This window comes from Nicotiana tabacum, chromosome 23 (genome assembly GCF_000715075.1).
Source record: "Nicotiana tabacum cultivar K326 chromosome 23, ASM71507v2, whole genome shotgun sequence".
NCBI classification, from domain to species: Eukaryota; Viridiplantae; Streptophyta; class Magnoliopsida; order Solanales; family Solanaceae; genus Nicotiana; species Nicotiana tabacum.
The window spans coordinates 77,654,638-77,726,726 of NC_134102.1; the positions used below are offsets into that span (position 1 = coordinate 77,654,638).

The following is a 72,089-nucleotide window of genomic DNA, read 5'->3' on the forward strand; positions in this document are numbered from 1 at the left end:
CCTGAACATTTGTTGCTAGCGGTTTCTCACCAACTGGAATATATGCAGGGCTACTCATACTCACAGCATTTCTACTCAAGGCATCGGCCACCACATTGGCCTTCCCGAGCTTATACAAAATGGTGATATCATAACCTTCAACTGCCGAAATGCGTATGCAATCACCCTAACATCCTGCATCAATATTGCACCAAGCCTAATATACGATGCATCACAATACACAGTATAGGATTCTGAATCCATGGGTAATACCAACACCGGAATTGTAGTCAAGGCAATCTTGAGCTTCTAAAAGCTCAACTCACACTCATCAGACTTCCTGAATGGGGCACCCTTCTAGATAAATCTAGTCAATGGGGCCCGGAGCTAAGTCAATATCCCTGTCGGGCGGCATCCCTGGCAGATCTGCAGGAAATACCTCTGGAAACTCACGCACAACAGGTACTGAATCCATAGAAGGAACCTCCGTACTAGAATCACGAACATAGGACAAATATGCTAGACACCCCTTCTCGACCATATGTCGAGCCTTCACATAAGAAATAACTTTGCTAGTAGAATGGCCAGGAGTCCCCCTCCACTCTAATCGGGGTAACCCCGGCATGGCTACGGTCATCGTCTTGGCGTGACAGTCCAATATAGAATGATAAGGTGACATCCAATCCATGCCCAAAATAACATCAAAGTCCACCATATCAAGAAGTAGGAGATCTGCTATAGTCTCAAAGCTCCCGATAGAATCCACACACGAGCGATAAACACGATCTACAATAATAGAATTTCCATAGGCGTGGACACATATACAGGAGCACTCAAAGAATTACGAGGCGCAATCAGATAAGAAGCAAAATAGCATGACACGTAGGAATAAGTAGAGCCCGGATCAAATAGAACTGAAACATCTCTATGGCAAATCGGAACAATACTTGTGATGACGGCATCAGATGACTCTGCCTCAGGTCTAGCTAGAAATGCATAAAATGAGGCTGGGCCCCATCACTCTGACCTTCGTCCCTTGGGCGACTCCTAACTGACTAGCTTCCACCTCTAATGGCCTGACCTCCAGCTCTAACAACCTGACCCCCGCCTCTTGTTGGTTATGCGAGCGGTGGAGCAACTGGTGCCGGCATGATGGCACAAGAACCCTGTTAAGGCTTGCTACTCGATAATCTAGGGAAATACCTCCTGATGTGACCTATGCCCCCACACTCAAAGCACTTTCTCGGTTGTTGAGGCTACTAAAGCTGAGACTGACCCTGACAGCCCGGATAGCCGTTGTAGTAACCCTGAAGCGGTGGTGCACTAATAGGATTTGAAGGTGCAATGAATGTTGGTTGCTCATAATGAGACCCATAAGAACCACAACCTCCCAAAGAACCATAGACCCTGAAGAGCTGGCTGAATCGGCCTAGGAGGATGGCCTCTACAAAAAGAACCTCTACCTCCAGATGAGGCACCACTGAAGCCACCGAAATGATGGGGCATCTTCTCAGCTGTCGACCCTCTATCCTGACCACGAACTATCTTGATCCATCTAGAAATCTCTACGGCCCTCTGGAGAGAAATATCATCCCCTGTCTCCTTGGCCATTTGAAGCCTAATGCCAAAGGTAAGACCATCAATAAACCTCCTCACCCTCTCTCTATCTGTAGGAATCAACATAGATATATGATGGGCTAGATCCACAAATCTGGTCTTGTACTGGGTGACGGTCATGCCACCCTACTGAAGGTGCTCAAACTGCCTACAGTACTTCTTTCTCAGAGTGAAAGGAATAAACTTCTCCGGAAATAGCTGCGAAAACTGATCCCAGGTAAGTGAATGTGAACCAGCTGGTCTGCTCCGCTCAAAATCTTGCCACCACTTCTTGGAAAAACAGGTCATCTGGAACTCTACAAAGTCGACCTCATTGGTCTCAACAATACCTATGTTGCGCAATACCTCGTGGCAATGGTCTAAGTAATCCTGTGGGTCCTTAGAGGGTGCACCACTATAATGAACAGGAAAGAGCTTGGTGAACTTATCCAACATCATCAATCCCTCAGAAGACATTGTGGGCCTCTCCCCGGGCTGTGTAGCAACTATGGGCTGAACTACCCCAACTGCTGGAGTTGTCGAAGTCTGGTATAAAGGATCCATCTGCTCCGGAGTGTGAGTGGCAGGAGTCTGTGCTCCTCCCCCAGCCTGAGAAGCGACTGGTGCTATAGGAAATGCTCCGGTCGAAGCCACACTCTCCATGAGTCTAACTAAGCGGACTAGAGCGTCCTAAAGTAGGGGAGTGGAAATGAATCCCTCTAGGACCTGAGCAGGTTCGATTGGTACGGCCTGAACTGGGACCTCCTCCTCGTGGTCAAGATGAGGCTTCACCATGGGTGTTGTTGTTGTCATACTATAGGATGAGCTCTACCTCGGCCTTGGCCTCTACCCCTGGTAGTGGCTACAACAGGGGGCTCTGGCTCTTGCCCGACTTTGGACATTGTGCGAGTTATCATCATCTACGAGAGAACAAGTGTAGAATGGTTCACACTTCAATAATGGAAATAAACTGCACCATAGAGAAAGAAAAGTGAAATTTTTCTAAAGCCTTATAACTTCTGAGAGATAAGTACAGACATCTCTGTACCAATCCTCCAGACTCTATCATGCTTGCTCATGACTCGTGAGATCAATACAACCTAATACTCTGATACCAACTTATCACGACCCGGAATTTCTACCGTCGGGACTGTGATGGCGCCTAACATTTCACTTGCTAAGCAAACCAACATTAGCTATATTTATTAACTATTTTTAACAATTCAAATAAAATGACAACAATAAAACTGAATAGTCTGAAATAAGGTGATAAACTAATAAGCAATGTAATCCAAATACAATCCCAGAAATTGGTGTCATGAATACATGAGCGTCTAGAGTACTACAGATAATTATTTGAATAAAACATAATTGTTTGAATCAAAGTAAACAGTTAGGATGACAAAGAAGGGGACTTAGCTATACCTCAAGTCTCTACTGATAGCTAGATACGAGCAATCTCACTCAGTGTTGTTGGGACCAACTCCGGCATCTGCACAAGAAGTGCAGAGTGTAGTATGAGTACAATTGACCCCATGTACTCTGTAAGTGCCAAGCCTAACCTTGCCAAAGTAATAACGAGGCTAAGGCGGGTCACTTACAATAACTTGTACGCAATAATAATAATAACAAGAAAGATAGGAAATGGGAGTAAAGCATTTAAAAATGAACTCGAAATCAATTACCAGAGAGCCCAGAATATCAAGTCTCATAAGCGCATCTCAAAAATACCGAGGCAAATCCAACAGTCACAACCAAATACAACATATATGATCTATTGCAACGTGCAATCCGATCCCACCATATCATCAATAGTCAATATCATAATCCGTTCTTATTCCGCCATTTCAATTCATTTTTAAATTTTTGTTGTGGCGTGCAACCCGCTCCCCAAATAATTGCAACAAACAATAGCAATTTTACAACCAAAATCTACAGGAACTTCTACATCAAAAGAGTAAATGTACGAGACAATGAAGAATCACATAATAATCAAAGAATCTCTAACGACTCGAATGTCTCAACCTTACCAACTCATTGGTATCTATCAATTAGACAACCCATATAAGTGAACCATGTTATAGAAAGAAATAAATGTTACAAAACTATAAGGCAAGTAAGACCTATGACAATTTAGATATGCAAGTAGAGACAAGTATCAAACAAGCATGGGATCATGGTAGGGATGGACAATTTAATATAAGAATAACTAAATGACAAATAACAATTATGGCATGGAAGTCAATAAAGCATGTTGCAATTAAGGCATGAAACAAGATATATCATGGAGTAACTAAAACATGGCAGCAAGTATCGTGACGGTGTATATACAGTCGTCACCTCGCATATATGATGTTTCCCACATAATTCACATAACACGTAGTTCAAAGTTCCCTAATTCCTTCAAATCAAGGTTAGACTCAATACTTACCTAACTCTGCAACTCAAGCAATCAATCAACCATGGATTTTCCTTTTGAATAAGTCTCCAAACTAACCAAATCTAGCAAATTATTGACCAAATAATTCACAATAAGCTTTAGAAACTACCTACAAATGAAAGAGGTTCAATTTTGATTATTTTTTTAAAATCCAACCTCGGGACCGCTTGATCAAAACCCGAGGTTCAGACTAATACCCGATTACCCATTCACCCCCGAGCCCAGTTATGTGAATTATTTCGAAATTTGACCTCAATTTGAGGTCTAAATCTCAATTTTACAAAAATTTCCAATTCTATCCAAATCCCTAATTTCTACCATGAAAATCCTAATTTTGATGTTTAAATCTCATGAAATGTAATGGGTAATTGAAAGAAAATGGATTAAAGTCACTTACCAATGAATTTGGGAAGAAAAGTCTGTTGGAAACTCGTCTCTAGAGTGTTTAAAGTTGAGAAATAGTGTGAAATGAGCTAAGTCCCATTTTCCCCCTCTTTTACCCAGTTGCAGATGTCGCAATTGCGAAGTCATGTTCGCAATTACGAACACCGCAAATGCAAGACAATAGTCGCAAATGCGAACCCTGCCTCAGAGCCACAGAATCGCAAATGCAACAAAATGATTGCAAATGCAAAGATACCCCATCGCAAATGCGGTCAAGAACTTAACAAATGCGAAGCAGACTCAAGAGCACGATGAGTCTCAAATGCGACTCTGAGATCGCAAATGCGACCTCTGATAGTTTGCAAATGCGAACATGTTCCTCGCAACTGCGAGATTAACCAATCCAGCTCATGCTCGCAAATACATGCTATTGGTCGCAAAAGCGAGGCTCGCAATTGCAAGCCAGACCTAGCAAATGCGAGATCTACAGCAGAACACCAGCAATAGAAGTGCACCACCTATCTTCACACTCACCAAAGACATCTGAAACATGTCTGAAACTTACCCGAGCCCCTCGAGCTCCAAATCAAACATGCACACAAGTGTAATAATATCATACGAACTTGTTCGCGCAATCAAATCACCAAAATAACATCTAAATCTATAATTCAATCCTCAATAGGAATGAAATTTCAAAGGAAAACCCAAGAACACTATAATCACATCTAAGCGTCTAAATCATCTCAAATTAATTCCGAATTGCACTATATTTTGCAGACAAGTTTCAAATAGCGATATGGATCCATTCCAAATTTCAACATCAAAATCAGAACCAGTTATCTAATAAGTTAACTTATGGTCAAACTTAGTAAATTTTCAAACCTTCAAAATGCTAGTGTTCGGCAAAATGAGTCATCAATTTAGGGATCTCGAATTTTAATTTGGGGCATACGCCCAAGTCCAGAATCATGATACGGACCTACCAAAATCATCAAAACATCGATCCGAGGTAGTTTTCACAAAATGTTGACCATGGTCAACTCGAGTTATTTTTAAAAGCCAATTATCATATTTTCTTCAAATTTTCACATAAAAGCATTTCAAACTGTGACACGGACCACGCACGCAAGCTAAGAAATATCAAACGAAGGTCTCAGAACACAGAATTAAGGGCTAATACTCAAAATAATATATCAGGTCATCACAACTGGCAGCTATGGTTAGAGGTGTTTTTAACAATTGTGCAGTGCTAACCGATCCGTTACCATTTTTGTAAGTCCCTTAATCACTGCGTATATTTCTTTTTTTTATTAGCTCCATATTTAACGTACACTTTTTATAATATTTAGTATGTGGAGGAACTATTGTTGCTGATGCGTGTACGAAACATAAAACGTCCACGCCTTGTGTACTGCATGGGATAAGATCAAGGAGGCTACCAGTAAACAGGGGAAGGATTTGGACTTTTGTGAGACAGTTGATGTTCCCCAAGACTTGTGCCTTATACCCCTAATTTATATCCTCAAGGAAGCATGCCAAAACCTGGGGCTATGGAGTGGTGCAAGGCTAAGATGTTATATTGTGTGTGGCAAATTGGTAACAAGTATTTTGTGGCTATTGTTTTCCACTTGGCAGAGGGTTTGATTCGAATTTAAGATTGCAATGTCAGTTTGTATGATGATGGTAAACTAGAAGAACTTGTACGACCCCTCCCACTCATGATGCCTAGGATTTTGATGAAATTTGGCCAGTTTACAGACTTAGGCCAAGATGTGCTTACGAAGAAATGGTCCTGGGAGCGTATTAAGGATGCGCCATCCATTCTGCGAAAGTAAATTAAATGTGTCATCCATTATGTTTTACTCATTCTTCTAGTTTCTTTAATAACTAACTGTGTCTTTGATTATTGTAGTGAAATCAATGGAGCATATGTAGTGAAGGTTATTGGCTTCTTCCTAACCGAGAGGCCAATAGTCCAGCTTAATGACAAGCAGATGGAGTTGTTCATTGTAGTAGATATCTTCAAGGGAAGGATGGACCCTTCTTAGCTTTATTAGTGTAATTTATGTTAGCGTTGGTCATGGGACAATTTCATTTTGCGTAGTAGACATTGGGTCCATCAATAAACTAGCTACTTGGTAATACACTCAAAGTCGCGTCTAATAACTTCATCAAATATGATATTACATCAGTACAACATTACATAATCCAAAAGACTTCCAACAAAACAAATTTATAGTAACTAAACTATTCCTACCAACAACAAACTCATGTTCCTTCTCACTTCATAATCCAAGTTTCCATGAATCTGACAACGACGCACAAGAGCATAACCCACTTATTCAGCCTCATTTCATTCATCTTAATCATCCCTCCAACATAATCATTTACAGTAATATGCCCCCCTTTAGTTCAATCTCTCCATCATCATCACTTTCCTCGTAAACATCCATTGCTAATATATTTTCAAGTACAGACACCTTCATCTGCAGAATAATTGTTTCACGCTTAATAGTGTTCCTTTCACAGTTCAAACTACTGATAAGGTCCGCAATCCTTGGATCTAGCATATCATTGTCTCATTCCCAAAATTAGCATCTTTTACCCTTTCGAGTGAAATGGAAAAAATAATTTATCAGTAAAATTAAATCCCTAAAATTAAAAAAAAGATAAATCTGTGGAATTTATCTTACCTTAGGTTTGAAAAATTTTGAGAATCGCCTACCAGCATTCACCGGGGTTGTAGCTATGAATTGACTGGCATCCATGCCGCAGTGACAATTCTTTCTCGGCCAAAAGGATGCACTCGACCCTTGACCCATATTCCTTCAATTGTTTGAATATTGTTTTTCAGAAGTAAAATTGGGGTTGAAATGTGATCAATTTGTTTGTTGAAATAGTCGGTAGAATGGGTAATTTTAAATGGGTCAAATGGGTAAATTTCAACGGATCAAAAAACAATATAGTTAAAAATGTGATCAATTTCATTTTGAGATAGCCGATCAAATGGGTAATTTTAAATGGGTCAAATAGCTAATTTCAACGGGTCAAAAAAATATATGGTTAGGGATTGGCCACGTGGACATATTTTAATTTCCTAAACAGCACGAGCTATCTTCCATCAATCACTAGTCGCTGATAAACTTCTTTTATGGTTTATAAACCCTAAACCTTAACACTGGAGATTCAACATAAATCAATAGACTTCTTTAATGGGCGACTATCAACTTTAGGTTTTGTCCTCAACTCTTACTGCGGTCGAGGGTAAACTAATAGTCGAGAATATACTAAAATAAGAAATACACCACATTCGACCTTTATTTTTTTTATTTTATAATGTTTAAATATCTTATTAATCATCATGGAACATTTAAAGTTATTATACTTGGCGGCATATTTTATACCATTAAGAGTTGGTCATTCTAGAATATGTAACAACTCAAGAAGCAAGACATCTAAGTATAAGAGTGTTGTCTAGTGAAGTATTGTCAACAAGTAACACCTCTAAGTATGAACGTTGTATATTGAATATTAGGTTGTAATATGAACGTGTGTTGATACTAATTAATATTGTGATCGATTATAATAGGTAATTAGTCTTCAAATTGCATGCATTCCCTTAACATTATGTTATAATAATGGGCAATGGCTATATAATGAAAGTTGTTTTAACCAATTATAGGCTTAGGTTGATACTGATATAATAGATACGTTATACTAATCCATTTTATCCAATTCAAAGTTTGCAATTTGTTAAATTTAGTACAACTTTAAGTTATTCACAAAATTGTCATTTCTTGAATTAAGGTAACTAAATTAATACTTTACAGTAATGAACAACTAATAACCGAGGACCTACCCTTATGCCTGTCCAATTTATGATTGATATACTGTTCTTCATTCTTTACAATGGAATTCTATTAGCTTATATTTACAATGGATCTATAGACCACCAGTGGGGTAAACTATATATTGTATGTTATTCAACAACTCATGTCAAATTTTTAATTCATTAGCGGGAAATTCAAATATTTGGAAGACTGAAATTTATATCCCCCGAGTTGTATATTTCTATTGCAACCTCTATATTTTATTTTGGGGCTTTTTTATAATTAACTGTTCTCAAATAGGAAAAAAAACAAGGAAGAATAATAAAAAACAGGGCAAAAAATTTAAAAATAGACAAAAATTTTAAATAAATATTTTTATTATATAACTCCCTTCACAACAGCATACATTTTTCCCTATTAACTAAAGAAAAAAAATTAAACTGCATAGGGGAGAAGGATCACGGAGAGGGAAATTTTCTGGGGTAACATAGTGGTGAAAATTTGCACCAGCCCTATGAAAGAGAATCTGCAACATGCGTGCGATACGGCGAATGTTCCTCTCTTGCCTTACCTTGTCTTCTTGGATCTCTCGGATGAGCCTATCCAGTGATTCCCTGATGAAAATTGTATTCATGATTGGCCTTGGCCTCGGAGGTATTTCTCTGTTAAGTGATTGGACTGTTTGGAAGAATGAGAATAAGTTTTTTCATCAGATCTAGTGAATTTATAGGCAGGATTGACACAAAATGGTGCCTTTCCATATGACTTCTCGTAAATGACGTGATTGTTTAGAGTTTTGAGAAACGAATTGATGCTTTGAATCGGCATATTCGATGGATTTCAATTACTTAGACAAGTCCTTTTTATATTGGCTGTCAGCACTTATTAACATTAGACATTAAATTAACTACCTAAATCAGTGATTGTCAATAGACTACCTAAACCAGCGCAATAGGTCTTGGTTAAATTAAAAATATCGATGGGGTTAACAATAGATCTGTAAGGCCACGTAAAACTTTAACCTAGAACCCGGGGTTTCATGATGCCAAGGTGGACTTATATGTTGATGATTGTATAGATTCTTCGCAACGAGCTTGCTCGCCGTTGGACTTTTTAGGTTGAACAGTGCGTTGGGAAGTTGAGGAAAACCTTTGGCAGAGCAGGGCATTTCTGCATTCCACTATGCGATCGCAGAATCACTCTGCAGGCCACAGATCGGCCGCAAAGTGCAACAGAAAATGGTAAATTTTGGAGGGTCATTTTGCGGTCCAATATGTGACCGCATAATTCTTTCGTGGGCTGCACAATCCATCGCATATTCGGCATGAAGATTTCTGAAGGGGAGTTCTGCGGCGCATTATGCGACCGCAGACCTAACCCGAACAACCTAGTTTTTGACATCACTTATGCAGCCCATTTTGCGAACCGCATATCCATTCTATGATCCACTCTGCGACCGCAGAGCTGTGCTCGAAGGGTCCATTTTCTGATTTTTATAACCCAACCCTAATTCGATATATAGACGTTAAGGACCATTTGTTAAGTAAAAATCCGATTTTTTGAGAGTGAGGAAGTGCTATAAAGTGAGAGGGGGTTCCTAAACTAATTGTTCATCAATTTTTGCTCAAGGCTTGGAGAATTAACAGGAAAAACTCACTAGGTCTTCATCCTAGATGTAAGATTATACTTCCTAGCTCTCAATTGCGAGATTTAACTGAAAATAGGTAATGAGAAAAGCAATTCTTGGGTGCGGGAGTTGTTCATTATGCATGCATGTACTATCAAGATTTGTGGGAAGATTGTTGAGCGCAATTGGGTAGACTTTTGGTAGTGGGATGAAGGAATCCACCATAGGAAGATCTTGAAATCATAATGTCCACCTTGCGTTTGATAAAATGCTCAAATGAGCTGGAACCATGAACTCCTTCCTAATTTGTGTTCAATTTTGTTATATTTTCAAATAGATCGAAGTGTATAAGACTTATGAATCATTGTGATAATTTAAGGAAGCTCAAGGCACGGTATATTGGCTAAACTTCTCTCTTAGAATTGAATCCCACGATGTTCTTGTAAGTCCCGAGTTGTTCATTATAAATTGACTATTCCGAATAAGCTTTGTGTCGATAGAGATATGTTCAATATGTGTTCTGAATGCTCTTATCATATATATATATATATATAATATATATACTTGTTCAAAATGTGTTTCGGATATTTTTATCATATTATGTTATTCTTCAGGAGCGTGTTCAAAGTATGAGTTATGTATTAAAATGTTGTGACTTCAAGTTCAAGCCCAAATGAAAGTTATTCTGCCAAATTGTGTAAGAAATCTCAATGTGACTAAGACTCTCATTTGCTCACATGTGTATTAAAGTCTTAATTTGAAAATCCTTGTTGTTGATGACCCATGATGATATTTGAAAGTGAAAGAAGGGAGTATGAAATATTAAGTACGGCCAACGTGCCAAGAATGATATTGCGTTATGGACATTGATGCCAATGAAATGAATGATATGTAAAAGATTATGAAATGAGTGGTAAATCCTTTAAATACTAAATGCTTTGGGAGTATCGTTTAGCCACAGAGGAAGGGTAGGTCGAAATAACCTAACCCTGAAACTAAACGTGTCGGTGTAGAAGTGATTGAGGGGTAAATCCACGTGTTAATGTGATGAGGTTGTTTCCCCTTATATGGGATGAGATTGATGTGTTGAGATATTTTTCCTTAAATAGGATGAGATTATTGCTAGCGAGATGTGATGTGATGTCGACCCACACAGCATTGTGGTGAGACGTCTTAACCGATCGGGCCGAGATCGGATGCCATGCTGCGCACATGGTGGTATTGTGAGTGGATGTCTCGGGGTGAGACGGCTTAGCTGATCGAGTTGATATTGAACTTCGTGCTAAAAGCATAGTGGTATATCGGTACTAAAGATCTCCCAACTTAAAAAGATTGAAACTTACTTGAAATTTACCTTTCCCCTAACTTGACACTTTGATACTGTTTGAGTCTCTTATTAATTTCATGTTTCCTTCTCTGTTTACTGTTACTCATTATATTGAGAGGGTGTTTAGTTTTACATACTAGTATTATTTCATATGTACTAACGTCCCTTTTGCCGGGGGCACTGCATCTTTAATGGATACAGGTGGTTCCATAGCAGGTGGTATTAATCAATGATAGCAGCACACCCTCTCCTCAGCTGACTTGGTGAGTCCCACTTCATTTCGGGGTCATGTATCTCTTGTCCTTTGTACATAGCATTTTGAGATATAGTCGGAGCCTTGTAGTCGGCACTGTTGTAGCACTATTTTGTTTCTGTTAGAGGCTACGTAGACATAGTGTGGATTGTATCTTGTTTGAGGAAAGTTAAACTAAAATTGTTGGAGTTGTATCACATGTTCCATTTCAACTATGAACGTATAGTGTACAATTTTGGAGACTTGTTAATGACGTAACTAATGGAAATAAACCGGTGTTATTCACATGACCTCTTACTATATAATTAATGAAATTATTTTCTCTTTATTCATGGGTGAATTGGGTAGATGGCATTGTGCAGGCTTGCTCGACAGGGATATCTTGGTTGAGCGTCGGTCGCGCTCCCCAAGGTCGGGGCGTGACAAGAAGGTTGGTTAATTACATGTGGTTGAAGATAGAATAATGGGGTTGATCGTAAAACATTAGTCTATGGGATAAGTTGGTCACATGACTCCTTCTTAAAATAAGGAGGTTGATTCTAGATTATATGTCTACAATAGACAATGTGGGTGGTTGATTCTAAAACAGTAATCTATGACAGAAGATCACATGGCTCCTTAAAATTCTACAATAGACAATGCTGGTGGTTGACTATAAAATAATAGTCTATCATGTACAATGCAGCAGTTGATAGTAAAAACAACAAGTGATTACAAACAAAAAGTCTAGAATATTAAAAGAGATAATTATCTTTATTACAACACCAGTAGATAAAAGATCAAGAACACTAAAACAATACTTTTCAAGTCATTTTCTAGTTGTCAAGTTCTTTGCAAATAGAACATTTATTTTTTCCTTTTTTCCTGTTGCCAGAAGAACTAGGTTCTAAAATGCTTGGTCATCACTTAGTCTTTCTTCTACCCTTTGTAGGCTCTACATCAGGTGGAAGTATTTTTGTGGACTGAATCTCGTTAGACACCACCCATTTTTCTTCTGTAAGGATTTTGTGAATGGTTCCTTCGTATGCAGCCAAATATGTTGAAACCTTATAGAATGGAGAGGAGTGCTCGTAAATGGAGGAACCATATCCATCCCAAAGCTCAATCTCAGAGCTGTCATTGCATGTGGGCAGGGTATATTTTTTAAATCAAACTGACAACAAGAATATGTATTCAAATCCAGATCAACTACTGCATCCCTGTTGTGATCGATAATGTTAAACTAGTTATTCTATAATTGATGCACTCAAAGCGCGCCGCCGACAACCATTTTATTCGTAATCTTATTTTCAGTAGAAGGAACAAAGAGGGTCAAAACATTTTTCATTTCAGTATGCCTCTCTTCAAATTTTTCTGCAAACTTTCGAACAATATGATTGAATAGGCCAATGATCGGGAAGTCTCTTTGATCCTTAAGCATTGCGTTAAGCGATTCTGCAATGTTTGTTGTCAACACGCCATATCGGTTTCCTGGAAAGAAGGCCCTGCTCCACTTTTTGGAACCCAATTTTATTCGCGAGGTGCATATTTTCAGTAATGTGATGCATGCAAAAACCATGATGTGCGACAGTAAAAACTTCTTTGAAGCCATTCCCAATAGACAAATACCGATCAGATATAATGCATAATTCATAATTGTCATCAACAATGTGCCGCGACTGTTCAAAAAAGTAGGTTCAAGAATCATCGCACTCTTTATCGACTACATACAACGCAATTGGAAAAATGTGATTCTCTGTATCTTGTGCCACAGCATACAACAAGTAACCTCTATACTTGCTACTCAGAAATGTCCCATCAACAACAATAAACTTTCTCATATGCGCGAATCCCTTAATAAAAACTCCAACATATAAGAAAAAATATCTAAAATGCAATTTATCATCCACCTTCAAATCAACAATACTTCCTTCATTATAGGACAGCATAACATGGCGATACGCTTCCAACAAAGCATACCTCTCTTCCTGAGTACCCCTGATTATAGCCTTAGCTATTTCACCTATCTTCCAGCTCCTCCAATAAGTAAGATTTTGGTTAAAATCTTCAAAAATAGCATCCTTCAGATCTAACGGAGATGGGACTTTACCAGTAACATACTGTTCCTGTTAATATGCACCCAAAGTCTTCGACGACGTGTTAGGATGACGGCTTGATATGTGTTGTACCCCGCATGTGTGCTCGCCATGGTACTTGGTAATATAAAACCTATCAGAACTCTTGTACTTTAAAGTGCATAACTTCGACGAGCAACTCACATCTCAGCATGCAACCAAAGTTAATTTACTGCTATTCTTCTTCATATGAAATGTAAAATGGGTTTTCATAGAAGCAACCTCCAACTATTTCATTAGATCCAATTTGTTTTCGAAATATTTCCCAAGGAAAAAACATGTACCATCAGGGTGGCTGTGTTGTATAGCTAACGAGTCTATCAAGCCTTCATTTCCAGCTGCCCGATTGACAATATTTGGGAGCTCTTCCGCTCTATCTATATCTTCCGGACCGTACATGTTCATTTTATTGTCACCAAAATCATATAAGTCATGACTAAATCCACTGAAGCCATCTTTCACCATTCTTTCCTCCTCTACTTCTAAAATTAGTGGATGTGTTGGTGGTGGTGGTGTGGTGCAGCTGCGGCATTCGAACCTTGATGGGACCTTTCAACAGGAACTTCAGCCCCTTTTTCAAACTCATTTTCAGCCACAAATATCTTCGAACAAGGCCTTATACCATCAATTATAATATCAAGGAGGTACGATTGCAAATCATTGTCATTCTTAACGAAGGAAGGAGAAATGATGTCCCTCTTTGGCACAGAGCTAAGAATATATGTAATATTCAAATTTCTTGGGTAACATGTTAGTTTTCCACGTTTAATGATGACATCAACAAATTCATCAAATGTACAATTGCTAGGTATACGGATAAGTAATGTAACCTTTGTATAAGAATTCCAATTCCAACTACTTGGTGCCTCAACCCATTCACCAGAATATAGACCGCATACTAATATATAATCTTTCATCAGTCTATTGTGAACTATTGGTCTATTGTACACTAGTGATCGAGCACTATGCAGAAAATTTTTACAGAAATCCAAATTAACAATGAAGAAGAAGATGAGATGAAAACACTTATCAGATGAAGGAGTTACATAATATACCACCTAAAATGAATTATAAATCCAATGTATCGCCAAGTTCATCCCCAAATTCGACAGATCCAAAAAACTCCCAATTTTTCGATTTCTTCTCCGTAAATGATAAATCAAAAGAATTAAGCTTTAAGAGGAATAGAGAATAAGGGAGACGACCTATGTGTGTGAATGCAAGAAAAATAAGCTGCAAGTGAGGAATCAGCCATGGGAAATGGGGATTAGGATGGGACATGAAGCGGGAAAGGATGGGAATTTTTTTTTTTTAAATATGGTAATATTACATTTATATAGGTTGGGGCCAAAGTGTAATAACTGAAATTTTAGGGATAAAGACTGAACTTCTCCCTTCACTTTATAATCCCACTTAACCATTAATTAAGCATGAAGGTCAATCCTACAATAATTAAAACTTGAAGGTCACTTGGCCAATTCAATTTGAAATGAGGTCACTTCACCAACTGCTCCGACTAACTCCTGCTAATAATGTGCAAACTGCTAAGTACAGAGAATAATCAAGTTTGAATAAAGATGAAGAATTGCAATCGGTTAACGGGCAATTCAAAAAAAATAAAATTATGAGGATAGCAACGTTGAATAAATACAGAAAATCCACCGAAAAGTTCAGAATTGAGCCGTGCGTAACTGATCCATTGATTGATTTTAGGATTAATTTCAGAGACCTCCCCTCAGGTTTGGCCTCATCACAGTCATCTCCCTTGTGGTTTACGATATTACGTATACCTCCCTCATTTTAATTTTGTTGTAATAATTCTCTAAACCTATTTATTATTAATTTTTATGAATTATGATATGACTAATTGACCCTTTCTAATATACTCTTCTCTTAATTAATTTTACTAACATCTTTTTTTTTAAAACTATTTTGCAAGAGAAATCTCTTGAACCGAGAATCTCTTGCTCATGCTTAAAATGGTCCCACGGCTATGTAACGCGGGGACAAAGTTATACTAATCCATTGATTGCAGAAATAGAGGACAATAAAACCATTAAGATCGTTAGCTTGACTTTTTTTCTGGTTTCTCACCCAGTTTTCAGCATTCGCATTGGAGCCCGACTATATCCGAATTCACGTCGCGTGGGACCCCATTCGGGAGGAACCGCTCCCTAACAATGATTTTTTTCATACCCAGAGCTCGAACTCGAGGCCTCTGGTTAAGGGAAGAGCAGCTCCATCCGTTACACCACATACTTTGGTGGTAGATCGTTTGCTTAACTTAATCATGAATAAGTCATAGACTCAAAATCAGACTATCTCAAATCGTCACAATTCCTGCCAATGCATCTTCATTCTTTTAACACCAAAAAACACAAATACTTCAGATTTGCCCAAAATTCCTCCTTAGCATCATCACCCTTTGGATGTCCACTCTCATCACAGTATCCAATCCTTAATTTGGCCATATGATCCCTAATTTGCTATTTAGGGATATTCTTATAATCTCCATACACCAATGCATACTCCAATATCTATGGCAAGAGATGGTGAGCCAAAACATTTGGATACTTCAATTGGTTTTAGAAGTTTTCTTTTCGAGATCTTGGTGTTGAGAGAACTTGTGGGATAGAAACGGGTTTGGGTTAGAAAAGATGTTTGAAAAATTAATTAAAGAGAAGAGTGTATTAAAAATGGGTAAATTAGTCATATTACAATTTTTAGGAATTAATAATAAATAGGTTTAGAGAATTGTTACAACAAAATTAAAATAAGGGAGGTATGCGTAATATCGTAAACCACAAGGGAAGTGACTGTAACGAGGCCAAATCAAATCGAATCAACTTATGAACTTCAAGTTCTTCCAACTTGCTCCGAACGCGCCGAATCATATCTAAACTACTCGAAATTATACTAAATTTTGCATGCAGGTCTTAAATCACTATACGGAACTATTCCTAGGCTCGAAATCCCAAACGGACCTCGATAACACCAAAACCTACTCCAAATCAAATTTAAAGAATATTTAAACCTTCAATAAGCCAACTTCCAACTTTAGGTGTCGAAATACTTTCGGGTTATCCAAAACCCGATCCGAACACATGTCCAAGTTTAAAATCATCATACGAACTTATTGGGACCGTCAAATCCCGGTTCCGAGGTCGTTTACTAGAAATGTTGACCAAAGTCAAACTTAGCCTTTTAAAGCCAAACTAAGGAACTAAGTGTTCCGATTTCAACCTGAACCCTTCCAAATCCAGAACCAACCATCCCCGCGAGTCATAAAATAATAAAAACATATACGGAAAGTCTTATTTAGGAGAACGGAGATCTAGGAAGCGAAACGACCGGTCGGGTCGTTACACATATAGCTGAAATTTCTTTTCTACTCTTTGAATTTAAGAAGAAAGAAAAATATAAGGATGTTGTTGAAACAATGCAAGCAGAATTCAAAAAATATTTCTTTTCAATTCCTCCTATTTTACTTAATTGGTGTTGTTTTAAACCCTTCTATTAAGATGTCTAATTGTCACCAATTAATCAATGCTTTATATACTTATATGGAGATTGGACCATATATATATATATATATATATATATATATATATATATATATATATATATATATATATATATATATATATATATATATATATATATATATATATATATATATATATATATATATATATATATATATATATATATATATATATATATATATATATATATATATATATATATATATATATTTACAACAATTATATAATTATTATGCAAATATAATGGATGATGCTACTATTAATGTAGGCAATGTTAATCTCACTATGCATTGTACTACTTCTACTGCATCTGCCACTATGGATGAAGATGAAGGCTTTGATGGTTATAATATTTGATCTACATTTCCTTCCACCCAAACCAGTAGCAGGAACATTGATGAACTTCAATTCTACTTGCAAAAGCAAATAGAGCCTTGCACAAAGAAATTTTTACTGTTGAGATGGTGGCATGAGAATGAAAAGCAATTTCCATTTCTTTCCGATGTGGCTCGGGACGTGCTAAATGAGCCAATTTCAACGGTTGCATCAGAGAGTGCATTTAGTCAAGCAAGACAACAATTAGGAGACACCCGTCACTTATTGGGAAGCAATGCTTTGGAAGTTTTAGTATGTTTCAGAGATTGGATCAGATCGGAACGAAGAAATCAGGGACGTTAAGATGTTGATAAAACAAAAGACAAGAAACTTGGAGATATATTAACACATGGTAACCCATCTGAATTTAACACTCCAGAAGATGGACAAGAAGTTCATATTGATTATGAAGAACTTACTAAGGCAATGCAAAACCTTTGAAGTTCTTGATTTATACTTAATAATTAAAATTTAAATTTACTATTTTTTCTTTAATTTAGTTGTTGTAAAATGTAAACTTTAATTTGCAAGTTTGAATTAAAAAAAGAACTTGTAAATTATAAGTTAAATCTTTTTCCATCTTCATTGTATTATCTTAAATTCTTAATGAAATATTCAAATATAAGGCTTTTAAAGCCTTTGAAATTTATTCAAACACTCTGTTTATAAGATTGTTTTTATATTTTATATTTTTACTTTATCTTAATATAAATTACGATAGTTATACAAAATACATAATAACAAAAAAAACCGGCTCGGGCCCTTAGGCCCGGAACCGTTCCGATTCAAATTTTTGCCGACCAGGCACAGAACCGGTAATTGGCCCGGTACGGAGACCGGTCGGTCTCCTTTTCCAATAACCTGGCCCGGCCCCTTGACACCCATAGGGCGAACTATCTAGACCTCACTACTAATTAGTAGTTTTTTTTTTACTCCTGCAAATAGCACTTTATATTTAGAGGAAGTTCAATGCATTCAGGTTAAAAGTGAAACTGAAAATAAAACATTAACGTCGAGACTTATAATGTACTAGATTACTTTTGCCCGTGCTTACACACTGGCCCAACAATATAATTCTGTCGAAGTTCATTTATCCTCCGCTTATGAATTTATTTCTTGTTTAAATTTTTTATTTCAAATTCAACTAACAAAGCTAAGAGCTTTATATATAATGTTTTTAGAGCAATAAAAATAATCATGGGAGCAGATATATATATTTTTTTATATTATCAACTTGTTGGCATCTTAAGACAAGATCTAGAGAAGATAGGATACAAAAAAGTGAGGAAATTGACACAAACCTCTTTAAGACAGCTTATTTTATTTTATTTTTAAAATTAAATATTCTCAAAAAAAAAAAAAACTTGAATAGTATTGTGGATTTTCTTGCTCATTCTTGGTTCTGTCTCGCTTTTTTAGATAGATAATTTAATTATTATGTTGACAAAGTTTTATTTAAATTTGTTGCTCGATAAATATTAAAAGAATTTCAGCATTCTATATTTTCAAGGTTCATTCTTATTCATTCTCATTTTATTTAAGACGAGATCTAGAAAAGATAGGATACAAGAAAGTGAGGAAATTAACACAAACCTCTTTAAGACAGCCTATTTTATTTTTTAAATTAAAATTTCTAAAAATTAAAAAAAAATCTTGAATTAGTATTGTGAATTTTCTTGCTCATTCTTCGTTCTATCTCGCTTTTTTAGATAGATAATTTAATTATTATGTTAACAAAGTCTTATTTCAATTTGTTGCTCTTGCAAGGTTCATTCCTATTCATTCTCATTTTAATGGTATTTTGAAACATTATTTTTTCCCATTAACTTTGTCTTGCTTACTTGAGCGTAGCTACAAGCTATGGACGCTTAATACCTTTTTTGTGCACTTAATTTATCTTATTTATATTTATTTTGATAGAAAGATAAGCTTAGTTAATACAAATTTAACTGCCAAGTAAACGTTAATTTATTATATTTTTATTTACTTTCTCCCTTCTTTATTCTTCACATCTCATTGGCAGATTTGTTTGGAAATCTTTTCAAAAATTTGAAACAGACAAAAAGACTTTCAAATGACATCTAACTCTGCAATGAAAAAAATTAAACAAAGAATATAATCAGAAAAAAATAGTTTTTTGCAAATTATTTTTCTTCAACTTGATTAAACCAAACTACTTCGGAAATATTGTGCAGGTGTTTTAGTAAACAAAATTGTATTTGATACAATTGCTATTTAAAGAGCTTTTAAAATTGAAGTTACCAAGTTAACCATAGTAAAAGATATTACAAAATAATTTAATAAATCTTTTCCTGTAAAATGATTTGGTTCTTGAAAAAAAAAAGAATTTTTGTTGAAATAAGTTAACATCGATAACTTTATTGTGCACTAATTTTCAAGTAAATATTCAATACCAAATAATATAGTTGTAGTATATGATAGAATAAATCCTAGAGAAATATAGAAAAATCAATTACCACAATATATAATTGTAGTTTTTGATATACAAAATTAGTCCCTGAAAATTTTAATACAGTTTGATAGTGGGACAGTTTTGGAAGTAGCATGAATATATATACAAAATAATTATTTTACGTTTAAAAGTGTTTTTTATTTGCCTGATGCACCATTTTATTTAGACATAAAATTTGAACATGGTTGAAGGCTAGCAATGATTTAGAACATCTTAAATTTACTATAATGACATGAGTTAAATACAACATATTTACTACGATGTAAACTAAATAGTCACATTTGTATGGAAAAGGTTAAACTAAAAACAACTAAGAACACAACAACAAATGTTTAAAGAGCTACAATAAAGTTATGTGTAAACTGTAAAATGGAGAAATCAGCGGGATTATAGGACTTGGAACGTGTGACAAGGGAAGTTTGTGAACTTTTTAGAGCCCCTTTCGATATAAGAAATTTTTCACTTTTTTTTAATAAGCGTTTGTTCATAAAATTTTCAATTTTCACTTGAAGATGCATTTTGAAAATTTTCGAAAATTTGAAAAACTCCAAAAAGCTGTTTTTTAAAATTTTCACTCAAATCACTCACAAAACTTCAAAAACAACCCAAAATTATATTCATGTCCAAACACAATTCTAAATTTCAAAATATCATTTTCAGTTGAAAAATATTTTCCCCTATTTTGGAATTTTATAATTCTTATGTCCAAAAGCCCACTTAGTACTCTTCTTGGACGTCATTCCCTCTGACAAAATATAGCAACGTGGCCGTAAAAATTGCACGGGGCATCCTATTTGGTCGTCCCCTTTTAACTTATACCCGTTTTATTTTTCCGTTTGCATCCGTACCCTATTTTTTTGTTAAAAGCATTTTAAAAAGACTATTTTGCCCTTCAGGATTATTGACAAAAATATAGACTGCAGGACAACACTTCAGCATGTTTTTGGCATGAAATTTTAGCAAATGAACTAAATAACTTAAGCATGTTTAGTCTGAAGTTTTAGCAAATGAACTAAATAACTTCAGCATGCATTAGCAAAAACTCATTAGAAAATTACATATTGCAAGACAAAAACTTAAGCATATTTAGTCTGAAGTTTTCGTAAATGAACTAAATAACTTGAGCATGCTTAAATTGAAGTTTTAGCAAATGAACTAAATAACTTCAGCATGTTTAGTCTAAAGTTTTAGCAAATGAACTAAATAACTTCAGCATGTTTAGACTGAAGTTTTGGATAAAAATTCATTAGCATGAAGTTTTAGCTTCAATGTAAAACAACACTGAAGTTTTACACCATCTCGCATGCTAATGAATAACCCCTGGTACTGTAAAACAACGTCATCTCCAAACGTTAGCATGTTGCTACGTTTATCATGGCTTGTTTTACAGTATGCTAATGCGAATGAGGTCATCTCCAAAGTAGCATGCTAATGCTAATACTATCAGAGGTGTAATTGTCATATTATTACGAATTTTTTGTCAACTGGCTACCAAATCAATAATTTTTAAAAATAGGATACATGTTAAAAGGTTGCACAAATATAGGGTACGGCTGCAAATCCTCCAACGTGGCCACAGATTCAGTAGTCCCAGCAAAATTAAAGCAGAACGTTGGCCTTCAAAGGGTAAGAATGTCTGCACACAAAAAATGTAACAGAGTAACTACCCTAGCTAACTAACGTGGACCTAGTCAGAAAAATTCTTTCACTCATAATTACCAATATGTCCCTACTTTTCAAGCAGGCATATCAACGAACACTTCTTATATAGGAGAATTCTAGTGGTACCGTCAAAGTCTTAACACACGAGTTAAATTCTCATTTTCCCTTCTCTGTCATCGGTTCCCCTGTGTAATTAAAAAGAAATTTTATAAAAGGATAACTAATGATGAGTTCTTAAAAATAAAGTAAAAATTCGCACACGTCAGTCCTGTAAGAACGCACCAACAGTCCACAAAGCAATAAACTAAACGTACTTTGCTTCTCATTTTAGTCACTACCAAAACGTCATTCTCAACGCACTAATGAAGAGCGATTCCAGCCTTAGCACATTGAAGATAGTTGATAAGGTCCGACCCCAAGTATCAGAAAATCTAACAAATCAATTGCACGTTAAGATAACTCTTTGACCACCTCAATCTTGACTGCAAGATAAAGAGACCAGACAATCCATAAAATAATAATAAAAACAATAAATAAAGTAAAAAATAAAAAAAAATCAGTAGACGGCTACAGAGGATTATAACCACAAATCTATTGAACTATTTCAAATTCAGCACCAATTGGAAGATGATCGCTAGGATGATAATAATTTGGTAGACCACCTTGTACATCTGAGGCTTCAGGCTCTGGAAGTTCGAGGTAGCTGACTGGTTTGATATCCCCTGAAGGAGAGAATAGTATGTAATCTAGAGTTCCAGTAAATCCAGGAGTGCAGTTCGTGAAGTGTGGTTCTCCCTTAGTGCTTGCATATACACTGCACAATGAAACCGGCATATCATCTGAGCTCTCTGGCAGAGTCCCCACTAGTGAGGAACCTGAAATAAGGTACTGATATACCTGAAACAGCAAGAACCAAAACCAATTTACATGAGACACCAATTGCTTTCACTTTCGGCAAAAACAACTCAGAACAATATTTTTCATCAAAAAAATCCAGGTACACCTTGAATAATCGTCAATGAAAATAACAAATACTGAATCCAAAAGTTGAAGTGACTCTACTTGGACACCAAACATCAAAGTAAACCAAAAATGAGACTCTGCTCGAATATCAAGACGACAAGAGAAAGTAGTTCGCGTGTGTATTCCAAGTTGACATGACTACTGACTAATAGTCTAATGTAGACAAGTTAGACAAACTAGGTACCAACTTTTGAAAGTTGGATAAGTTTAGGACATCTCAATCATTTATGAAGTCTGGAGAGCCAGAAGCTAGACAAACTGTAATACGAATTCTCACATTGGTTGACAGTAGTGTTGTGAAAAGCGCTCGCTTCAGCGCTTAAAGCGCGAAGCGAGGCGGGCACATGGTCGCTTCTGTGTTGTGAAGCGTAGCAGGTGATATGAAGTGCGCTTCTGCCAAAAAAGCGAGAAGCGCGACTAAAGCAAGAGGCGACAGTAGCAAGCACTTCATTATATTAAGTGGCTGCCAACGTTAATTAAATAAAAAAACTGTCTTTTTTCAAAACATCATCTAGCAGCAGAGAAAAACAACGACCAGAGTTCCCTTTTTCAGCACTTTTCAAGTTCAATTTCATTAAGTTCAAGCCCAGGTATGTGATTTCTTTTTCCTCCTTCTCCTTCTTCTTCTTCTTCTTCTTCTTCTTCTTCTTCTTCTTCTTCTTCTTCTTCTTCTTCTTCTTTTTCATTTTCTTTCACTGTTTCAGCCTCAAAATAGCAGGGAAATGCTGCCAAATTTTTTTATTTTTCCTTCAGTTCTTTTCTCATTCTCCTCTTCTTCTTTCACTGTTTCAGTCTTAAATTGCAGCGAAATGCTGCCCAATATTTTTCTTACTTACTGCCTTCTTTTTTGTTTCAGTTCTTCTTAGTTCTTACTGCCTTTTTTTTTGTTTCAATATTTATTTTAATATTTTTTTAAAAATTCTGCTTCACTTCAAAAAAGCGAGCTCTTCGCTTCTCACTTCACGCTTTAAGCGAACAGGGGCTTGTCGACTTTCCTCGCTTCACGCTCTTTACAACACTGGTTGACAGTGGGTTGTTGTCTCCTTATACGGTTCTTGGAATCCTCATCTCATGAGTTAGTTTTTGGAGTTGACTTTGGCCCAAGATCTATTTTTCTTTACATGGTAGCAGAGCCAAACCCATCTATCATATTTTGTTTCTTAATGTTATGGTATGTTGTCCACTCTCCAGTATGTCTATGCATAAGGAGGGTGTTAGAGTGTCCCAAATTGAGTGAGGAAATTCATTGTTGTCTCCACATTGACGTTGGATAATCCTCACCTCAAGAGTTAACTTTTGAGATTGAGTTAGGCTCAAGGTCAATTTTCTTAACTGGAAAAAGAATCCCTACTAAAAAGATATGAGGAAATCAAATAAAATGAATGCAGCTTATATAGAGTAAGTCAGTGTCGTTCAATAAAAATGCGAAAGGACCAAATGTTTTCGAAAGGAAAACGGTAGACTAGCTGACCTGATCCCCAGGAGTGGAGTTGAAATCACCGGCAACAACCATAGAAGGCGAGCAATCAAATTTGTCTGATACTAGTAACTTGAATTGAGCCAAGCGTGAAAGCAAGTATCTAGCTTGTGCAAGTTTGACATCGGCCAATTCTGGATCCCTGTAGTATCATTAATATATGCTAACAGTGTATAAAGTTAAGAAATTAAAAATCCAGTTTCCACAAATCCAAGTAAACGTGCTGCAATACCAAAAGATTGGATAATGGGCATACCAGTAAATGTGAGTGTTGGAGACAATGATAAGCTGACAAGGATCCTTCAGCCTGAAGGCAGCCATAATACCCACACAGTCACGTTTTAATCTAACACGAGGATCATTTAGGTCTCCACGATCTGCTCGACTGTTTTTCAAACTGACATCTGAAATTGGAATGAGAAAGATCACAGTTACAAAGGTTATTGGATTATGAAGCTTAAAGCACCCATTCCCACCAAATTTGTGCATTGAGGAGCAACGATGAATCCGTTCCCTATCACCTCACAACACCTTATTCACCTCTCTAAAATGAGATGTGTAAAAAAAAAACCCTTTTAAGTTTCAAAATTTCAAGTCATTTGATTTTGAAAGAGCTGATTCTGTTTGACTATGAAGTTTCCTTCAGAGCCTATTCGAAAATGCACTGCTGCTTTAGGTCCAATATTCACCTCTCTAAAATGAGATGTGTAAAAAACTCCCCCTTTTAAGTTTCAAAATTTCAAGTCATTTGATTTTGAAAGAGCTGATTCTGTTTGACTATGAAGTTTCCTTCAGAGCCTATTCGAAAATGCACTGCTGCTTTAGGTCCAATATTGATTCTTCATACTGCCGAGAGTTGAAAAAATATGACGCAGGGGCACATTAGGATGGAAAAGGCTATCCATGCAACAGATACTCAGAATCTACAATTGCTAGTAACTAGATAATTTGCCGTGGCAACTAGCAAGATCCCCATGCTACACAATGCACCAGAATTTGGCCATTCCAAAAACCAAATCACACACTATTGGTGCTGGTTTCAGCCATGGATGCTTCTTTTACCATGGGCATCTTTCCTTACAAAACCCTCAAGTCAAACATAAATATGACTCTTCCGTCACAAATCGCCTGTTGCTACCAAAACTTACTTTAACGTATGATCAAACACAAAAGGTTTTAATTATTTTAACAATTAAGAAAGAAGATAAAAATGGATGCAAATGCCAATCAAGGTTTCTGAATAGGATATGAAAGCCTCACTTATATTGCTCTGATAACAAGTTACATGATACATCAGAGCTTGCTATGAAGTTTCTATTAGTTGATAGAGATTGAGTCGCTACATTAAATTAGAGGCAGACTGTTGAAGACATAATTAAATAAATAAAAGTGTGTTCTCTAACAGCTTAAGCTTTTAGATGAGATAGTCACACATTTCAACGTGGTATTAGAGCAGGCAGAGGTCCTGAGTTCGAGTCTCACCGCCACCCAATATGAAAAAGAATTTCCACATGCCTGGCTCATAAAAAAAGAATCAAGCCCGCACGCGAAGGGGCGTGTTGAAGACATAATTAAATAAATAAAAGTGTGTTCTCTCTAACAGCTTAAGCTTTTAGATGAGATGGTTACACAATTCAACACAAACAATGACAGGTCAACTTTCAAGTTCCAACGGTATTCCATTATTGAGTTTCTGAAGGTAATAAGTACTATTTCAGCTTTTCAAGAATCAAGAGACCCGGTTCCATAAATAGAAAACTTTTAATTATAATTGTACAAGAATCTTTGGATCTTATTGCAACTAGGCAATTCAAATTCTTTCCGCCTCTTTTATTATGATAAAAAGCCTTAGGCATGAAAGTTAAACATACATCAATTGTTTGAAGGCAAATAGCTATAACTGCAGTACTAAACCAGCCCACATCCACCCCCAAAAGAAAAAAGACAAAAAGAGATAGGAAGAAGAGGAATCGCTTTAATTTGCAATTTCATTAGAATGACGTTGGACAGAGATTTTATTTTAGCAGTTTACAGTGTAAAGACATGTTTTGTGACAATGTTTTACCAGAGCATGCTCCAAACGTGTAAAGACAAACACGAGGTGAGCAAAAGCAAGGGAATACCACCTTTTGACTCTAACTTTTTACTTCCACCAGCAGGTAAATTTGCCTCTTTATCCACAGAAGCAGTATCATCTTGAATTGAGGGTACAAGATCATTGTAGTCTATCTTCTCTTCAATGACCAACTCTGCACTATTAGAATAGCATAGAATTTCAGATAAAATGAGTTTTACAGAAATATTTTATTCTCCCTGAAGAAGTTATAGAAGCATATCCATCCAAACCATAAGAACTTCTGATATAGAACTTCCTCAGTCCTTAACTGATGCTACGATATAGCTTTAGCATGATACAGACTAGGGAGTAACTTAAGCTATTGGGGTGGTGGGAGTAAGAGGAAATGACGTGAAATAAAATGTAGTTATTTGCAGTATTACTCATATATTGGCTCCCTTGAAGTTTCCAGGATATAACATCAAAGCTTTATTTAAAAGAACATATACCTAATCAGCTTATTTTCTTAGCTGGAAAGCAGTGCATGATCATGTCATGGAACTGTCAAAAACAATGGTTTATAATATGACCAGCAAGTCTCCTCAAATAATGCAAATCATCTCATCGCTTAGCTTAGCATTTCTTTTAATTATAGAGGTTAAGAAAAGAGAGCTTAGATCACCAATCCTGCTTATAAAAGATCCCGCATCCGTCACGCTTCTGCCCACTTCTTTGGGCGTAGATACTTGAATAACCAACACTCTCTATATTTCTTTTATAGAAGCTATCATATTCATCCAATTCCTGGCACATAAAACAATTGATTAAAAGATAACCTAGAAGAAATTAGAAGTTGTTGGGAGAAGGAAAATGGATGAACAGATGTTGCTCAATCTTAATTATCAAACAATTAAAACCTGTAAGCAAAGGAAATCGGCCCCGAGGCTCTTGAGAACTGTCAGTATTGCCTGTGAACGGGCTTTCCACCTGACACAAGCACATAAGATATGTTGATTCAGAAATTTTTAGTAAAAGAAAGAAGTTTAAAACTTTGTCTCAACCGAAGCTTATTGAATCATTGTCAACATGACTTCAAGTTACAATGCTTTTAAAAGAAATTTTACATTAGATGTTCTTCGAATAGTAGAAGAGCAAACAAGTAAAATTGACTTAAACAACTATGTATCTTTCAATTGAGACTAGCTTAGAGAATTACTGAAATCCAATACAAGTCATATGCTCTTGACTCCAAGTCTCGAAGCCTTTCTCGGATAGTCTTGAAGGCATAGGAGAATCCAGGAGTTGAGTTATATGTGTTCAACCTTTAAGATTCTTAGAACCAAAACCATTGTATTTCTAAAATTATGGGTTCAAATTTACTATTTATTATAATTTTAGTGAATTTTTATGCATAAATTTATGCTCCGCGTCGAAAGTACTAGGTTCAAATGAACATGGTGCAGCAATGTTGCATCCGCCTCTGCTTGAAGGCTAGGAATATAATAATGTAATGCAACATGAAGCAATCAGATCGGAGTTTTAGCTATTTTTCGTAGAGGAATGCACTATAAACAAGTCAATTTGGGTCCACTCTAACATGACATCAATCACATTGGAGTTTCCATGGGAGAAGCGAAACAATATCCAATAGACTGTGAATAGGAAATGCAAAAAGGAAAACTTGGATATAGATGACGTACTTGAGACAAGGCGCTGGGGAGTGTGGAAACAGAGCACTCTTTACATATGCCTACGATTTAAAAAACGCAATAGCATGAAACATTGGCAAACAGAATCCATACAGGCCAACAGGTTAAATGACTTGAATCCGTAAGAACAACTAAAACAGACTAGCATTTCAGAATACAAGTGTCGAGGTATGAGATAATATCACTTGAATTTCGCACTATAGTTCAAAATACAAATCAAGACATACCAAGGATGTCAGTATACTTGATTAATTAACATCAAATGTGTGCATCCATCCTACCAGATATGTATGCTCTACTTAATATTATGGTCCAACCACACGCGAGCGGAGGAAGGCCTCAAATTCTTTTTGTTTGGATCAGATCACTCTCTGAGCTATGTTCACAAATTTCACAAGAATAGACTCACAAGATTAATTTGGTTGATGAATAAATACTCTGTTCACTTGGTTTTCAAAGTCAAAAGTATTTTATAGTGTATTAACCATAAGGATGCTAAATAATTTAAGAAAGCAGCACTTAACTTCCATAACTGAAATATTACCTGCGTGTACTTTATAAAAAGAATAAAAGTGAATCGCTTCAAGTAATTTGAACACGTAAGTCTGATTACCTGAGCCAAAATGTTATAGGATACAAAACTGAACCTAAAACCTGCAACAAAAGACAAAGAGTACAACACTAAATCCAGATGTATTACAAAAGCATACAAGCACGAAAAAGAAAGTTAAAATAATTTACTTACCATCTGATTTACTTACTGAAATAATTTCACTTGTTTCAACAGGAATAAATTTTGGAGACAAAGGTCCAGGTGCTGTGCTCATTTTGGTGAAACAAATTGTTCTGAAGATAGCACAAACCAAAAAAAAAAAAAAAAAAAATGAAGTCTTTAATCAATCTTAAAAGGAGATGATACATACGAACCCCCTATTTGGGCTCCGCTTACAAGTTACAACCACCCTAGAGTGCCTAGTGACATAAAGAGTGGTGTCAACTCCTGTGCAGAGCGTGGGAGCCAAAAAAAAAGGTGAAAACAGCTTATATGTGGCTTTCTCTTCCAACAACTAATTGCCACATACAATGACTATTTGTTCTAGCGGTGTAATATATTCTTCTTCTTTATTTCTCGCATTGTTTTCTTGTGTGTGTGTGTGTGTGGGGGGGGGGGGGGGGGCTTAGAATGCTGGCTGGTCTGACCGAAAAGAAATAGAATAGTGCCAAATAGCCATACCCAGAAAAAATTGATTCCTAAAAATGCACGAGTTAAACAGAAAAAGTTATTTAATTTAAAACAAAAAAAGTGTGTTTAACATTTAAAACTGTAGCTACGTTGGAAAAATGAAATTCCAGCAAGCTTGTTATAGATCTGGCAGGAAAAAATGGGTTCCAAAAAGTACGCGAGTTTAAACAGAAAATATTTATTCAAGTGTAAGAAAAATGTCACGTGTTTAAAATTTAGAACTTCGGGTACGCTGAAATAAATAGAGTTCCAACCACGCGTTCTACATATCTGGCCGAAAAAAGTGGTCTTAAAAATGCACAAGTTTAAAAAGAAAAATATTTAGTTTCAAGAAAATGCCACGTGCTTAAAAAATCAACATGGCTGGTGTGATTATCACTTCCCACCAGATTTTGGTTCAGGGTGGTAAAAGATATGAAAAAAGGTAGTTCAGACAGGTAATACAACTATACAAACACCTATAGTTTAGGTGTGTAGCTTGCAAAAGGAGCCAAGCTTAGGGGATTTAAAATGTTCAAATACTTTTGAGAAATGCAACAAGATTTTCTTTTTGTTAGTAAGAATGCACTAAAATTTATGATTCTATGCTCCATAACAATATGAACCTGCTTTGTTGTTTTTAGAACTCGCCCTACCATTTGTTTCTTTTTATCAGGGTGCCAATGGGTGGGTAGGACTAAATTTGGGCATGTCAAAATGGGTTGAGTAAATATATGGGCCATACGCAACTCACCCAAAGTTTACTAGTGCCAAAATGATTGTGTCAATTTGGATTAAAAATGCATCATAACCCAACCCGCCCAATTCATACCCGTTGAAAAAGTGTGTGAAAATGTAGGTAGATACACAGTTTTCTTATCGATCAATGTGGGCTACAATTTGGCCGGTTTAAAATGAGCTGCACCTAAATTGACCTGTCAATGAATATAGTTGGAAACCAAAATTTATTTTATATCTCGTGGATGTGAAATAATTAAGATTACTAAAGGAAGAGATATCTTTTTGTTTTCGTTCTCTTATCTTTTCATTTCCCTCCTTAACAAATAAAATGGGCATTTTATCCCTATCAGCAGAAGCTAGGAATCTAAACCTTTTGAAAGCAGAAGCAAATTATTGATGTATCCGAAACAAAATGGAGTATCATCTTTTGGTCAGTGACGCAAATCATCAAACAGGTGACACCCAATAATGTATTCAACCATTTGAGCTGTAGTTAGTTATCTTCCATTTCAATGAAACTTCACATGTAAGAACAAGGAAGAGAGATGTGTAAAAGATTCAGGGGTGACAGATATAACATACCTGTGAGATGGAGAAGATAATGGAAAACGAGGAAGCAAGAAGATTGAGCTTTTCAACATTGGTTTTGTTTTGAAGATTTTAAGATTTTTAGGAGCCGTTATGGTTTCTTATGTTTCAGTTTAGGTTTCAATGAAGCCCAAATACCGATCCATGTTTATCGGAGTCCATATCCAGTTTTAAGGGCTTTGGTCTATCGGGTTCAGAATTTCATCTCGCAGACCAATAACATTTACACAAATGTCCCCTTTTTAAGCCATTGTTTAAATTTTAGTACTGCAAACATAGCCCTTGGTATACCATTTTTGGACATTGTTAGATTCGGGTCTAATATTTACTCGTATAGTTTTCAGTTTTCTCACAAAATATTAGACAGTGATCTAAATTTGCAAATACTTATAAAATTCTAGATCGTAGTCTAACGTTTTGTCATAGGATTTTCAATTGCTAAAAAATAATCTTTAGACCGTGCTCGAAAAAATCCATCAATTGCAAGAGGAATTAAAATTCGTAAACATATGGCAAAAAATTTCACATAAGTACTACTTTCCATTCTCTCACTTCGTTTTTCGAAGAGAAGTGATAATACTACACACACATAAATATCGAAATATGTTTGTTTATCGCATTTTATATAGACCTCATTGGCCTGCTGCTCTCAATTTTAATTAGACAGAGAACAACAAAGTAGAAACTCAAGAGTTGGTTTGATGAGGGAAAGGTTCGAATTGTCATGCCAAAATCCAGTTTCTATAATTTACTTTCAAAAGGATCCTAACATACCATTTGGAAATTGAATAAACATAAGCGGAACCTCAAGGCTACCTAATAGTACAAACAAAATTTGGGTTCCGCTCTTTTACTTTGGACCTGCTTGGTTGGTATAACTTCAATTTTTCTTTCTGATTAGATCAATTATTAGTATTTCGTTTTTATACAAGTAAATTAATTTTTAGCGCTAATAAACAGATGAACTTCAAAAGATTGGTTGTTGAATCAAATTTTCTTTAAAAAGCACATCAGAAATGATTCCAACTAAACAGGTTCTGAAATCCTCCAACTTCATTTCTCCTATTTGAATCTACTCAACATTTTTGTTTTCCTTTATGTGCAGACAAACGTATATGGAAACCTAATTCAGGGGCGGCCCAATGAATTTTGTGGCCTAAAGCCAAACTTTATGAGGAGCCTTAACTTTTTTATTATTATTATTTAAAGTCTATTTTTTAAAACTTTTTTAGATGCAAAGTTATTAATAATTATTTTATAATCAATTTCTCCTAATAAGTCTTTTCCAATTGACAATATAACTAATCCATTTAACCTCTCATGAGACATTGTTGATTTTAGGTAAGATTTTATCAATTTTAATTTTGAAAAATTTCTTTCCGCTTAAGCAATGGTAACATGAGTTATTAACATTATTCTATAAGCAATATAGACATTTGAAAAAGAATCAAATCTTCTTATTTGATTGAGTATATCAAATAAATTGTTATCTTCTAATTGTACTATTTTTCTTAACACTTTTAATTCAGAAAATAAATCTAAATCATCAATATCGGATTGATTATTATGCTTTAAGGAACATTCAAGATTAAGGCAATATTTTTAAAATTTTCATCATCTAGTGATCTCAGGTTTTTATCGCTAAATAGTGAACCAAAATATTTTAATATGACTCGAATTGTTCAAATCTATTATGAAGTAAAAAATAGCCTTGTCTACTATGTATAGAAGTAATCAACTCTAAAAAACTTTTCGAGAGATTTGAGATTTCATTTTCAACATTCTCATCAAATGGTTCCTCCTATATATCACACGTTTCTTAGAAATTCGGATTCAATATTCATTTCAAATGCAATTTCCTTAGTAGAAATCATAACAATTGCAAATCCTTCTTCTCTGTGTTTGTTAAAGTAAGAAATCAAACATTTTCATTTCATATAACTTTTTTTAAAACTTATATATAGTCTATTAGGTGTAACAAAAAATAGGCCCCCCTCAAAACTAGGGCCTAAAGGAGTTGTTTTAGGGATTTTTTCATTCCTATACATTATTTGAAATCTTATTACGAAAAATGTCCATGTTTTGGTATTTACCCGACCTAAATACATTTTAGTTACAAAATATAACAATCCACCTTAAAAGGCTCCAAATCCATTATTTGTACCTTCAATCAAGAGATTTAGTTACATTTTTTTCCTGTTTTCTCTCCTCTCTCCCCTCTTCTCTCCATATTGAACTTATATTTAGGGATTTAGAGAATCTAATCTCTCAGATCTCAACTGATGTATATAGCTTGAGTTGAAAATTCGAATTCAATTGTGCCTTATCTGCAACTTCCACAATGAATTCGCCCTAAAGTTCTTGAACAGTTAATTATAAATGACTCAATTTATAATACGCATGGAGGACTTGCGTTGACAAGTATGAAGGTGCACATACTTTTCAAATAGGCTTGATATTTACAAATTGAATAAAAATGAGAAAAAAGTATTACGCCTAGACAAAGAAGAGAACATTTATTTGTTTCTTCTTTTTTCTCTCACGCCATTGAAATGCATTAGCTTAATACTCTTTTGGACCCTATGAAGTTGACAACTTCAAGATGTATAGAAAATTAGTTGATGATTGATGGTCTCATGAGTCATGACATGATTGCTTTCACATCGTCTTTGATATATCGGTATTTGAATGGAAAACCCAACTCCTTGGACCTCGATGGAACCACCTTCTGCCCATCCAATACCTGAAATACACATTACTAGGCATTTGGACAATAATTGGTTGAAGTTAATGGAAAAAATAAAAGCATAAAAGTATAATATATATACATAATAATTATATATTGTACAACTTATATACAACTTATCTACAACTTTCGTACATTTTTTCTATCCAATTATATACAACTACAATATCATACCACTTAAATACAATTTTTATATAAATTTTATACAATATGTCTTTTGTATATTTTATATCTCATTTATACATAGTAAAAATAAATTTCATACAACTAATTATATATTATAAAACTTATCTACAACTTTCATACATTATTTCTATCCAGTTATATACAACTACAATACCATACCACTTAACTACAAATTTTATACAATATATCTTTTTTATATTTTGTATCTCATTTATACATAGTAAAAATAAATTTCATACAGCTAATTATATATTATACAACTTATCTACAATTTTCATACATTATTTCTACCCAGTTATATACAACTACAATATCATACAACTTAAATATAATTTTTATACAATATTGTTCAACTTTCATATAATATTTAAATAAAAATATATATATAAACAACAGAATATAATTTTTCTACAATTTTACTACAACTTTACTACAATTTCGTAAGTTTACTATAATTTCGTAAGTATAATGTGTGTCATGTCTTCTTCTTCTTCTCACTACTAAAAATCTGCTAAAAATCGACCAAATATTTTCGACCAACGTTGGTCGGTCAAAAAAAGCGACCAAAAACCGTCCAGCTTGGACGGAAACTGGAAAAAAAAATTATATTTTTTTAAAACTAAATACCGACCAACGTTGGTCGGTAAATTGGTCAACGAATTGACCCAGCTGGACAGACAAGAAAATTTTGGATTACCGACCAACGTTGGTCGGTAATCTGGACCCAATTTTTTAAATTTTAATAATTATTTTATTATTTAAAATATTTTATAATATTTAAGAATTTATATTTAAAATTACCGATCAACGTTGGTCGGTTAATGCAGGGGAAGCATTTACTGACCAACTTTGGTCGGTAATTATTATTTTCTGCAAAATAACCGACCAAAGTTGGTCGGTTATTACGTCAACATTGGTCAAACTTTCAAATTACTTTTATATTTACTATCTAAATAATATAAATGTAATTCGTTAACACTTTTGTAATACAAATAATGAATACACTAACATATACTATATATAACATACTATTTGTAAATTGATTCATCGACTTATAACTTACTTAGATATACACACACACACACACAAACATATACTATAACAAGCTATATATATAGTTAAAGTATTACAATGAAGTGTGTGTGTGTGTGCGACAGGTTGGGATTTTGGGTCGTGACAATAGTCGTATATATATATAAGAACACGAAGCGCTAGGACCACAAGGTCGGGTTCTTTTAGGGATAGACTTGTGAAGATCCTAATTAGTATATATAATTTATCATCAAATATATCTATTTGTAAATTGATTCATCGACTTATAACTTACTTAGATGCATCGATGAATATTAAAAACAAAACATTTGACCTATATCGATTAATAATAAAAACAAAACGTCTCGACTTATATCGATTAATCTATGTCATGCATTATTAGTGATGAATGAATGAAAAATAGAAGAATTAATACTAAACATCTTTGACATATATATATATATATATATGGATCACAAATTATATATATATATATATATATATATATATATATGGATCACAAATTAAATAAACGAAAGAAGTTATTAGTATTAAGTAAACGAGTTAAATTAATAGGTCAAACATGGTCAAACTTTAACAAGCTATATATATACACACTAACATATACTATAACAAGCTATATATATAGTTAAAGTATTACAGTGAAGTGTGTTTGTATGTGTGTGTATATATATATATAGGTATAGCCGTATATATATATAAGAACACGAAGCGCTAGGACCACAGGGTCGGGTTCTTTTAGGGATAGACTTAGGAAGATACTAATTAGTATATATACTTTATCATCAAATATATCTATTTATAAATTGATTCATCGACTTATAACTTACTCAGATGTATCGATGAATATTAATCAATGATTCATCAAAATGTCTCGACCTATATATCGATTAATATATGTCATGCATTATTAGTGATGAACGAATGAAAAAAGAAGTTATTAGCATCAATTACAATATAGTGTATGTGTGTGTGTGAGAAATTACTCACGTACTTAATTATAACTTAGAAAATTTACTTAGATAGATGCTATTATAATTTATTAAAATTAAATAGTTAATATAATTAGTTATAAAGATTATGCTTATAGTTTATAATTATTTATAATAATTGTATAGTTAAATAAAATAAATACTTGTAGTTTATAATATTTTTTTATAGTTTATAATATTTTAAGGAAAAAAACACAAAAAAAACCTTGGTCGGTAATTCTGAAATCAGAATTTATAGTCAACACTTAAGGTACCGACTAAAATTACCGACCAACTTTGGTCGGTAATTCTGAAATCAGAATTGAAAAATGGAAGAACCCCCATTTCTCTCTTATCTTCCCCTCTCCTTCTCTATTTCCCTCACATAAATCTCATTATCCACCCCACGTCGCCACCGCCCAGCCCTCGCCGTCGCCGCTGCCACTGCCACTACCGCCCCTCTCCTTCTCCATCTCCTAAAAATTCTAAGTTTGAATTACAACCCATTTATTTATTATTTCTAGGTTTTGTTAATTAGTGATGAATTAGTTTCAATTGATTAGTGTTTCAATTATTTGAACATTGCATTTTATTGAGGATTAGGATTTAGGTCTTGTTTTAATTAGTTTTGTTAATTAGTTTTATTAACTAATTAGTTTTGTTAATTAGTCAATTAGTTATGAATTAGTTTTAATTGATGAGTGTTTCAATTTTGAGTTTGTATTGTCTTGAATAGTTTAGTTAGAATTGAATTATTAACTTTGTATTGTCTTGAATAGTTTAGTTAGAATTGAATTATTAACTTTGTATTGTCTTGAATAGTTTAGTTAGAATCTAAGGTTTACGATTTGTTCTTGTGAATCGAACTTTTAGGGTATGGGTTGAATTTCTTTAGTTTAGTTAGTTTATGTTTAAACTCGTAGGATATGAATTGAAATTTTAGTTTTTAGGATTTGTTCTTGTGAATTGAACTTTTAGGATATGAATTGAACTTTTAGGATATGAATTGAATTTTTAAGATATGAATTGGACCTTTTGGATATGAATTGAACTTTTAAGATATAAATTGGTGAAATTAGAAAAAAATAATTATCTTGAATTAACTAAAAAGATATAATTAATTTATAAATGTAGAATAAATTAATTTGTTCTTGTGAATCGAACTTTTAGGGTATGGGTTGAATTTCTTTAGTTTAGTTCGTTTATGTTTAAACACGTAGGATATGAATTGAAATTTTAGTTTTTAGGATTTGTTCTTGTGAATTGAACTTTTAGGATATGAATTGAACTTTTAAGATATGAATTGGACCTTTTGGATATGAATTGAACTTTTAGGATATAAATTGGTGTAATTAGGAAAAAATAATTATCTTGAATTAACTAAAAAAGATATAATTAATTTATAATTGTAGAATAAATTAATTTGTTCTTGTTTTATTTGTATAGATGGAACATCGTACTTGGATGTACAATAGAAATTATCCTAATCGGCGGGGATTGCGGGAGGATTTTGTAGAAGGGGTTGATGACTTTATTAGACATGCAATGTCACTTCCACCATACCAAAGTGAAGGAGTAATTAGGTGCCCTTGTGTCAGGTGCGATTGTATGAAGTTTAAAAAATCGGAGGAAGTTAAGCTTCATCTTTATAGGAAGGGATTTATAGAGAATTACTTTGTGTGGACTAATCATGGAGAGATCGATGGTAGCCGTGGGATATTTCATAATATGGTTGTTGGTGAAAGTAGTAGGTCGGTGGAGAATACAAATCTTGATTCTAGAATTCAGGATATGGTTGCGAATGCTTTTGGGATGCACTTCGGGGGTGAGCCCAATGAAAATGTTGAACAAACTCCTAATGATGACGCAAAATATTTTTATGAACAGTTAGAGGAAGCTAGTCGTCCACTACGTGAAGGAAGTCTGCACTCTGAGCTGTCTGTTGCAGTTAGATTACTAAGTATCAAATCTGATTGAAATATTTCTCAAGCAGCCATGGACTATTTCATTGACCTTATGAGTGAACTAGTTGACCCTAATATCAACTTACCTGGTGATTTCTATAAGGCAAAGAGATTGGTTTCTAAGTTAGAATTTTCGTCAATGAGAATTGATTGTTGTGAAAATGGTTGCATGTTATATTATAAAGATGATGCAACTTTAGACAGTTGTAAATTTTGCGAAAAGCCTCATTTCAAGAGGCTTTCCAGCGGGAATATGGTCGTTGTCAAGGCGATGCATTATTTACCTCTTATACCTAGGTTAAAGAGGTTATATGCGTCGATGAGTTCTGCTCCTCATATGAGATGGCACTTTAAAAATAGAAGACCACCTAGTGTTATGTGTCATCCTTCAGATGGAGAAACTTGGAAGCACTTTGATAGGACATATCCAGATTTTGCTAGTGAACCAAGGAACATTCGGTTAGGTCTGTGTGTGGATGGCTTCACGTCTTTTTCTATATCTGCGACACCATATTCATGTTGGCATGTCTTTCTTACACCTTATAATCTACCACATGAGTTGTGTATGACTAGTCCATATATATTCTTAAATTGTATTATCCCCGGTCCACGTAATCCAAAAAGTTTGATTGATGTATATTTGCAACCTTTGATTGATGAGCTAAAACAATTGTGGTATGATGGTGTTGAAACATATGACATATCAACCAAGCAGAATTTCAATTTGCATGCTAATTTAATGTGGACTATTAACGATTTTTCTACGTATAGAATGTTGTCTAGGTGGATGACTACTGGGAAGCTAGCTTGTCCTTACTGCATGGAAAATAGTAAAGCGTTCACTTTGAAATATGACTGAAAGCAATCATGGTTTGATTGTCACCGTCAATTCTTGCCTGATGATCATGAGTTTAGAAGGATGAAAAATGCATTCAAAAAGAATAAAGTGGAATATGATTTTCTACCTCTGATACTTTCAGGTGAGGAAATTTGGGAGAGGGTCCAGAACTTCAGTAAAGTTACTGAGGCTCCACCATATAGATTCCCCAGATATGGTGTTAATCATAATTGGACGAAATAGAGTATATTTTGGGAGTTGCCTTATTGGAAGGATAATCTTCTCCGACACAACCTTGATGTCATACATATTGAGAAGAATTATTTTGACAATTTGTTCAACACAGTGATGGATGTTAAAGGTAAGACAAAAGATAACCCGAAGGCTAGAATGGACTTACAAGAATATTGCAGGCGGCCTGAATTATACTTACAGACAGCAAACAATGGTAAGGTGTTCAAGCCCAAAGCAAGTTACACATTCACTTTGGAGGAAAGACGGCAAATTTGTGATTGGGTTACGAAATTGAAGATGCCTAAGGGTTATGCGTCGAATATTGAAAAAAACGTAGATATGGAGGTAGGGAAGTTGAGCCATTTGAAAAGTCATGACTGCCATGTTTTCATGGAGACCTTAGTGCCTATTGCATTTTGTGGTTTGCCTGAAAGAATCTGGAAACCCATCACAGAGATTACTTTATTTTTCAAAGACTTGTGTTCTACCACATTAAGGGAAGAAAACCCACTTCGGATGGACCAGAACATTCGTGTAATTTCTAGTAAGATGGAAAAAATATTCCCATGTGGTTTCTTTGATGTGATGGAATACCTTCCAATACACCTTGTACACGAGGCACGACTTGGAGGGCATGTTCAATGCACATGGATGTATCCCTTTGAGAGGTAATATTATAAGTTTGATGTAATATTCTATTTTATTTAAATGTTCTTGGATAACATGACATTATGTAGGACAATTGGCAAATGCAAACAATTTGTTAAGCAGAGGAATAAGATTGAAGGATCTATATGTGAAGCCTATCTTGCAAAGGAAACTGCACATTTTTGTTCTTATTATTTTGAGAGTAACGTGCCATGTTCTAGGAATAGGCCCAATAGGCACACGGTCGAATGTGTGAATGATCCATTATATCCACCAATGTCCATATTCAATCAACCAGGCCGATGTTCTAAGGATGTTAGAAAGAGAAGTTTGAGTGATATGGAGTACAAGTCAGCTACACTTCATGTGTTGCTAAATTGTCCCGAAGTTGTACCATTTCTCAAGTAAGTATTGATTTATTAGTTATCAAAATGTAAAATTTACTGTGACTACATATTGATGCAACTACTAAAAATATTTGATGTGTCACAGTCACTTCGTGGGTCAATTTGGCCATGATATTGTATATACGAGATTTGATACATGGTTCAAACAATTTGTAAGTTTATCCTTATAATATTCTAACACTATGTAGGTAAATAGATTTGATATGTGGTTCAAACAGTTTGTAAGTATATATATACGTAGTGAATGTATAAAAATTGATTCATAAGTTGTGCTAACTTATGAATTTTTTTAACACTATGTAGGTAAATAATCCAAATAATGGTGTAAATCAATTTTTAAAAGATATATCTTGGGGACCTGGGCTTCAGGTCACAAAAATGTCTAAGTACATAGTGAATGGTTATAAGTTTCATACAGAGGATTGCTCTAAAAATAAACAACAGCGGGGTGTGGATTCAAGGTGGTGATGGCAACCAAGTTGAAAATATTGATTATTATGGTGTGGTCAAAGAAATATTACAACTAGAATATATAGGTTGGCCATATAAGAAATTGATACTCTTTAGATGCAAGTGGTTTGACCCAAATCCAACAAGAGGTACAAGAGTACACCACCAATACAACATAATTGAGGTTAATCATACGAGGGAGAAATGATCGCTATGATCCTTTCATAATTGCACATAACATTAGGCAAGTGTATTATGCTCCTTATCCATTGCGACGGAATAAGTCCGATTGGTGGGTTGTAATAAAAACTAAGCTTGTAGGTAGGGTGGAAGTCGAGAATGTGTTAGATGTTGCATATCAAAATGATATTTTCAATGTTCACCAAATAGTGGACGATCAGTTAGAAAATAATTTGGAACATCCTGAATGCATATTGGAAGAAGTTAATATAAATGAAGCAACAATTATAGAAAATGAGGACGAAGAATCAACTGATGAAGCTCAAACAAGTGAGGACGAAGAATTCTCGGACGAGGAACAATACGTCGATGAGGATTAAAAGGTTGGTTTTTTAAAGCACTCTCATTTTATAGCTAGTTTCTTATATGTTTCAATCTAAATGTGTATTATATTATGCAGATGGCAGGCAAGGGTCAAGGTAAAAATGACCCTACTAGTTCTTGGGGTCAAGAAAAGGGTAGGAAGGGAAATAGGAGGATAGAAAATAATAGTCCCTCTTGTCCACCCTTTTCAGAGATGCCTATGTCTTATCCTCCACCACACGGCTATACTGAGCTTCCACAGCATCACGAGATGTACACCTTCATTCATACACCAGGTCTTCCATCACAGGGCCATAGGACTATACGTCCGACATACAGTCCAGCTGCCTCACAGCCATCTGCATCGCAACCATCTACATCACATCCACATGGATCACATCCCTACATATTACAGCCACATGGATCGCATCCATCCATGCCACAGCCACTCGGGTCACAGCCATCAGTATCACATCCACTTGGGTCGCATCCAGCTATGTCGCAGTCACAGGGATCGCAACCATCTTCATCATCGACTCCATCTATTACAGGCCTTCACCTGCGAGGCAGTAGCTCTGACCCGCCTACACCGTCTTCACATGCCTCTGATACACATGCTTCAGATGGTGATGACGAGGTAGTGCATTATGATCGATATGGCAGGATCATCATAGTCCCTGAGGGTGATGGGTAAGTGGTATTCATTATTTTTGCGTCTATTGATTTGTAACATTTTTACTAAGATATTAATGTATTTTTATTGTTAAATTGCAGGTTCAGGCCGGGTAATAAGACTACGAAGATAATCACCAATGCCATCAGAAAGCTTTATGATGGCCCTTATGTAACTTGGACTGATTGCCCATTCTCACTGAAGGAGCAAATTTTCAATCAATTTAAGATATAAATGTTCTTTTAAACAGTTTAATAATTTATATTTATGATGTTTTCATCTAATATTTAACTTTTGAAATACAGAGAAAGTGTGTATGGGAAGACCGCTATAGCGCGAAAGTGGCTGCAAATTTTCATCATAAAGCTCGCAAGAGATTGGCGGATGCTTTCTCGGATGCTAGAAAGAAGAACAAGAGGCCTGGTTGGTTACTTGAGAATTTGTGGAATGATTTGCAAAGGCAATGGCTTACCGCGGAGTTCTTAGAGAGGAGCGAAAAAGGAAAGAAAGCTCGTGCATCCGAGAAGGGAGGCTCCTTGCACACTGGAGGTGCGATCAGCCTAGGGACAATAAAAAGAAGATTGGTACGTAATTGCTTAAATTATTTTACTTTTCTAAGTATATCTATTCTGTTTATTAACTAAATTAATTTATTTTCAGGAAAAGAAGTATGGGCGTCCAATGAGTCATGATGAGTTATTCAAGGAGACGCATATTGTGAAGAAAAAGAAAGAGGGGGATCAAGATAGGTGGGTCGAGGACTAGGCCTCGACTGCATATGTTAGCTTTCAATTTTCTTTAAGTATTATAATTTACTTTTATAAAAAATTAAAAATACTGATTTAATTTAAAATAATATAGGGTCGCTACCAAAGTAACATGGAGGAATTCATCCGTAGTCATCCAGCTGGTGAATCGGGTGAGCCAACCCAGCCTTCGGATGAGGAAGCTGAAAGAATATGGTTGGAGTCTGTTGGCGATCCAAAATAGGGGAAGGTATACGGGTTTCCTACTAAAAACTCCCATCGCTATAAGTGTGGAATGCGAGGAATAGGGACTTCCTCGCAAGGCGAGCAACTTAATAGGGAGAGCCTCTCCGCTATGCGGGAGACAGTGACAAAGCTCACATCCGAGCTAGAAGCAGCCAAGGAAAGAGAAAGGCTTAGAGATGCTCAATTCTTTGGCATACAAGCTCAGATCAGAACTCTCCTATCTAGTGAAGCTTTTCCGTTTTTCCGATCTCGTGAGTCATCTCCAGAGGGTCGACCTCCCCGTGATCGTTCCTCCCGTCCTCCCCGTGATCGTTCTTTCCGTCCTCCACAAGACCGTTCTCTATACCGTCTTGTAAATGAAAGTTCATCAGACGGTAATGATGATATTGTAGAAAACACCCCTTGACTTTTATATACTTTGAACTAGACAAATAGAACCAGTTTTGAACTAGTTGTAATTAGTTTTAACTTGGTTTTGGATTTTTATGTTCAATTGAACTTTAATTTATTAGTTTTAAAGTATTTATTGAATGTTTTGGTTGTTGTTGTGTTGCTGATGTTGTTGTTGTTATTAGGTATATTGGTATGCTGGCAGGTGGTGTAGCTGCCAAAACAGGCATTTTATGCCAAAATTAAACCCAAAAAAAATGACCAAAGTTGGTCGGTTTTTAATAAAAAAAATTATTCCAAAATACCGACCAAAGTTGGTCGGTTAATGAATATTGAATTCCCAGAATTCAACATTACCGACCAACTTTGGTCGGTATTTTGCCTGCACTGTTGAGGTTACCGACCATAGTTGGTCGGTAATGTTTAATTTTAATTATTTTAAAAAATATATTTTTTCAATTACCGACCAAAGTTGGTCGGTTTTTTTAAATTTTAATAATTAATAAAAAAAATATAATTTAGTTAAACCGACCAACTTTGATCGGTAAAATTAAATTAATAAAATATGTTTCCGACCAAAGTTGGTCGATAAGTACTTAAACTTGTCAGATGGTCGTTTTAAGCTACCGACCAAAGTTGGTCGGTAATTCCAACCAACTTTGGTCGGTAAGTCATTCCGACCATCAAAACACCGTCCACACCCTAATGATCGCATTTTGGTCGGTAATTGGTCATAACCGACCAACTTTGGTCGGGTTTTTTGGTCGGTTTTTAGCAAATTTCTAGTAGTGTCTTCTTCTTCTTCTTCTTCTTCGAGTTTCAATCTGAAATTCAGCCAAAATCAAGTCTAATCTTCACCAAAACACCCTCAAAATTGAGATATAAACTCCAAATAATATTTCTAATTATTTACAACAACACTCAATCCAAACAAATAATGGTTTTTGAAAACCCAAATTCAAATTCAAAGTTTTAAAGCTTTTTAATGGCTGTCAATGGTGGAGAGTCACAACTTCAAAATTTATTGATTAATTGACAATTTCAATTTGAATACTAATTGTGCAACATTACTGGAATTTGAACACCAATTGTGCAACACCTTAGCTCTACATTACTGGAATTTCAATAAGCATGGAATTGCTGCTCTCTATTCCTTTGCTCTACATTACTGGAATTAGGGACTGAAAGATAGAGAGAGACGTAGAGAGAGAGAGAGAGAGAGAGAGAGAGAGAGAGAGAGAGAGAGAGAGAGAGAGAGAGAGAGAGAGAGAGAGAGAGACGGAGAGAGAAAGCGCAGGAGGGGGAGAGAATAAGGATGAGAAATAATCGATTCCTAATATAAAAGGAATATTCATTTAATTCCTAAAGTGTATATAATTGATAAATTTGTATATAGGATGTAATTAAATTAAAACTTGAGTAGGGAGGGTAATAAAATTTAATAGTGTATATGAAGTTTTATTTGCTTTAGGGAATGGCCACCTAATTATAACCCACAAGGAGTTAATTAGTTGGGATGACATGGTACCTATCCTTAACCAATGATCTCGAATGCGAGCTTTGTGTATGTAGAGACCGAATGGAGAGCCTTTACTCTTTTATTAAGTCTTTCAGTACAAATTCAGATTAGCCAGATTAATGCGCTTTAAATGCGTAATGTTTAAAGAAAAACACTAGCTTTAGAAATTGGTTCTATTTACTCGTCTCTCCTATAGTTTACCAGAAAACTAATCAAACTACTTGAATATATTAATGTCTGGCATGCAGTCTGATCCACTGAAATGAGCAAAACAGTAAGTCCCATCAAACTAACAGCTAGCACCTTTACAAAGAATATCAATCTTATCAAATTTGTCTAATAACCATATCTTATCATATAGATATAGTATGTACTAGGAAAAATATTAACATAACACTTGGAATAATTACTTTCATTTAAAAAATTGCATCATATAATTATGTATATATGAAAGTGATAAATGAAAAGGAATAACTTTTAAAAATTATATCATATCTCTAGCGTTTTCTCCTCTTTACCTCAGCCAAAAAGAAACAAAGAAATAAATTAGTAAGCAAAATAGATGAGAATAAGATTGAATAAAGATTTTTTCGAGAAATTGAAGTTCTACTTATCCACTACTACTACTTGATAATGTGCCGATAGATTTTTCAACTTACGTAATCAAAAGAATCAAGTAAATAAAGATAGTCTGAAAGTGAAAGCATGATAGTCCCATTTTGCAAAGTGAAATCCACATCAACCAAACAATATGATTGACTCTATTAAGTTGCGTAACCAATGCAATTGATAGAGAAATCATTCTCACCATGAGAATGGACAATGACACTATTGGCTCCAACCGAGAAATCTTTTCTCAATCAAGATATTAAGTGGTGTTGCGATAGACCAGTGAACTACTTATGGTGGTCCACTTATCTAGGGCTGCTTAATTTCTCGATTGCTATAAACATTTCCAACCCAATTTTACATGACGTCTCAGCTCGATTCACCACTAGAAATTCGGCAAAAACCGATCAAGGTCGACCGACCAAAAAACCGATCAAAATTGGTCGGTTTTTCAAAATATTTTTTTTTTTTTTTACGAAACCGACCAACTTTGGTCGGTTTTCTTTAGCGCAAAAATGCGGAAAACTATTTTTGAGTCCCGCGAAATTTATGTTTCAAGAAACCGACCAACTTTGGTCGGTTCAATTAAAATAAATAAAAATTAATATTAAAAAAACGACCAAAATTGGTCGGTTAATTCGGCGGGTTATTTAAAAAAACCGACCAACTTTGGTCGGTAATTTTACTTTTTAATAAAACCGACCAACTTTGGTCGGTTATTTTCGTGCGAAAATACAATTAAAGAGTATAAATCAAATAAAAGACAGTCTTAAAATAAAATGTACCAATGGTCTAGTGGTAGAATAGTATCCTGCCACAGTACAGACCCCGGTTCGATTCCCAGATGGTGAATCTTTTTATTACATAATTAAAATACCGACCAACTTTGGTCGGTTTTTTTTGCAATATTTTTTTTTGAATTTAATTGACCGTCCGACCAACTTTGGTCGGTATTCCTTTCCGACCATAAAAATACCGCCCACACGTAAATGGTCGCGTTTTGATCGGTTTTTGGCCATTACCGACCAACGTTGGTCGATTTTTTTGATCGGTTTTTACCGGATTTCTAGTAGTGATTTGACTACAGTGAATCATTGTTTTAGATTATCTTATGTTAGTACGTAACGTAGACGAAACTATGACCAAAATTATTAGCATTTCTCAATGTAGTTTACTTGACAGGAAGATATCCCTACTAGTATACATATTAGAGTTCTAGCTAGTACATCCATTATATGATGCCCACAAGTGTCTTATGGCAATGCAAACATTACTCTCACTACTCCCTTCATTATATTTTGCTATGTTATGTTGCTCCTAAGATTACACGTCTAAGATACAAATAGTAAATCGAGATACCCCTTCTATGACAAATTTGAACCTTCCATCAATTTTTGTGCCATTAGTAAGTCTAGTCTTTCCGGCAATTGCAATGGCTTCTTTATTTCTTCATGTTTAAAAAAATAAAATTATTTAGATTCGCCGGAACTCAGAACCCTTGCTTACAAGTTGAATCTTAATTAATCTCACAAGTAAGACCCACTTATATACCCTTGTTGTCATAATTATGCACCACTTATACACTAGAGGGGGTGAATAATATATCGATCGATCAAAATTTTCTATCATAATTTTACGTTTTTCTCATAATGTGGTTCTTAAACTGGTTCCTGTAATTCCTGCAACAAATAAATGCAAAAAGAAGACATAAATTTTACATTAAAAAATCTCCTTGCTCAAGGGAGTAAAATCACAACCCAACTCTAGGATTTTTCTCACAAATTTCACTAACAACAACGAGCAGTTTCAAGTTATAAAATACATTTATAACCTAATAGACTAAATCTAGTCACTCAACACCCTGCAATCAAACTGATTGTAGCTACTTACTCCAAACTAATTTCTCAGTCTAGAACAAAAATTGTCACTCAAGAGTTCTTATAAATAGCTTCTAATATAAGCAGAGAAAACCCCTATTACAAAATCAAGACAAACGAACTAAACTTGAATCAATGATCTCTCGAACTGTGTTCTTTAATTTATTTTGCTCTTGGTTCTCGAAAGTTGCTGCTCACAAGAAGGATGTCTCAGTTGTGTGTGTAGGTGCACAACCTTTGCAAAAATAAACTCGTACTATATATATAAATACATAATAGACGGCTATGAATAGAAGAGTGTTCACCAAGTTGCACCAAATCTCCTAACCCCAGCAAATAAAAGAAGTGAAAATATTTTCCTTCGATCTTCCAAAAACGTAAAATATACTTTCATAAGTACTTCCACAAATCTTGGCCTAAACTCAACTTATAAAGCTCTGCCAAGATTTTCTGATGTTATCATGTGGTTGCCAAGCATAGTATAAATAGATCCTTGTCGGACGCAAAAGTGAATCCCCTTCTCGCTAGGACTCTTAGTTGTATAGGAACTACCAGTAGACCCAAGGTCTGAGATTCAGCAGGTGACATTTGTTGATCATTAAAACTAGATTTCTAATAAATTTTTCCTTTTAAAGATGATAAAGTAATGACACGAAACACCCCTTCAGCATATCAAAATCTGCAATTCATTTGCATTCACTTTCATGCACACTTTCACCTTTTGGCATCATTGAAAAGATGAAATAAGGTTAATTGTCAGTTCATATTTGGCCTTGTTCAGTCCTCTTGAATTATTTTATTTCGTTCAACTTGGTTGTATAAGTTTTCCTTGATCAATTTTAATTTATTTTCAAGGGACTCTTAAATATTATGGATCTCACCTTTTTCCTTTAAATGGTGCTTCTTTTAAATTGTCATTTTCAAATTTGAATGCTTCAATTTCATATTTTAAATAAAAGCATGTTTCTTAAGATTTTGTTTTTCCCTTTTTAGTTCAGACGTGCTGAACTCAATTTTGTGGCGTACAAACTTAACAGTTGAAAAATTATTGAATAATTTTTCTTTGTTAACACCCAATCTTTCAATCTGATTAATTAAAGAGAGCACCATGGCAGATAATCGTTTCTTAGAAAAAAGATGAAGATTACCTTTAACACTAGGGATATTTATCTCCTTGTTTCCAGCTTCATATTCAAAGTAACTCATGGCCATCGTGGACACAACATCTTTAGTATTAATCTTTTCAGAATCCGTATTTATCAAGACCATTAGTGACATGTCTGAGTGAGTTTCTTCATGCATTGCGAGCAGTCTTTCTTGGATGTCATTAGCAGGATTGCATATAGAAATCCTATTTATCTCTCCAAGACTAAGAAAATTACAACTTAGCCTCAATATTTTTCTCCAACATCATCTTGTCATCAGCATTTAATTCCTCTTTCACTTTGGCAACTTTCTTTTCTTTGTTATCAATCTTTTCTTGCATAAAAGGTCCCTGAGTCACAATCATCCATTGGTCAAAGTCCTCAACTAATAGAAAGGTTTTTATTTTATCCTTCCACCTGTTGCGGAAGCCAAATGTATATAGTGTGAATGAGTCACAACTACTATACCAAAAATTATGACAACCACTAAATAATAAACAAGACAATAAGACAACAATAAAAGAACACCAGAATTTACGAGGTTCGGCCAATTTTGCCTACTTCCTCGTACACAATCAATATTTTATTCTACTCCAAAATTACAAGTGAAATAATACTAAAGAGAGAAGATACAAATGCCTTAAGAAGATAAAAAAAGGCAAATGAGAGGTATGTTTAAATCCTAAACATTAGGCCTCCTTTTATAGGGTGAAATTCCCATTCAAAATTGTCATCCACCGATGTGGGACTTTTGACAATTTCAACAAATCTCCACCTTGGCAAAATTCCACATCTTCAATTTTCTCTCAATAACAAATTTTGGTTGTGTCTTCATCTTCAATCTTTAGTGTTCAACAATGTTGATCAAATCCAAACAATGTTGAAACTTGACCGCAGTCACCACTTTTATCAGCATATCAGCAGGGTTCTCCGTAGTATGAATTTTCTTCACCGTGACTCCACCTTCTTCTATGATTTCTCGTACAAAATGATACCGAACATCAATGTGCTTCGTCCTTGCATGATAAACTTGGTTCTTCGCTAATTGAATAGCACTTTGACTATCACAAAAAATTGTAATATTTTTTTGTTCAATACCAAGCTCCTTTAGCAACCCCTGAAGCCAAATTGCCTCCTTCACAGCCTCTGTAATAGTCATGTACTCTGCCTCTGTTGTAGACAAAGCAACTGTTGACTGCAAAGTAGACTTCCAACTAACTGGTGCCTTTGCAAAAGTAAACACATAACCAGTAGTTGACCTTCGTTTGTCCAGATCACCCGCAAAATCTGAGTCACAATATCCAACTACAGACCGATTTCCTTCCTGCTCAAAAACTAACCCAACATCTTCAGTACTATGAATATACCGTAGAATCCATTTCACAGCTTGCCAATGCTCCTTTCCTGGATTATGAATATATCTGCTAATAACTCCAACGGCTTGTGAAATGTCAGGTCTCGTACAAACCATTGCATGCATCAAGCTACCAATAGCATTTGCGTATGGTACCCTTGACATATACTCATGTTCAGTTTCATCCTTTGGCGACATAGTAGTACTTAGCTTAAAATGGGGAGCAAGTGGCGTACTAATTGGCTTAGTCTTCTTATCTATGCCAAAACGCTGTAGTACTCTCTTCAAATATTCTTTCTGAGATAAACAGAGTTTCTTTGAACGTCTATCTCTTATTATCTCTATGCCAAGAATTTTCTTTGCCTCTCCCAGATCCTTCATCTCGAACTCCTCCTTCAGTTGAATCTTCAACTTATCAATTTCTTCCGAGTTCTTGGAAGTTATCAATATATCATCAACATATAGGAGAAGATATACAAAGGAACCATCATTAAGTTTGCGCAAATACACACAATGATCGTATTTGCTTCTCTTGTACCCTTGCCGTAACATAAACTTGTCAAATCGCTTGTACCATTGTCTAGAAGATTGTTTCAATCCGTACAACGATTTTTCAAGTTTGCATACCATATTTTCTTTTCCAGCAACTTTGAATCCTTCTGGCTGATTCAGGTAGATTTTCTCCTCCAAGTTTCCATGTAAAACTGCAGTTTTTATATCCATCTGAACTAGTTCCAAATCCAACTGTGCTACCAAAGCCAACATAATTCTAATGGAGGAATATTTTACAACTGGAGAAAATACTTCATTGTAATCAATTCCCTCCTTCTGAGCATATCCTTTGGCCACCAATCTTGCTTTGTAGCGAACATCTTCTTGGTTAGGAAATCCTTCTTTCTTTACAAATACCCATTTATACCCAATTATTTTCTTTCCCTTCGGGAGATTGGCTAATTTCCATATATGATTCTGATGAAGGGACTGCATTTCTTCATTCATGGCAATCCTCCACTTATCTTCTTTTAAACTTTGGATTGCGTCTTTATAAGTGGTAGGAACACCATCAGCTACAATTAAGGTTGCGCAAGCAACCGTCTCTATGAGACGAACAGGTTTCGTTATTGTCCTTTTTGGCCTGCTGGTTGCTATTGATTCAAGTTGTTGTCGAGGTTCCTGAGTTGGAATCTCCCTCTCTACTGGCTCTTCTTCCAGAGGGTAATCTTCATGAGTTTCCTCCTCTGCTTCTTGTGTAGGAAAAATAAATTTTCCCTCAAACTCCACCTGCTTTGATGCACCACCAGTTTGTTTGACATCTTCAACTGTCACCTTATCTGTTATGGCAGATTCATCAAAGGTAACATCTCTGCTGAATATAATATTCCTTGTCTCTGGACACCATAAGCGGTATCCTTTGACTCCAGAAGTAATCCCCATAAATATAGCCTTCTTTGCTCTCGGATCCAATTTTGACTCTTTCACATGATAGTATGCAATTGAGCCAAACACGTGCAAAGAGTCATAATCTACAGCAGGTTTTCCATACCATTTTTCAAATGGTGTCTTGCCATCAATAGTAGAAGATGGTAGACGATTAATAAGGTGGCATGCATGTATAATTGCCTCAGCCCAAAATTCTTTGCCCAAGCCAGCATTGGATAACATACACTGTACCTTCTCCAGTAAAGTTCGGTTCATACGTTCTGCCACTCCATTCTGTTGTGGTGTATGTCTGACAGTGAAGTGTCGGACGATGCCATCATTTTCACAGACCTTATTGAAATGATCATTTTTGTATTCACCTCCATTGTCTGTGCGAATACACTTGATCCTCCTGCCTGTTTGATTCTCCACCATCGTCTTCCATTTGAGAAAAATTTCCAACACTTCATCTTTCCTCTTCATTGTATACACTCACACTCTTCGGAAAAAATCATCAACAAAGGTTACAAAATAGTGCTTCCCACCCAATGAAGGTGTTTTGGAAGAACCCCAAATATCAGAGTGTACATAATCCAAAATGCCTTTAGTATTGTGGATCATTGTACCAAATTTAACCCTTGTCTGTTTTCCTTTGACACAATGCTCGCAAAACTTCAAGTTGCAAGTCTTTACGCCTTTTAACAATCCTTGATCAGATAAAGCTTTCAAGGATTTCCCTCCAGCATGTCCCAAGCGCATGTGCCATAGCCTGGTTGCTTCTGCCTCTTTGTCATCACTGGATGTCACTGTTGTTGTCCCAATAACTGTACTACCATGATAGCGGTACATGTTACTGTTCTTCCGATTGGCCTTTATTACCACTAGTGCACCGGAGTATATTCTCATCACTCCATTTTCTGCAATGATTTTGAACCTTTTTGATTCTAGGGCTCCCACAGAGATGAGATTCTTCTTCAAACCGGGTACATATCGAACATCTGTTAATGTTCTGATCATTCCATCATGGCTCCTTAATCTTATTGAACAAATTCCATATGAGGTAAGAGGGCTGTTATCTGCTGTGTGGATGATTTCATATTCTCCTTCTTGAAAATTCACGAACCAGTCCTTGTTGGGACACATATGATAGCTACAAGCCGAGTCCATCAACTATATATCTGATGATGTTGATAACTCTGTTGTAACTAATAAGAAGTCTGAATCATCACAATCAACTACATTTGAATCCATAATGGCCTTTCCATTATTATGTCTGGCCTTATTCTTCAACTTCGGACAGTCTTTCTTCCAGTGCCCCTTTTCTCGACAAAAGGCACATTCATCTTTGCTGGGTCTAGATCTCAACTTGGATCTTCCCTTCTTAGTCCTCGTTTGATTTTGAGGACGACCCCTCGCAATTAGTGCTTCTCCTTCTCCGCCCTTTTATTTTTCTCTCTTTCTTTGTTCATAGCTGTACAAAGCCGAACAAACTTCTCTGAGAGAAATTTTGTCATTTCCATGGAGTAGAGTAGTTTCAAGGTGCTCGTACTCATTAGGAAGTAACCCCAACAACATCAAGGCCAAGTCACCGTCATCAAAAGTTGCATCCGTATTTTGCAAATCTGTGACCAACTTATTAAAACTGGTGATATGTTCATTCATTGTGGTACCAGGAACATAGGTAAAGCGAAACAGTCTCTTCTTCATGTACAATTTATTTTGATTGTTTTTCTTCAAAAATTTATCTTCCAGTGCTTTCCATAATTTACTTGCAGAAGTTTTCTTTGTGTATGGATATTTCTGCTTTCTAGCAAGGTAGGATCGAATGGTACCGCAAGCAACACGATTGATAATTTTCCAATCTTCTTCTCCAATAACATCTGGCTTCTTTTCTTCAATGGCAAGATCTAGCTCTTGTTGAAAAAGAACATCTAGAACCTCGTCTTGCCACATCCCAAAATATCCTGACCCGTCAAAAGTTTCTACCGCAAATTTCGCATTTGACACAATTCTTGTCATAAGTGAAGATGCCAACGATGACGTATTATTGACACTTGATGTAGATTCTTCTTGTTTATTGTCTTCCATTTTGACACAAATATTATTGTAGCTGATGACACAAATCAAGATTATTTCCTTTCTGGTATGGAAGATCAGACTAAGCTGCAACCACAAAGCATACTCAGACAGAACCTTGACTCAGTTACCAAGATAGATCTTTTCTGATGTGGAAGATCAGATTATGCTGCAACCACAGAGCATACTTAGACAGTACCTTGGCTCTGATACCAATTGTTGCGGAAGCCAAATGTATATAGAGTGAATGAGTCACAACTACTATACCAAAAATTATGACAACCACTAAATAATAAACAAGACAATAAGATAACAATAAAAGAACACCAGAATTTACGAGGTTCGGCCAATTTTGCCTACTTCCTCGGACACAATTAATATTTTATTCTACTCCAAAATTACAAGTGAAATAATACTAAAGAGAGAAGATACAAATGCCTTAAGAAGATAAAAAAGGCAAATGAGAGGTGTGTTTAAATCCTAAATATTAGGCCTCCTTTTATAGGGTGAAATTTCCATTCAAAATTATCATCCACCGATGTGGGACTTTTGACAATTTCAACACCACCAACCAAAGTATTTTCCAGTAAACGGGGTGGACTATTTATTGGATCTCTCTCTAGCTAGGTTTGTTGGTCATCTTCTGCAGTCATAGAAAACAAGGATAATGGCTCATCTTTCTCTTCATCTTCATCTGGATTGTCATCATTGTCGTCTTCATATACATCCAGGAATGCTTGCTTCATGGCTTCCTCTGCAACCTTTATTTTAGTGAATTGAGTTTTTTTTGTAACTAGAGCCAGAACCACGATCCTTCTTTAGGTCCTTCTTCTGTTTCTTGACATGCTCATTTTCCTATTCAAATTTTTACTGTAGACAATCACTAACTATGTGGTCAAGCTTCCCATATTTATAACAGTCATTGAAGTTTGTCCTTTTTAAGGCCTTTGGCTTGCGAGGAGCCTCTCTTTTTCCAGTTTCTTTGTATTTATCAAAAACCTCTTGAATAGTTTGGCAAATAGACTTATATCAATTTTTTCTCATCCCATATGTTCTCAAATTTCCAACTAGTTCATCCAGGGTGATTGTACTCAATTCCTTTACCTTTTTAAGTGCAGTGACTTTGCTTTCCCATGAGGCAAAAAGTATTCTGAGAACTTCTCTCACCAATTCCTCGAAAGTAAATATCTTCCCAAGTGATCTCAACTTATTTATGATGATTGAGAACAATAACCATATCGTAGATTGGTTCAGAGTCTTTCATGGTGAATGACTTAGAGTTCCTCTAAAGCATCTCAATTTTGGATTCCTTCACTTGAGATGTTTCTTCATGTGTAGTTTGCAAGGTGTGCTAAATTTTCTTTGTATTAGTGCATGCAGAAAGTCAGTTGTAGTTACTAGAACCCAAGCCACAAAGAAGTATCTTTTTGGCTTTGGCATTTTTCTCCATGAGTTTGCGATCGATATCATTAAACTCATTTCTTTAGTTGGGAACTTCTCTTCCTCCGGCATCAAGATTGATATGAATGTTTGGTCTGTCTAGAATAATTTTTTATAACTTGTAATCTTCAGTAGTTAAGAAGTTCTCTCATAGCTTCCAACAGCTGAAGTACTTTTCATTAAACAAAGGTGGACGTGTGGTGGATTGACCCTTATCAATCACAAGTGGTGCACTCATCTTGTGAATCTCTCAAAGGTGTTAGCCTTGTAATTGAAGCATGCTTTATTACCAGTTATTATAATTATGCCTTACTTATACACTAAAAGGCGTTGAATAGCATATCAACCAATTAGAATTTTCTACCATAATTTTACGTTTTTCTCAGAACATGGTTCTTACACTGGTTCTTGTAATTCCTGCAACTAATAAATGTGAAAAATAAAGAAGACAAGAATTTTACATAGAAAACCTCCTTGCTCAAGGGAGTAAAAAATATGACCCAACTCATGAATCTTTTTCATAACTTTCACTATAAAAAACTAGCAGTTTAAGTTATAAAACTCTTTTATAACCTAAGAGACTAAATCTAGCCACTCAACAGCCAACAATCAAACTTATTATAGCTGCTTACTCTAAACTAATTTCTTAGTCTAGAATAAAAATTGTCACTTGAGACCTCTTACATATATCTTCTAATACAAGCAGAGTAAGATTACAATTCAAAACACCTATTACAAGATCAAGACAAGTGAACTAAACTTGAATCAATATTTGGAATCGTGTTCTTCAATTTATCTTGCTCTTAGTTCTCGCAAAGTTGCTGCTCAATAGAAGGATCTCTCATATGTGTGTGTAGATGCACAACCTCTACAAAAAAATCGTACTATATATATGATTACATAATAGACGGCTAGGAATAGAAGAATATTTACCAAGTTGCACCAAATCTCCTAACCCTAGCTAATAAAGGAAGTAAAAAGATTTTTCTTCGATATTCTAAAAATGTAAATTTACTTTAACAAGTACTTCCTTAAATCTTAGCCTAAACTCAACCCATAAAGCTCTGCCAAGATTTTCTGATGTCATCACGTGGATGCCAGGTCAGCATAGTATAAATAGATCATTATCGGGTGCAAAAGTGAATCCCTTTCTGGCTAGGACTTTGAGTTGTACAGGAATCACCAGTAGACCCAAGGTCTGAGACTCCGCATGTGACATGTTTGTTGATCATCAAAACTAGATTTCCAACACTTATTATAGTTATACTATATCTCTCTTGAATCGTATGGCCAACTCCACTCTTTTTTCGTATTATAGATCCTAGTGTTGAGGTTGATCCCATTTCATCGCTAACATGGGAGGCCCTTCATATATATGTGAACCTCGCATCTTTCGTAGGGCATGAATTTAGTTGCTCTAGAGTGCTCCATCAAATCACAAGCAAGATTTTGCAGCGGCGGAATTATCTTTGTCTAAGGAAAATCAATTGGCACCTAGAAAAATTATATTGTATAGATGAGTCAATTTTCTTTTTATATATATGTCTGTATTTTATTTTTGTTGAATCTCCTTAACTTCTTTATATTACTTTTTATCTTTTAAGTCTCCTTCATAAAAATTCTAGCTCTGCCATTTACGTTTAGCCGTGAGTTTCTTGCTAAAGTATTGACATTTGTGTGTATATATAAGGTTATCTATTTTTATATTGGGACCAATAAAAATAACTCATTAGATAATTTGTCAGCTCGACCTAAAACTATACCTGTTAATCGAGCCGGGCTGACTCGTTTACAACCCAGGTCAGCCCGGTACTGTAGCGTGAGGGGCGGGCTGGGACAGGTTGGGCGGAAAGCGGGTTTCAAACGAACAGTTTTTTATTACCGGTGCACCGGAACCCGCTAAGCCCGTTAACCCGTTAACGGGCTACAGCCCGGTTCAGCCCGATTTTTAACCTTTTTTTTTGACTGTTGCCAACGGTCAAATTCAAAATATGATCGTTGGCCAACGGCCCTTTTTTGCAGAAATGACCATTTCGGCCTACCCCTTAAGAAAATAGCCCCCACACCCCTAGTATTTGATAAATTATAATTTTAACCTTTTAAAAATTATAAATAGCCCCCCTTCTTCTTCATTTTTCCTCACAATTCACTGTCTTACTACTCTAATTCTCTCTTGATATTATTGATTATTGTTCTTAAATTCTCAATTACTTATTATTTTAAGTTTCATCAAATATTTAGTTTAGCCATTACAAAATTATTATTATCAAATATCAAGTATTCAAGTGAAGTGTGGTATCAACTATCAAGTATCGATCTATCAATTGAAGTTTGGTTTTTGATATCAAATTTAGTGCGGCATCCGGAATTCCGGTACACTCGTTCCATATCTTTCTCTTCTTTAGTGTACATTTATTTTATTATTTACAATTATTAATTTAATTTACATAATGGATATATTTAGAGCAGCCAAAAAAGCGTGCACCAGTAGAGGTGGTAGTAAAAAAACTTCCAAAAGATCAAGAGGTAGTGCTTGTTCTTCTAGTAGCTTTACACATATTTCTGAAAGTTCACGTGAAAATTTAAATGTAGATTATGAGGGACTTCAAGAAAATTATGGTATAGATGATGATTTAGATGATATTCCATTTCTATCACCTGATAATCTTGAAATACCACCAGCTACACCTGGTAATGCTAGTCAAACTTAAAATATTAGGGGTGGAAGTCGTGGTAATACAAGTAGGCCTCCCCTCCCTATTAAGAAGAATCGAAGATTAAGAAGTAAGTATTGGAATTTTTTTGACAGACTAGAAGAAGATAAAAATTATGTAAGATGTAGAATTTGTAAGGATATTTATAAACATGAGACAGGTAAGGGAGGGGGAACGGGTCAACTTCGTAGGCACATGGTAGACAACCACCCTCTTGATTGGGGAGTAGATGAGGAAGATGGGCAACAAAAACTTAACCCGGGTACAAGAGAGTTAATGGGTAAATACGATATTAAGAAAGATTGGGAAGAATTAGCTAAAATGATTATTTTAGGTTGTTTACCTTTTAGTTTTGCTGCTTCACCATATCTTGTTACTTATATTCAAAGAATTTATAACCCTTTGTTTAAAGGTATTCCTAGAAGTACTTGTAGAGCTGATAACTTTAGGCTTTTGGGACAATATCAGACATATATACGTTATTTGTTCGTCAGTCTTTCTTGTAGAATTTCTCTTACTTCTTATATTGGTCGTGATGTAAATGGTAATGATTATTTGACTGTTACATGCCATTGGATAGATGGTAATTTTTGTATGCAAAAACGTATTATTGCTTTTAAATATGATGAAGATCAAAGTCATACTGGTGCATTTATAAGTAATACCATCCATGAAGTTGTTATATTTTATAATCTTGCAGAAAAAGTTTTGTGTATGTCATTTGATAATGCTTCTAACAACAATGCTGCTATTACAATATTAAAATTGCATCTACACCCACCACTTCCTGAAATATTTCATATTAGATGTGCATGTCATATTTATAATTTGATTGTGAAGAGTGGCCTTGAATTATTTAGAGATGATATCACTTTAGTTAGAAGAGTTGTTGGTGTAATTCAAGGAAATAATAGAAGTGCTAGATTAAATGCATTTAAAGAAAAATGTGTACACTATGGACTAAAACCAAGACTCGTGCTTGAAGAAATAGTTACTAGGTGGAATTATACGTTATTTATTCTTAAAATATTATTATAAATATAGATGCCTATAACTGAAGTTGCTAATTCTCATTGTACCGATCCTATTCGTTTGTTAACATCTAGAACTTGGGGATGTCATTGAAGATGTTGTAAAGTTTTTACAAAAATTTTATGTGGCTATACTTGAGTTTTCTGGAGCTTATTATCCTACTATTGCAAATGGTTTAGTTCATATTGCTGAAATTTCTCTTTTACTACATAATTTGAAGAAGAAAGAAGGATATACTTCTGTTGTTGAATCTATGCTAGATAAGTTTTAAAAATATTTTTTACCCAATTCCCCTTATTTACCTAATTGGTGCTATTTTAAACCCTTCTATCAAAATGGCCACTTGTCGCCACTTGTCGCCAATTAATCACTGCTTTATTTTCTTATATGGATATTGGACCAACTGAAACTCCTGATATTGACACTTCTATTTCTGATCTACACAAACATTTAGAAACATTATATAATTATTATGCTAACATTGCTGATGCTTCTTCTACTGTAGATACAAATATTCCTTCAAGTTCAGTTTCAACATCTGAGACTAGTGCTTTGGATGATAGTGATGGTGTTGAAGATTATTTGATTTGATCTACAATAGGGGAACATCAACAAACCAGTAGCAGGAATATTGATGAACTTCAATTCTACTTGCAAAAGTCAGCAGAGTCCCGCATAAAGAAATTTCCACCACTGGGTTGGTGGAGGAGCAACTCAAATCAATTTCTTGTTCTTTCAGCCATAGCTCAAGACGTGCTAAATGTGCCGATTTCAACAGTCGCATTAGAGAGCTCATTTAGCCAAGCAAGGCAGCAACTAGGAGATACCCATCATTCATTGGGTAGCAACGCTTTAGAAATTCTAGTGTGCTTCAGATATTGGATAAGATCAGAACGACGAAATCAAGGGCACGAGGTAGATGAAGCGGAGAACCAAGAAATTGGAGATATAATGGTTTATGGTTCTGATTCAACCAATGCCGGAAACCAAGAACCTCATGTTGACATGGATGAACTTACAAAAATGATGCAAAGCATGTGATGTACTATTTTTTTTTATAATTGTTGTAAACTTTTAATTTGCAAGTTCAAAAATAACAAAATCAAAAAAGAACTTGCAACTTAATTTGAAGTGTTATATATTATTCAATAAAAATATCAAATGAAAGTCTTCGGATCTTTATCCTTATATATTGTCTATTGGTCTTATTAAATAATTTTTTGTAGCCACTTACTTTCAAATTTTAATTTTAAAATTATAAAATTTAAATTTCAAATTTAAAATTTTAAACTTCAAAGTTTAATTCTAAGCCTTAAAAGTTTGCAAACACTTAAGTATCAATAACATTGAATAAGAAAAATAAAATTTACTTAAAAAAAAATAAAAATCCACGGCCCGCTAACAACCTGCTAACAGTCCGCTAAGTCCGAACCCGGACGGACAAAAAAAACCCCGAAAAAGTACAGCCCGCTAACAATCCGTAACATTAAACGGACGGGCTGATTTTTTTTATGTCCAGCCCGTCCCAGCCCGCCCGTTAAACACCCATACCTAAAACCCAAATTTGCTTTGTTGGTTTCAAAGTCAAGTTTTAAACCGCCACCTAGCAATAGCATCAACATGCGAGTTGCACACTAGAAAGTAGTTATTGAGCCAATGGCAGTGATTGACAGGATAACACACAAGGAAATTATGGTCATTTCTTCTTGATGTAAACAGATTCTGTTTTTCTACTCAACCTAGCCTCCGGTCATTGTAGTATTACTAAATCAGCATAGAATATTATACTTTTCTGTCATATACTATACAAAACCTTTCTTTCCATTAAAACTAATATACAAGTACAAATATGGGAATTGGGACTTGTCTAGTACCCATGAAGAGAATCTAAGCTAGAACCTTTTCACAGACAAGAATATTTTATTAACTCAAGATCAAAGGTCGCTTTCATGATAAGAACCAAGACACATGATTATATTATTAAATATTTGATAAAAAGTCGGCATGATAATTAAGAACTGTTCACTAGGACGTGACTTAATATACCGGTATGTTTGGCCCATTTAGGGCCCGACCCGGCCCACCTACCACCCCTAGGCGAGACTAAGTATTGAAGTTTCATAAAGGTGTTATCATCTATATATAATAAAAGGAGAGGCAAAGGCACATTATTAAGACAAGTGGCATAATCACAAAAAGCCAAGTGACATTATTAAGACAAAATAAACTATCTTTTTAACTAGAAAAACCTTTTTAAAATTTTGAATTGATTGGTTACTCTATTTGAATTAATAAATATAGATATCTTATAATTAGCTATATTAAAAAAATATTTAAAAAAATAACTACTCATTCGAATTGGGGAGTAGTTTCAAGTTGGAGCTTTAAAGTTATTTTAAAATTAAAAAATAATCTATATATAATAAAAGTAGAAGCAAAAGAACATTATTAAGACAAGTGGCATAACCACAAAAAGCTAAGTGGCATTATTAAGTAGCTATATTAAAAAATAAAAATATAAAAAAAATAATTACTCATTCAAATTGGGGAGTAGTTTCAAGTTGGAGCTTTAAAGTCATTTTAAAATTAAAAAACAAAAAAATAAGAAAAAATTAAATTAACTACAATAAAAAAACAAAAATATTAATGATAATAAAAAACTACCTATTCAAGTTGGGGAATTGTAACGACCCGGCCGGTCGTTTCGAGAGTTATAACCCCATTTTTCCCATTTCGACTTCTTTTTGTGTTATTCAGCTATATTATGTTATATCAGGTTAGTTGGTTCGAGTCCGGAAGGAACTCGGAGTGAAATGAGACACTTAATCTCATAATTGAAAATTTTAAGTTAGAAAAGTGGACCGGATATGGACCTATGTGTAAACTACCTTAGATTTGAATTTTGATGATTCCAATAGCTCTGTATGGTGATTTTGGGCTTAGGAGCGTGTCCGAAATATTATTTGGAAGTCCGTAGAGGAATTAGGCTTGAAATAAAGTTTTATTTTTGAGAAGTTTGATCGGGGGGTTGACTTTATGATATCGGGGTCGGAATCCGATTCTGAAAATTAAAATACCTCTGTTATGTCATTTTTGACTTGTGTGCAAAATTTGAGGTCAATCGGACGTGATTTGATAGGTCCTGAAGTTGTTTGTAGAAATTAAAAATTTCAAAGTTCATTAGGCTTGAATTGGGGTGTAATTCATGGTTTTAGCGTTGTTTGAGGTGATTTGAGAATTCGACTAAGTTCGTATGATGTTTTAGGACTTGTTGGTATATTTGGTTGAGGTCCCGAGGGCCTCGGGTGAGTTTCGGATGGTTAACGGATCAAAAATTGAACTAGAACAGCTGCTGCAATTTCCTTCTGTTGGAAATTGCTTCTGCCCAGCAATCGAGCCCAGATGTGAGCTCAGATCGAGCTCAGGGTCGAGGGCCACGATCGAAGCCCATATCGAGCTCAGGGTCGAGGGCCACGATCGAAGCCATGATCGAGCCCAGAGTCGAGGGCCACGATCGAAGCCATGATCGAGCCCAGGCTCGAGGGTCACGGTCGAAGGCCGGGTCGAAGACGTGATCGAAGGCTTAGGATCGAGAACCATGATCGAAGGCCTAGGATCGAGAACCAAGATCGAGGCAGAACCGAGGATGTCTGGGCAGAATTATAAAATTACGGACTTCGTCCCATTTGCCATTTTTGACAAATTAGAGCTTGAGGAGAGGCGATTTTTGATATATTTTCAAGAAAAACTTGAGGTAAGTCCCTTGTGATCATTTCTACTCCATAATATTGAATTATCATCGAATAATCCGACTAGATTACATGATTTTGAGGTGTAAATCGGAGATTGAAACTTAGAAATTTGGAAATAAGTTTTGTAGATTTGAGGGTTGAGTTGAGGTCGGATTTTGGTAAAACTGGTATGGGTAGACTCGTGGTTGAATGGGCTTTCAAATTTTATAACTTTTGTCGGGTTCCGAGACGTGGTCCCCACATACGATTTTTGAGCCAATTTTGGGTTTGGTCTAATTTTGAAGCTTTTCTTGTGAAATTCATTCCATTAACGTATATTGATGGTATTATACTGATTGTGAATAGATTTGAAGCATTTTGAGGCCGAGTCCAGAGGCAAGATCATTGCGGGTTAGAGATTTGACCGGTTTGAGGTAAGTAACGATTGTAAATCTAGTCCTGAGGGTATGAAATCCCAGATTTTGTATCATTCTACTATTTTTAGTGACGCACATGCTAGGTGACGGGCGTGTGGGCGTGCACTGTTGAGGATTTGTGACTTGGTCCGCCCCGTGATAACTGTAAAGTTGAATACTTTGTTGAAACCATTGATACTTATATGCTTTAGAAAGATTTTCTGTAAATTGGGCTGAATGCCATGTTTGGGCCTTGTGCCAATGCTATTTAGACCCTTAGGGGCTGTTTCTTACCATCCTCTCACTGTTTTCGATTGAAAATTTATACTCAGTCATGTTTATACTTGTTTACCGTATAACTCAGTTTTATGACTATATTTTGATGCATATAAATATTTTGGGCCGAATGCCCTATTTTACTGAAATGCCCGAGTGGCCTGATTTGTGAGGATGAGTGTGGATCGGGCTGCCCGCCTGCAGCATACTTTATGACTGAGTGAGCCGAGGGCCTAATTTGTGAGGATGAGTGTGGATCGGGGCTGCCCGCCTGCAGCATACTTTATTATTATCGCACATGAATTGTCCATGCAGATTATAGCGCTTGGGTTGAAGGAGCCCCTCCGGAGTCTGTACACACCTCCAGTAAGCGCAGGTACCTACTGAGTGCGAGTGCCGAGTGCTGAGTGACTGGGAGGCAAGAGTGATGTGAGGTATATCCGAGTGGCAAGAGTGATTGTGAGGTATGCCCGAGTAGCACGAGTGACTGTGAGGTTTGCCTGAGGGGCTGTATATGAGTGATGTTTTGCCCGATGAGCTGTTTATGATTTCATCATTTTTGCTCACTTTTGCATTGAGCCTTCGTTTGAAAAACTGTTGGAAAAATATCTTTAAATGATTTTTACTGAAACTGGGTTTAAACGAGATGTTTGATTCAAATCCTGATTTTAAAAGCATGTGGTATTTTACTGAGATTTTCTGATATGAATGTTATATGCTTTATTGCTCGTCACTACTGCTCAGTCTTTATTTATTGTTGTTACTTACTGAGTTGGCGTACTCACGTTACTCCCTGCACCTTGTGTGCAGATTCAGGTATAGCTGGACACGGTAGCATTTATTGAGTGTTCTGGTTGCAGATTTTCTTGGAGATAGCAAGGTAGCTGTTTGGCGATCGCAGCCCCTGCTCTTCTCCCTCTTATCTTCCTCTAGTTGTATTTAGCTATTTTCCAGGCTGAGTTAGCCTTGATATTGTTAGACAGATTGTAGCAGATGCTCATGACTAGTGACACCCCGATGTCGGGCTTTTCTTTTCCGCACTTCTGTTTTTCTTTGATTTGAACTCTTTAAATGGAGGTTTTATGTTAAATAACCTTGAAATTATCTTTAAAATAAAAATATCAGTTTGTTTTGGAAATGAGTCGGCTTGCCTAGTTCCACGATAGGCGCAAGGGTTAGTTTTAGGTCGTGACAGGAATAGTTTCAAGTTGGAGTTTTAAAATTATTTTAAAATTAAAAAATAAAAAATTGCCAATTCAATTGGGGTGTGTTTTCAATTTGGAGTTTTAAAATTATTTTAAAATATATATATATATATATATATATATATATATATATATATATATATATATATATATATATATATATATATATATATATATATATATATATATATATATATATATATATATATATATATATATATATATATATATATATATATATATATATATATATATATATATATATAATAATAATAATAATAGGAGAGGCAAAAGCACATTATTAAAACAAGTGGCATAACCACAAAAAAGCCAAGTGGCATTATTAAGATAAAATAAACTATCCTTTTAACTAAAAAACCTTTTTAAATTTTGAATTGATTGGTTACTCTATTTGAATTGATAAATATAGATATCTTATAATTAGCTATATTAAGAAAACGAAAATATATAAAAAAAAAATAACTACCCATTCAAATTGTGGAGTAGTTTCAAGTTGGAGTTTTAAAGTTATTTTAAAATTTAAAAATAATCTATATATAATAAAAAGAGAGGCAAAAGTACATTATTAAGATAAGTGGCATAACCACAAAAAGCCAAGTGGCATTATTAAGACAAAATAAACTACCTTTTTAACTTAAAAAACTTTTTAAAATTTTGAATTGATTGGTTACTCTATTTGAATTAATAAATATAGATATCTTATAATTAGCTATATTAAAAAAATGAAAATATAAAAAAAAAATAACTACTCATTCAAATTGGGGAGTAGTTTCTGGAGCTTTAAAGTTATTTTAAAAAAAAATTTAAAAAAATTTAAATTAACTACAATAAAAAAACGAAAAAATTAATAATAAAAAAAAACTACCTATTCAAGTTGGGGAATAGTTTCAAGTTGAAGTTTTAAAATTATTTTAAAATAAAAAACGAAAATAAAGAAATAAAAAATTGCTAATTCAAATTGGGGTGTGGCTTCAATTTCGAGTTTTAAAATTTAAAAACTGAAAGAAAGAAATAAAAAATTATCAATTTAAATTAGGGAGTAGTTTCTTTCTAATATAGTAGTCTTTATATAGTTTCTTTCTAATATAGTAGTCTTTATATATACAAAAAGAGAAGTAAATAATCACATGATTCCAAGTGGTATAACCATAAGACGCCAAGTATAGATATTTAGGACAAAGCTCCAACAAATTTGGTGTTTTAAAATTATTTTAAATAAAAAATGATATTAAAAAAGATAAAAAAAATGCTAATTCAAATTTGGGAGTAGTTTCAAGTTAGAGTTTTAAGACAAAATAAACTACCTTTCTAACTAAAAAAGCTTACGAATTTTAAATTTTAAATTAATTGGTTACTCTATTTGAATTAATAAATATATATATCTTATAGTAATTAGCTATAAAAAATAAAAAAAATTACCCATTCAAATTGGGGAGTAGTTTCAAGTTGGAATTTTAAAAATATATTAAAATAAAAAAACAAATGATAAAATAAAATAGCCATAATAAAAAACAGAAATATATAAATAAAAGAAATACCCATTCAAATTGGGGAGTAGTTTCAAGTTGGAGTTTTAAAATTATTTTAAAATAAAAAATAAAAATAAAGAAATAAAATGACTTTCAATTCAAATGAAAAATACAAAAAGTCAAGTGCCATTGTTAAGACAAAATATTTTTCAAGTGGCATTCAAACATGGGAGTAGTTTCAAGTTGGAGTCTAAAAATTATTTTAAAATTAAAAAATAAAAAATAAGAAAAAATTAAATTAGCTCTGGTAAAAAAACCAAAATATTAAAAAAAAAAAAAAAACTACTTATTCAAGTTGGGGAGTAGTTTTGGTTATTCAAAGTACTTGCTAATTCAATAATAAAAATAAAAAGGATCAAACAATTTATTTGATTACTACATGATGTGTATCCTTTAATTTTGTATAGATTGTGTTATATTTCTGCACACTATATTAAATAATAAAATACAACTAATATTTATAAGATTAATATTCTGTCAAATTATCCGCGCATCGCGCGAGTTCTTACACTAGTATATATAAAAGGTGAGTAATTGTCTCCTCATTTTTGCCCAACCAAATGGAGTATTGTATATTAAAATTGAGAAGAATTGAGATGATGGCTTTCTTCTTCTAGAATGTTCTACGTATTGTAAAACTAGAAAATTGTCTCCAAAGAATAGTAATAGTAATAAAGCACAATCACACATGGAACCCAAAATGAGTAAACTTTCCAGTTAGAGTCTCAGACAATAATTTGGAATTTTCATGTGACTGAGAATTGTATGCTTTTTGAGGAAGGAAAATGAAACGGAAAAGAAGGGAAAAAGATAGAGGAAAAACTGATCAAGAGAAAAATTAATTAACTTTCGAAGGAAATAATTTTTATAGGCAATTGGGAAGAAAATCATTTCTTCTCGTTGGAGTCAAAAGAAAAAGTGAGAAAGAAATCAAGTAGAAAATTGGGTTTAAAGTAATTTTCTGTTTTTTCTTTTTTGCCTTTTGTTTTCCAATATTTGTCAGAATTACTTTCCTCCTAGAAGTAAGAGAAAATTTTGTGGGCCGAGGTTAAAAGTTACTCCCTCCGTTAACTTTTATTTGTCCACTATTAATTTTTCACGCTCTTTAAGAAATAATAAATAAAGTGTATAATTTGCCATGATACATATATTAATTGGTGTATAGTCTTAAGGGATTTGGAAAATAATTTGGAATGAATAATTAATGCTAATGGCAAAACATGAAAAATAAATTATTTTTTTCTTGAAATGCAAAAAGTAACAAGTAAAAATAAAAATTTATTTTTAGAATATTTGACAACTAAAAGTGAACGGAGGGAGTAAAACACTCTACAATTTACTGCCCTCTTTCCTCTACAAATATGGGAAGTAAAAGATTGTACGCTTTATTTGGAAAGAAAGGAATTAAAAGAAGAGAAAACGGAAAATAAAGTGAAAGGAATGCAGTTGCCAAGTTTTTGGCATGAAAGAAGAGTAATAGTTGTGGACTTGTGGCAAGTATTTGATTAAATGACATTATAGGATTTTGGACCTCGACAAACATGCAAGATTTGGACATACAAATTTAACTGATTTATCTAAAACTCAGATTTTAGGTTAAATATTCATAATCACCAAAAGGTACAGTTGGAGGTTAGAATCCATTAACTCTTAATCAGATCTGAATTAAAACTTTTGGAATTGAGTACTTTTTGATTTGGGGCATTTTAGATCTCTTGATAGACTTACTCAGACACTAGTTAGATTAAAAAGTTTTAAATGCCGAGTGATTAAACTGGAGATAAAATCTCCATGCATATTCATGAGAGTTACACATAAGAGACGTACGATTTTAATCAGAAAAGATCTAAAAGATTGGTTGTTGGGTAAGTCAAGAAACTTAGCTTTCAATTACATCAAGATTTATTGTTGAAGGACCACTTTGAGACAAGCAATTACGCAAGACCGACAGTGCAACATGCAAAATAACCATCGGGACCAAATTGACCTTTAACCTGGAAAATTCTTGCATATAAAACATTAATGCATATATAATGCAAACAAATTAAATATGAGCATAATGTAAGAACACAGCGGAATTCAGTGTTGTGATTTTCAAAACAGATGAACTGTAATTTGTTTTTGACATGATAAGAAACATTATAAGGCATTTAGAAATCAATTCTAATCGCAAATGTTACTATTTAGAACGGGACTTAAAACTTAACCTCCGCAAGTAACTATATATCCATATAAGAGTATTTCTACAGATGACTAATTAATGACTTATAACTATATTAAGCTCTATTTTTTACTTTACCTGAAAATCTGACATCTCGTTTGTGTACCTTTTGCACGCACACATTTTATGCATGTGTTTTTTAAATTTTCCACGCATGAGAAATGGGATTCCTATGTGAAGTATGAACAAACGAATTGACATTTTATTCTGGTTTAGCCACCACAAATAATTATATATGCATAAGATTTTTTTTTTGTAGTGCATATATATAATATATTATATTAAACTCTAATTTTTTACTGTATCCGAAAATCTTACCATAAAAGAATCAAAGCTAAACCACGTGCTCACACATGAGTATTAAAATGCATGTTTTTGTTATTTCCACCGAAGGAATTGGACATTTTGTCCTTTTTGGATTCATATCAATGCACCACTAATTGATAGAACATTGACTAGTGGAATTCCATTTGGCCCACTAAATGAACTTACCTATACTTACAAGCAAATTGATTTAAACCAAAAGTCTCTTAAAGTATAATGACTTTGATTCTTAATTGAGACTGACAATCGTTTTCTTTTCCTTTTTTTCATTAAAATAATTTTAATTCTATTTTGTTTAAAATATTAGAAGTCAAAATTTTACATGGGAAAATTATTTAATTTTCTAACGTGAATTTACAAAATGACAAAGCATGATGACGTGTCCCTGCACCATAAATTTGACCTTTTGGTCATTTGTATTATATTTTCTAAGAATATACACATAGCTCAATTACTTTAAAAGTGACAAACGATAATTTTGTGAATTTAAGATCATAGGCTCAAACTGTGACATCCTGGTCATATTACATCATATTACAGTAATTTTATCAGTTACGCCAAAACTCTCATTCAGAGCATAAATTTTAGTAATCATATGTAAAATGAACTCAATATTTTATGATAAACAATAAAATGTTATAGAATTCTAATAAACACACGACTGTCTAAGCCCCACGGTGGGCGCCAAACTATTTACCCATAAAATAGTATAGTTGAATTTATACGTGGTTTATAGACAAGTGAATTAATTTGATCCTAAAATAATAGAAGAATTAAATAAATATACAATACTTAGCCTTGAGATGGAGATAAAATAGCAGAAACAGTAGTTCCGGGAGCAGGGTCTCCGGGCACAACAACAATGAAATCAAGGAGCAAGAAGATAAAATGGTATTAAACTTTGAATAGATTATAGTGTAAGTTTGCCAGAAAATTCGTGTCCTCTACAATGATAATAGAACTCACTATTTATAGTTGCACCTAAGGAACATGGTCCTAGGATCAAGCCATTCTTTAGTGTCAATTATGAGGGCCATTGAACAATGTGTAACGGCGGGCATGAATGTCAAATTCTTTATAACGGGCGGTGTACTAAATGCTGTAGAATATTTTTTACTAAATGCTACTGGGTGCCAGGCATTTATTTTATTTTTATGAGCACCATTCTTTTCGGTAACAGACGGAATAGTTGCCTTCTGTTTTAGCTATCTTCTGTCTTCGGTTCCACGTGTCACTCCCTTGTGCGATCACTTAACATAACATATTTTACCATATACAGATAGTCCCCCCTGCTTTCCGGTGACATAACTTTGTGTCACCGGAAAGTTGGTAGAAATATTCTTTTTGGCGGGAATTTCACTGACTCCCTCTGAAAAGCTTCTGACGGTTGATTAGACGCACGTCTCTCCGCATTTAATGCCCCGAACACGCATCATCCCACGATTCAACATAACTTTTGTCGGCTATCGAGGTAATCATGGCCACGAGTTTAGATGCCTAAACCTTTACTTATATGCATCAACCTCCTTTATTCATACCTCATAATTATCCAAACTCTCTCAAACTCTCTTCATTCAACTTGTACTCTGTTCTTCAACCTTTCTTCAATTCTCTTCATAAGAAAAAAGGATTTTCCTTCTTCTCTAACATAGAATGGCTTTTTCTTCAAAAAATCTCAGTTCCTCAAAGAACAAAAGCAAAGCCGATGAAGTTGTTCCTCCTACAGTGAGCACCATCATCCCCAGAAGTCTTGTCTCAACTAAAGACTTCGAAGATAAATTTTCTTCTGCTAACCCTCGTACATGGGTCGTCAGCAGATATCCTTCTTCCATCCGTCCTTCCAGTATTTCCGCTGTGAAGGAAGATTGTCATTGCCAGGATTTAGACACTATCGCTCCTGATCTGGCAGAGCGGGTAACCTTATCCAAGAAGGGTTTTACATACTTCTATACGTATCCCTTCACTTTGGGGACATTTTTTCTGAGTGGAGAGCTTGACTCCGTCATTGTAGAGTTCTGCCTCCACTACTAAGTATGTTTGGCACAGGTGAGTCCCTTCGTGTGGAGGATGTTTGCTTGTCTTCGGTGCATGTGCCAAGAAATGGGGGAGGAGCTATCCCTAGCTCACGTGATGAACCTTTATTTCCCCAAGATCTTCCGTGGGGGAATGATTAAATTCATCAAGCGAGGCCACCATGTACTACCATCCAGCATGGATGATGATAACGACCGTGGATGGATGGAACGGTTCATTTCAGTCACCACCAGTGACATCATCCCGGCCTCGGCTCCATCTTTCCTGGAATTATGGAACCGCACTCGTAAGTACACTGTTTGCTACTTTTTCTTTTAAAGACCATTCTTCGTCATTATTGATTTTTCTTCCTTTACCCGTCTCAGCGACTCGGTGGATTCCTCCCAGGATTGAGGGCTTGAACCATTGGGTTTGGAAAATTTTGGACGTTACCACGCCCGAAACCCGCACGTGGAAAGAGTTGTCCCTGAAATACGGGTGGAAGGCTAAAAATCATGGTAAGTTGGACTCATCTTGTCTTTACCTTTTCTCATAAAGAGGTTATCTGATTTTTTTCTCTTATTGAATATAGGTCTACCCTAGGGCTCCGTTGTCGTCCCCGACGAGGACATTTTGGCTGATCTTGCCGATGCGGCAAGGCTGCTGCAGAAGGCTTTTTCATAGACAGGTGTCTTCGAGCCTGCTTCTAGTGCGAGTGCTTCTTGTCGGAGTCCCCGGCCGGAGAACAAACAACCAAAAAGAAGGCGTTCCTCCGCGGCCGGGGGAAAGAATAAGAGGGCGAAGAACGTTCCCTCGAGTCATCTCCGAAAGTCATGGTGATGAGCCCTCTGCCGGGCCGGACTTAGATATCGTGATGATTGACGATGATGGAGAATCCAACGATGAGGGGGCTTCTCTACATAGAAGACGACGATCTTCTAGCAGTCTGTTGAGTTGGCTACACCAACTGAGGGCGATGCCTCGGTGCTCTGGGGGGAGCTTGAGATGGTGGAAAATGCCAACTCCTATTTTCGGATCCCAATCGATGCGCCCGGTATTTTGGGGATGAGTACCGGGTCCTTGCCGTCTTTGGTTGACGAGAAACCGACAACCAACACTGCGTTTGCCGCAGCTGCTTCTCACCCTTCAATGCCATAAACTTCATCTCCTTCTTCACCAACTCTTCCACCAGCAACTGCTACACTATCGCCACCGGCCGCATCTGCCCGAGAAGAGGGTGTTTCTCTCCCCCAGTCCCTAGCTTATGGGAATTTGGGGAAAACTTATGCCGTTCCCTCAGAAGATCCACAAAGGAAGAGGATCGTTACTCTCTCGGTTCCTACCGGATGTAGTTTGCTATCCCGACCGGTGGAACTTGCTAACTATCTGAAGCCTTTGGCTTCAGAAAAAGATTGGTAAAAGATACATGCTCTCTTGGGAGAGTGCTTGTTGAACAACGCTATGCACAACGCCGTAGCGGTACACTCTCTATTTCCTTTGTCATTTCTTCTATCTTTGATTTAGTAATATCTTGAGTTTTGCCTTTCTTGTTTTGCATGCCAATTTCCTTGCTTTCGAGGGCCTCCAGAGGTTGATTCAGGAAAAAGAAGAACTTACCTCCGGGCGGGATCAACTTTTGGCTGAGCGAAACCAAATTGCTGCTAGCCTCTCAGAACTGGAAGCCAAAGTTGTTGAGGCTATTGTGTTGGAGGCTCGTTTGCAGCAGAGCGAGCAAGAAGTGTAGATCCTTAACCAAGAGAACGCCCCATTGAGGTTCAATTTGAAGAGGCTAGGGCCAAATGGGCTGAAGTCCATAATGTCGTTCTTGCTGCATCCGATCGCGAGGCTGCCTCCGCTGAAAAATTGACCAATTTGGAGGCAGCCTTAAACTCCAAAACTGAAGAGCTTGCTGATGCCGGGGTGAAACATGCCCAATTGGTGGAGAAGTTAGACTCAAGTCCGTTAAATTCACCCGGGAAAACCTTTTTGCCGAGGTCAACCAACTTAAAGATGAACTCAAGCGCCGAGAGGCTTCCCTCATTGTTGAAAAAACATATGTTATGTACAACATGAGGAGAAAAACCTTGGAAGAGGCTAAAGCGGGTGTCATTGACTTTGATGCCAAAACCACTAAAGCCCGTAAGCTGGATTCAGCTACTAAAAGGGGTCTCCTGGCGGGGCCTGATGCTTCCGGTTCCGGTTCCGAATCCTCGGGAACTGAAGAGGAACCGGAGGCGAAGATGTTAAAGGCAAAAATGATGAGGATCAATACATTGAGCCAGCGGAGGATCTACCCACTTCCCCTAGGGGTGTGGATGCTTCTCTTCCTCCGGGTTTTGGAGATGCATCAATTTAGCGTTTCATTTCTTTTCCCAACTTTTGTACCTGTGATGTTTTGGCACATTTATTGTGAATAAAAACATCTTTTTCTTAAGTATTGCATGAGCCTTCATGCGTTCTTTTGTTTGAACATTTATGCAAGTTTTAACCTTTGCGTTCTTTCTTGCAAGGCTTTAGGTGTATTTTCCCCTGAAAGCATTTGGATTTCGGGCACAAGTTTTTCCGAAATCAATCCTTTATCGTGAGGATTTTTATAATAGAGGGCTCTCTTATGTTTACGGTGCTCTTAAAGAGTACGTCTCATATTCATTA

At 35.2% G+C, this 72,089-nt stretch overlaps 1 protein-coding gene and 1 long non-coding RNA gene across 4 annotated transcripts; both read right to left on the bottom strand.

Annotated features, from left to right (window-relative positions):
* Nucleotides 1–21,399: 21,399 nt before the first annotated feature.
* Nucleotides 21,400–30,603, bottom strand: LOC107817633 (carbon catabolite repressor protein 4 homolog 4-like). Of its 3 annotated transcripts, XR_012706065.1 has the most exons (13): nt 30,416–30,603; nt 28,616–28,716; nt 28,484–28,524; nt 27,862–27,911; nt 27,079–27,148; nt 26,844–26,965; nt 26,232–26,359; nt 24,362–24,509; nt 24,100–24,247; nt 22,268–22,502; nt 21,920–22,087; nt 21,663–21,790; nt 21,400–21,579 (listed from the first exon to the last, which is right to left on the bottom strand). XR_012706065.1 is itself a non-coding variant. In XM_075246631.1 (11 exons), exons 1-11 carry the CDS (start codon nt 30,472–30,474, stop codon nt 22,056–22,058), a joined length of 1,134 nt encoding a protein of 377 aa, XP_075102732.1. In that variant the 5' UTR covers nt 30,475–30,603; the 3' UTR covers nt 21,868–22,055. The 3 variants fall into 3 exon arrangements, 2 of the variants coding, with proteins under 2 accessions (XP_075102732.1, XP_075102731.1); XM_075246631.1 differs by lacking the exons at nt 21,400–21,579; nt 21,663–21,790 and having other exon boundaries at nt 21,868–22,087; XM_075246630.1 differs by lacking the exons at nt 21,400–21,579; nt 21,663–21,790; nt 21,920–22,087 and having other exon boundaries at nt 22,116–22,502; nt 30,416–30,600.
* A 15,695-nt stretch (nt 30,604–46,298) lies between these two features.
* LOC107760777 (uncharacterized) lies at nt 46,299–48,245 on the bottom strand. Its single transcript, XR_001642464.2, has 2 exons — nt 47,670–48,245; nt 46,299–47,088 (listed from the first exon to the last, which is right to left on the bottom strand). It is a non-coding gene; the product is annotated as an uncharacterized LOC107760777 (long non-coding RNA).
* Nucleotides 48,246–72,089: the final 23,844 nt, after the last annotated feature.

What these genes read in the sequence shown, in the direction of transcription:
- LOC107817633 (XM_075246630.1), bottom strand. Translation starts at nt 30,474, where the DNA reads ATGTTGAAAAGCTCAATCTTCTTGCTTCCTCGTTTTCCATTATCTTCT. An exon ending in CCTATAACATTTTGGCTCAG is followed by an intron (nt 27,912 to 28,483) that starts GTAATCAGACTT and finishes TTTAAATCGTAG; the next exon opens with GCATATGTAAAGAGTGCTCT. An exon ending in TCCAACACTCACATTTACTG is followed by an intron (nt 24,248 to 24,361) that starts GTATGCCCATTA and finishes ATGATACTACAG; the next exon opens with GGATCCAGAATTGGCCGATG.